Genomic DNA, 72089 nt, shown 5'->3' on the forward strand with positions numbered 1-72089 from the left:
TGGAAGCGATGAGAATTCAGTATAGAATGCCATATAGAGATATGAATTGAAGCCTCAGATCAGAATGAATGAATTCTATTATGATTGATTATTTGATTGTGCCTGATATTTCCGACAAGAAATATCAAAATTTGAAGAATTGCACAATAATAAATTCAATATTCATCCGATAATTGTTTTATCAGACGATAAAGCAAATAGAAGTAACAGAATTAGTACGTTTTCAAAGTTAAACGTACAGAGAGTTTCCGATGAATTTGAAAATCGTTGACCAGATGAGTTCAGTGATAGTTTAAAAACTCCAGAATTGTTACGAGATTGTGATTTGAAAGAATATTTTTTGAAACTACCAAGATGAAACAGTTTATGTGAAGTAAACAGGTGGTAGTTATAAACAGATTGATTGAAATTACTGGATACGATAATTTGTCTGTATGATCAACTCACTGAATTGTGATTAGATTCGTTCTAAGACGAACAGTAAGCCAAGAAATAATATTTCAGATTGAAACATTGGGTTTACTATTACATTGTAATACAGATGATCCGAAGACTTTGAGTACTTTTTGAGGTAAAGGTGCAATTTGATATCCTTGAAGTGGAAGAATAATCAGAAAAGATGAATTGAATTTCGAGAATGAAACTTTATCTGTCGTGATACCGATTATCAACATATCTGAATACTTTGAAATCTGTGAATACAACATATACTCTGATTACTAGATAATCCGAATAGACTAATCAGATTTGTAGAATACACTGTCTGAGATGTGAATAACAGCTATCGATTCAGATCTGTGAAGAAGAAAGAGATATGATGAAATTACAGGAATGATTAAAATCTATTGTCAGGATTAAGATTTTAGATTTATTCGACATATGTGGCAGCGATTGATGGATTGATGTTCTGAGAGTTGGTTATATGTGATTGCATTATACCATTTGTCGATTGATGGATTATCTGAGTTGATTTTCCGGATATTGAGAATATTCTTAAAACTTTAATACCTGATTCGGTATTACTTGTCTTGATGTGTTGCCACTTGATGATTATAATTCTTGTAACAACTAATGTATCGATTTTGAGATAAGGTCATGATGATATGATGAAAGAAAATCCGATTTTCTTTGTGTTGAAATGATACTATTGAAGTATATGATATCAGATCAGATTTGATTTGATAGACACAAAGATGATGAATATGAATCTGTATGGAATGAAAGCAAAGAAGATGAATCAGAATTAGTAATTGAATGATAGATATAACTTTGAAGCTGAAATTGATTAGTTAAGTGGAAAAGTTATTCTTGAAATATCATTCAATTCAGAATAGAGAAAGGGCAGAGTTTAATTTACAGATTCAGAATATGAAGTTGGATACTAATCTTGAAGCGATGAACTGAATAACAATGTAGACTTGATTTATTTCTATACTCTGTATAGAATGATATAGAGAAAGAATCAAGTCGTCACCAAAGCTAAATTGCATTGAATGACATATCAGACGAAATTGTTGATTGTATTGATCGAATGTATTCTTTTCAACTGAATAAGTTCAGTATCTAAGTGAGAGTGAAAGAAGTATCAGTAGATTCTTCTTATGTACTTTATTCAGATGAGATAGATATTGACGAGATTCTGAGTTAAGTCGATTATTCGACAAATCCTTGATTAAAGAAAGAAACAGCTCAGAACAAAGTCTTTTCAATGACTTAAAGTACAATTGAATAGATACTGATTACAAGAGAATAGAAGCAGATTCGAAGTAATAATCTGACAAGAGATTGAAAGATGAAGTGAGATACGAAATGCAGAGTGGATGATTGAAGTGAGAATCACTTCAGATAATCATTCAGTCTATTAGATTTGATATTCTGGATGAATGTGATTTCGAGGACGAAATCATTTCTTAGAGGGGAGGAATTGTAAGGCCCGAAAATATTAAATTATTAATGATGGGATTTGAGAATTAAATTCCATATTATGGGCTAATATTGATTTGAGAATTTATAAAAATGATAGATTTAATTTCCGAACCGAAAATATTTAATTTGAGAATTTACGGATTTTGCGAATTAAATTCCGAGAATTCTTAAATTAATAGAATAAATATTCGATTTGAATATTTATGGAATTTAATATTAAATTCCATGTTTCGTGAATTAACGAAGATTAATTTTGAGGATCAAACCCGACCAGGGGTTGATTTGAAAATATCGAAGATTCGAGGGCTAAAGTGCAAAAGGCCGGGATTATTGATTTAATTTGAATTTATTTAATTTTAATTTGAGTATATTTAATTTAAGAATATTTAGAGTTTCGATTTTAATTCTAATATTCTTAAATTATTTTGGATTGAAATTGAATTAAAACGAAGGCCGAGGACTGAATTGCAATTAATGAAGACATGAGGGACTAAATTGCAATTATTTGAATACATATCCAACTTTAAGTTATATTAGTCAGACTGAATACGTGTAGTTATATATTGAAGTCGGAAATCCTGAAGCAGAGCCGAGATCCTCTTTATTTTCTTTGAAATTGGATTTTTCAAACGTCGATAACTTTTGATCCGCTCGTCCGATTTCGATTCCGAAAGATGTTCTGGAATCCTTGCAACGAGGGCTTCGATTTGATGTAAGTATTTTGTTCTCTCGGCATGTTTTGAAGAACGAAATATGGCAAAGATCAGATTATGAAACTATGTTGTGTTTTTGAGTTCGTATGTCGTTATATATCGAAGCTGGATTGAAAATGAACAAAGGAATGAACTTTTTATGATGTCCAGCTTATATTTGATATATTTAGCTGCTGATATGATGAATTGAATGATGAATTCAGCTGATATAAATGATACGAATGACTGAATTGATTAGAAAGGAATTCGATACCGAGTCGGTTCCCAATTTTCAATCGCTACAACACCGGTTGATGTTTTGACATCGTTTTGATAGCCTATAACTGAGTTGAGATAGTTGTTTAGATTTTATGAATGTTATGACATTTTTATTTCTTGATTTCAGTTGAGTTTCGAAGGCTAACGATTCAAGACTCCGAGTTATATCGAATAAGAAGAAGTTGAAGTTTGAAATGATGTTGATTGAATCTATATTGATGATTTTGATTCAATTCTGAAATGATTGAATAGAATGAGGTTTGATATGCATTTTTTGATGATATGTTTCAGAGTTTAAAAGGAGACTATTGACTCAAGAACCTCAACTTGAAATCGAAGAAGAAATGATGATAGTTGAAGTTGTTCTACCTTGAAGATCGAATGTTATTTGAATGAGCAGATTTGCTATGAGTTGTGGTACTTCCTATCCAGATGTGGAACATCGTCAACTCGAGAATGAAAGGTATATTGACGACATCACGAGTTAGGGACTTTGAAACTCAAGAACGACTATTCTTGAGTTGGCCCGCGAAAATCACATACTTGAGATGTTTTGATTTATGTTTGATGTTGTCGATCCATCGCAGGTAGTGGATCTTTGATTTTGAGTCGATATGATTGTATATTGAATTGATTCTATGCCAATTTTGCGGTTAACCTTATTTTCTAGCCCGCAATGACTACGATAGATGGATATCCATGTCAAGATCGGTTACGAATCTTGATGGAAATGAAGTGATAAGAATCAATTCTTGAGATAAGTGCGCTATATAAATTGAGTCTTGATTTGAAGTTTGAGTCTATATATGCGTTATTTTTACTCTATTCTTGACTTGACATGTTTCGAGTTGATATAAATTTATTTAATGCATTTATATGTCGATTATACTGAGAATGATTTTTCACCGGAGTTTATCCGGCTGTTGCTTTGTTTTGTATATGTGCATTGCAACAGGAGGGGCAGGAGCTTGGTTGAGACGACACTGATAGCTCGAGTGAGACTTAGCACGTGAGGACTCGGGTTTAAGATGGAGAATAATAGATAACATGAAGCTTGTATTTTAGAAGTTTACTTTTGAAAATTTGAGTAGCTTGACATTGCATGTTTTTATGCTATTTATTCAATGTAGTAAATGCATGATTTTATATGTGGGACTTGATACAAGTGTAAATGCATGTTTTTAGATTTGATAACATGCTTGGGATTGAGTTTGATTATGATTTATACCTTGTACCAAGACTTGACAGCAAGAAGTTCTGCTCTGTCATTTTTCTGGAAGTGTGCCCGCTCGATCGGGTTATAGTTACCGATCGAGCGCGGCATGTGAAACATGGAGCCGAGAGCAATACATTGGGGCTCGCTCGATCGGGTGATGTTCACCGATCGAGCGAGATCAATTTTTGTGCAGACCCGAGAATGTTGTTTTCATGCTCGCTCGATCGGATGACTTTAACCGATCGAGCGAGGCTTGGGAATTTTTTTTAAAAAAAATTCTGCTTTTGGTTTATTACTTTTAATTGTTTGATTAATTATTTAATTAATCATTAGTTTTCCTAAGACGAGATTAGCAACCCGAGGTCCCCACAACAGGTGGTATCAGAGCGTAGGTTCTGGACTGAGATAGAAGCTGAGCGGGGTAGAGTGAGTCACATGCATTTATAGTATTGCATGATTATGAAGTATTTGATTCGATGATTTAATAAATTGCATGTGTTCTTGATCTACTTTTGAAATTGAATTGATTAATTTACTGATTTGTAATTTTCAAATTCTTATCGATGTTATTATAAAAATTTTCCCGGGTGATATAAGCACCCAGAATCGAAGAGAATATTGTTCTTTGGGTGATGTAAGCACCCCAGACTAACAGAGTGGTATGGCCAGACTGAACAGAATGGTATGGTCAGATTGAACAGAACTGTATTATTGCTCAGCTGAATGAAATATCTCTGATTAAACAGAACAGAATATCAGTGAATGAATAGATGTATTGCAGGTGGAAGTTGTTCTAAAGAACTGATGTTCAGATATCTGGAAGATACCGATGAATGATGTATCAGATTGACTGTCAACCAACTTCGAAACCTAGCAATCAGCTGATGAATTTTGATGAAGAAATGATGAAAGAACAGAGGTATATTAATTTGTTGGTAAGTGCTTAGAATATGATTTTTGTTTATAGTTCTTTGCCACAACAGATAGAAATGATGAGAAAGAAAAAAAATATATACCTTTTAGAAGCTGAATATTTTGAGTATTGAAGAATGTCTTGTTAGATTTAAAGCCTATTATAATTCTTTGAATTGTAAATAATCAGAAGCTCAAGATTGAGTTGTTTAATTAGGGCTTGAATTCGAAGAATATGTCTGAAAAAATGCTGACGAATGAAGTATGTTATGAAAGACATAGTCTTGTTTAATAGAACTGAAGCTGAATGATGAAGCAAAAGGACTGAAAATGTAAAGCTGCTACGGTGTGTGAGAAAAACACATATTTAGCTACAATTTCTATTCCAAAAGTATACAGAGAATCAGAATGAAATTGCACCTGAGAATGAAATTTCAGGTAACAGATTTATTTTGTTTTGACCTGTCTATTATTGGTGCAATAGATTCATGATAGCTGAAAGCTTATTATATGATTACCTCTGTATCAGAAAAGAGACTGTGTGAATTGAACTGAAGAATGAAATTATTGTTTCGATGAACTGAAACAGAAGATGATTTTGTTCGTATTGAACTATCTGTTTATGTTGCATGATAGATGATGATGCAATAATCGAATACAGATTAGTAGAAGAATTGATAATAAGAAGCGATTAAATTGGATCAGTAAGAACATAATGTGCAATTGAATATGATGATATAGAATCTCAAATTATGATTCTGTGATTTTGGTTTACTATATGATGTTGGATTACAGAAGTATGCCGAAATAAATATATTCAATGCACTAAATATGTTCATGATCTAAACCAGAATTGAAAGATATGCCGATGAGTAGAGATTGCAGAGATATATTTCAGTAAGATTCTTGACTTTAGTTTAAGTTGTGAACTGGAATTTATCAGAGAATTGATGAGTTTATGAATTGAATACTGGTTTTGAGGTTTACAAAATAGATGATGATATGAAAATCAGTTACAGATTAGTCTTTTATTTGATTTTACTGAAGTTATTACATCATAAAATCATGATTTTTGAAAATTTTGATATTGATTTTGAGGTTTTGGTACCGACCTCAATCGATTTTGATTGACTCTTATTTTTGTTATAAAGTCTGGTTTGATCTACTCGTCTTGAGTTGAGATGCTAGTGAGTTGTTTTCACTTAGCATATTGTCATTCATATTATTGTTCTGTGGATGACCTTGACTTAAGTGAGTTTCCCTGATTATGAATTTCAAAAGTTACCGATTGGTTGATGTATACATTCAGTATATTATAATATTATGGCTCGTAACTGATAGAAATTTCAATTCAATTCTTGGTAAAAGTTTGGGTTGATGATATGATTTGTTACGAATTGGGAAATAATACGAAGAAACGAGATGAATATGTGATTGAATGATCTTTGAATTTATGTTCTTGAGTATCGAGATAGATACTAAAACAGTCAGAATTGTTGTAATCCAAATTAAGTGAGAATTGATTTTGAAGGATTAAAGCACATTGAGATGAGATCAAGTTATTAAAATTCAATTGAGAAATAGAAATGAAGAACAAAACAGGCATTCGATCAATTGATTTCAGATTTTGTGTATTTTGGTTTGAATATTCAGATGAATATATGACCAAATAGAATGATTTTTTTTAGAAGATGAAAGAAACACAAAAAGTAAACGGAAGCGATGAGAATTCAGTATAGAATGTCATATAGAGATATGAATTGAAGCCTCAGATCAGAATGAATGAATTCTATTATGATTGATTATTTGATTGTGTCTGATATTTCCGACAAGAAATATCAAAATTTGAAGAATTGCACAATAATAAATTCAATATTCATCCGATAATTGTTTTATCAGACGATAAAGCAAATAAAAGTAACAGAATTAGTACGTTTTCGAAGTTAAACGTACAGAGAGTTTCCGATGAATTTGAAAATCGTTGACCAGATGAGTTCAGTGATAGTTTAAAAACTCCAGAATTGTTACGAGATTGTGATTTGAAAGAATATTTTGCGAAACTACCAAGATGAAACAGTTTATGTGAAGTAAACAGGTGGTAGTTATGAACATATTGATTGAAATTACTGGATACGATAATTTGTCTGTATGATCAACTCACTGAATTGTGATTAGATTCGTTGTAAGACGAACAGTAAGCCAAGAAATAATATTTCAGATTGAAACATTGGGTTTACTATTACATTGTAATACAGATGATCCGAAGACTTTGAGTACTTTTTGAGGTAAAGGTGCAATTTGATATCCTTGAAGTGGAAGAATAATAAGAAAAGATGAATTGAATTTCGAGAATGAAACTTTATCTGTCGTGATACCGATTATCAACATATCTAAATACTTTGAAATCTGTGAATACAACATATACTCTGATTACTAGATAGTCCGAATAGACTAATCAGATTTGTAGAATACACTGTATGAGATGTGAATAACAGCTATCGATTCAGATCTGTGAAGAAGAAAGAGATATGATGAAATTACAGGAATGATTAAAATCTATTGTCAGGATTAAGACTTTAGATTTATTCGAAATATGTGGCAGCGATTGATGGATTGATGTTCTAAGAGTTGGTTATATGTGATTGCATTATACCATTTGTCGATTGATGGATTATCTGAGTTGATTTTCCGGATATTGAGAATATTCTTAGAACTTTAATACCTGATTCGGTATTACTTGTCTTGATGTGTTGCCACTTGATGATTATAATTCTTGTAACAGCTAATGTATCGATTTTGAGATAAGGTCATGATGATATGATGAAAGAATCCGATTTTCTTTGTGTTGAAATGATACTATTGAAGTATATGATATCAGATCAGATTTGATTTGAGAGACACAAAGATGATGAATATGAATCTGTATGGAATGAAAGCAAAGAAGATGAATCAGAATTAGTAATTGAATGATAGATATAACTTTTGAAGCTGAAATTGATTAGTTAAGTGGAAAAGTTATTCTTGAAATATCATTCAATTCAGAATAGAGAAAGGGCAGAGTTTAATTTACAGATTCAGAATATGAAGTTGAATACTAATCTTGAAGCGATGAACTGAATAACAGTGTAGACTTGATTTATTTCTATACTCTGTATAGAATGATATAGAGAAAGAATCAAGTAGTCACCAAAGCTGAATTGCATTGAATGACATATCAGACGGAATTGTTGATTGTATTGACCGAATGTATTCTTTTCAACTTAATAAGTTCAGTATCTAAGTGAGAGTGAAAGAAGTATCAGTAGATTCTTCTTATGTACTTTATTCAGATGAGATAGATATTGAAGAGATTCAGAGTTAAGTCGATTATTCGACAAATCCTTGATTGAAGAAAGAAACAGCTCAGAACAAAGTCGTTTCAATGACTTAAAGTACAACTGAATAGATACTGATTACAAGAGAATAGAAGCAGATTCGAAGTAATAATCTGACAAGAGATTGAAAGATGAAGTGAGATACGAAATGCAGAGTGGATGATTAAAGTGAGAATCACTTCAGATAATCATTCAGTCTATTAGATTTGATATTCTAGATGAATGTGATTTCGAGGACGAAATCATTTTTTAGAGAGGAGGAATTGTAAGGCCCGAAAATATTAAATTATTAATTATGGGATTTGAGAATTAAATTTCATATTATGGGCTAATATTGATTTGAGAATTTATGAAAATGATAGATTTAATTTTCGAACCGAAAATATTTAATTTGAGAATTTACGGATTTTGCAAATTAAATTCCGAGAATTCTTATATTAATAGAATAAATATTCGATTTGAATATTTATGGAATTTAAGATTAAATTCCATGTTTCGGGAATTAACGAAGATTAATTTTGAGGATGAAACCCGACCTGGGATTGATTTGAAAATATCGAAGATTCGAGGGCTAAAGTGCAAAAGGCCGGGATTATTGATTTAATCCAAATTTATTTAATTTTAATTTGAGTATATTTAATTTGAGAATATTTAGAGTTTTGATTTTAATTTTAATATTCTTAAATTATTTTGGATTGAAATTGAATTAAAACAAAGGTCGAGGACTGAATTGCAATTAATGAAGACTTGAGGGACTAAATTGCAATTATTTGAATACATATCCAACTTTAAGTTATATTAGTCAGACTGAATACGTGTATGTTATATATTGAAGTCGGAAATCCTGAAGCAGAGCCGAGATCCTCTTTATTTTCTTTGAAATTGGATTTTTCAAACGTCGATAACTTTTGATCCGCTCGTCCGATTTCGATTCCGAAAGATGTTCTGGAATCGTTGCGACAAGGGATTCGATTTGATGTAAGTATTTTGTTCTCTCGGCATGTTTTGAAGAACGAAATATGGCAGAGATCAGATTATGAAACTATATTGTGTTTTTGAGTTCGTATGCCGTTATATATCGAAGCTGGATTGAAAATGAACAAAGGAATGAACTTGTTATGATGTCCAGCTTACATTTGATATATTTAGCTGTGATATGATGAATTTAATGATGAATTCAGCTGATATAAATGATACGAATGACTGAATTGATTAGAAAGGAATTCGATACCGAGTCGATTCCCGATTTTCAATCGCTACAACACCGGTTGATGTTTTGACATCGTTTTGATAGCCTATAACTGAGTTGAGATAGTTGTTTAGATGTTATGAATGTTATGTCATTTTTATTTCTTGATTTCAGTTGAGTTTCGAAGGCTAACGATTCAAGACTCCGAGTTATATCGAATAAGAAGAAGTTGAAGTTTGAAATGATGTTGATTGAATCTATATTGATGATTTTGATTCAATTCTGAAATGATTGAATAGAATGAGGTTTGATATGCATGTTTTGATGATATGTTTCAGAGTTTAAAAGGAGACTATTGACTCAAGAACCTCAACTTGAAACCAAATAAGAAATGATGATAGTTGAAGTTGTTCTACCTTGAAGATCGAATGTTATTTGAATGAGCAGATTTTCTATGAGTTGTGGTACTTCCTATCCAGATGTGGAACATCGTCAACTCGAGAATGAAAGGTATAATGACGACATCACGAGTTAGGGACTTTGAAACTCAAGAACGACTATTCTTGAGTTGGCCCGCGAAAATCACATACTTGAGATGTTTTGATTTATGTTTGATGTTGTCGATCCATCGTAGGTAGTGGATCTTTGATTTTGAGTCGATATGATTGTATATTGAATTGATTCTATGCCAAGGTTGCGGTTAACCTTATTTTCTAGCCCGGAATGGCTACGATAGATGGATATCCATGTCAAGATCGGTTACGAATCTTGATGACAATGAAGTGATAAGAATCAATTCTTGAGATAAGCGCGCTATATAAATTGAGTCTTGATTTGATGTTTGAGTCGATATATGCGTTATTTTTACTCTATTCTTGAGTTGACATGTTTAGAGTTGATATGAATTTATTTAACGCATTTATATGTCGATTATACTGAGAATGATTTCTCACCGGAGTTTATCCGGCTGTTGCTTTGTTTTGTATGTGTGCATTGCAACAGGAGGGGCAGGAGCTTGGTTGAGACGACACTGATAGCTCGAGTGAGACTTAGCACGTGAGGACTCGGGTTTAAGATGGAGAATAATAGATAGCATGAAGCTTGTATTTTAGAAGTTTACTTTTGAAAATTTGAGTAGCTTGACGTTGCATGTTTTTATGCTATTTATTCAATGTAGTAAATGCATGATTTTATATGTGGGACTTGATACAAGTGTATATGCATGTTTTTAGATTTGATAACATGCTTGGGATTGAGTTTGATTTATACCTTGTACCAAGACTTGACAGCAAGAAGTTCTGCTCTGTCATTTTTTTGGAAGTGAGCCCGCTCGATCGGGTAATAGTTACCGATCGAGTGCGGCATGTGAAACATGGAGCCGAGAGCAATACATTGGGGCTCGCTCGATTGGGTGATGTTCACCGATCGAGCGAGACCAATTTTTGTGCAGACCCGAGAATGTTGTTTTCATGCTCACTCGATCGGATGACTTTAACCGATCGAGCGAGGCTTGGGGATTTAAAAAAAAAAAAATTTGCTCTTGGTTTATTACTTTTAATTATTTTTTTAATTGTTTAATTAATCATTAGTTGCCCTAAGACGAGATTAGCAACCCGAGGTCCCCACAGTACGGATTCGATATCAATCTACTAATTCGATCAAACCCGGAAATTAAACCAAAGCAATAAAATCTCCAATTCAAACTCGATTTCGACGGCATAACGGCTATAAACGGTCAAACCAAAAATCATCAACATCATCAAACCATTCTATACAACTCATATCATCTTTTAAACCATACAAACAATCAAAGTCCAACCAAAATCCAACCAAAATCCAACACCCCATTTTCAAAATATGCCTCAAAATTCATATAAAATCCAAACTTCATTCTTTTTTCAAACCGACTTCGAATACACGATCTATGCTAGCTCAAGAACAACATACTCTAAGATTATCAAATTCTGAAAATACAACAAAAATAAAAGTTCGAGGATCGTAGCAAAACTTACGTCAAAACGAAGCCCTCGTTGCGGTGGTCGTGAAACTCAACTCGGAATTAAAATCCAACGGTCGGATCATGCGTATCAGAGGAAGGGAAAGCTTGAAAAGTCATCCACGGTTTTCTCGATCGGTACGCACGGATGGGAGGGAGAAGGAATAGGGAGTGATGGGTTGAAGTGATGGTCAACTTGCAAGGTAATAATAATATAATCCAAGTTTTGCATTTTGGTCCCTCAATTCCTCAAAGTTGCAAAATGGACCCTGAGAATGACAAAACGGCCCTCAATTACTGAAAACTCTGATTATCTCAATTAAACTCAATTATAATAAAATCGGGGCATTACAATTCTCCCCCTCTAAGATTCGATTTCGTCCTCGAAATCTGACAGATCACAGACTGAACAAGAAAGAATCATACTGAAGACGAACTCACCTCAATCGAACAACTCTGGAAATCGCTGCCTTATATCGGATTCGGTCTCCCAAGTCGCTTCTTCAACTCCGTGACGACTCCACTGAATCTTCACCAACAAAATCGACTTGTTTCTAAGCTACTTCTCTTTCCTATCGAGAATCTGAATCGGTCACTCGAAGTAACTCAGAGTCTCATCAAGTTCGACCTCGTCTGGTTGAAGAACATGCGACGGATCCGGATGATATTTCCGCAACATCGAAACGTGAAACACATCGTGGATGCCTGAAAGAGACGGAGGAAGAGCAATCCTATAGGCAAGATCGCCTATCTTCTCCAGAATCTCATACGGACCAATGAATCTCGGAGACAACTTTCCTCTTTTCCTGAATCTGACAGTGCCTCTGAACGGAGAAATCTTCAGAAATACTCGGTCTCCCTGATCAAAACACAGTGGTCTGCGTCTGATGTTCGCATACTTGGCCTATCGATCTTGGGCTGTCTTCATCCTGATTCGAATCAACTTCACTTATTCTGCCATGTTGCGAATCATATCTGGACCCTACTCAAGTGATTCTGAAATCTCATCCCAAAATAACGGAGATCTACACTTCTTCCCGTACAAAGCTTCGAAAGGTGCCATTCCAATACTCGCTTAAAAGCTGTTATTGTACGAAAACTCAACTAGAGGCAAGGACTCCTGCCAACCTGATCCAAAATCAAGCACTACTGCACAAAGCATATCCTCCAAGGTCTGGATCGTACGCTCAGACTGACCGTCGGTCTGAGGGTCATACACTATGCTCAAGTGCAAATGAGTACCCAATGCCTCCTATAAACTGTGCCAAAAGTGAGAAGTGAATCTCGGATCTTCGTCTGATACTATCGACTTTGGCACGCCGTGCAATCTCAAAACCTTTCTGACATACAACTCGGCCAACTGATCGTGACGGTATGTCATACGGTACGGAATGAAACAAGAATATTTCGTCAACCGGTCAATCACAACCCAAATTGCATCATAGCCTCTGACTGAACGCGGTAACTTCGTGACAAAATCCATAGAAATGTGATCCCACTTCCATTCCAAAACTGGCAAACTGTACAATAATCCACCTGGTTTCTTCCTCTCGGCTTTCACCTGTTGACAATTCAGACAACGGGACACAAACCTCGTGACATCTCCTTTCAATTGCTTCCACCAGAACTGAGTCTTCAAGTCGTTATACATCTTTCGAAAAAAAGGATGAACACTGAACCGACTGCAATGCGTCTCTCGAAGAATACACTATCTCAATTCAGAAACATCGGGCACAACAATATGATTATTCACAAATAGCATATCATCCCTGACCTGAAACTCTGACTGATGACCTGATCTGACCCTCTCTATCGAACTCTGAATGCCCGGATCAGATCTTTGAGCCTCTCTGATTGACTGAAACAACTCTGGCTCTGCCTGAATTGCAAAGACTCTGATGGATCTCTTATCGGTCTCGAACTCCAAACCAAAAGTACAATAGTCTTCAATCAACTGAGAGACACCAATCGTAGAAAGAGATAATGAACAAAGCTTCCGACTAAGAGCGTCTGCAGTAGCATTCGACTTTCCAGGGTAATACTTGATCTCACAGTCGAAGTCCTTAAGCAAATCCATCCATCTCATCTGTCTCATGTTAAGCTCGGACTGGGAAAAAAAATATTTCAGGCTCTTATGATCCGAAAATATCTCAAACGACTCACCATAAAGATAATGGCGCCAGGTCTTCAAAGCAAACACGATCGCAGCAAGCTCAAGATCATGGATCGGATAACGAGTCTCGTGCGGCTTCAGCTGCCTCGAAGCATAAGCTAGAACGTGCTTCCTCTGCATAAGAATGCATCCAAGACCACGGTGAGAAGCATCACAGTACATGGAAAAACCTCCCGTACCTGATGGAATAGACAAGATCGGAGCGCTGGTCAATCTCTTCTTCAGCTCAATGAAACTAGCCTCACACTCCTCGGACCAAACAAACGGTGCATTCTTCTGGGTCAACTGAGTAATTGGCTTTGCAATGGAAGAGAAACTCTCGATAAATCGGCGATAATACCCTGCTAAACCCATAAAACTTCGGATTTCTAGCACTAATGTCGGCCTCGGCCAATTCATAACTGCCTCGATCTTACTGGGGTCAACAGAAATTCCATCTCCTGATACAATATGGCCTAGAAAAACAACTCGGTCCAACCAAAACTCGCACTTCGATAGCTTAGCATACAACTGTTCGGCTCGCAAAGTTTGCAATACAATCCTCAAATGATCTGCATGATCTGAACGGTTTTTCGAATATATCAAAATGTCGTCAATGAAGATAATGACGAACTCATCCAAATACCGCTGAAAGATACGATTCATCAGATCCATAAAAATTGCTGGAGCATTGCTCAAACCAAATAGAATGACTATGAACTCGAAATGCCCATATCTGGTTCTGAAAGCTGTCTTAGGCACATCCTCGTCGCGAACTCTCAGCTGATGATACCCTGATCTCAGATCTATCTTAGAATACACTGAAGAACCCTGCAGTTGATCAAAAAGATCGTCGATTCTAGGTAGAGGATACTTGTTCTTGACCGTCGCTTGATTCAACTGGCAATAGTCGATGCAGATTCGCATAGAACCGTCTTTCTTCCTCACAAAAAGCATTGGAGCACCTCAAGGCGATACGCTAGGTCGAATGTATCCCTTGGCAATCAAATCTTCTAATTGCTCCTTCAACTCCTTCAATTCTAATGGAGCCATTCGATAAGGCGTTTTCGAAATAGGCTGAGTACCTGGTGCAAGTTCGATGTTGAATTCGATCTCTCGAATAGGCGGAAACCCAGAAATCTCGTCTGGAAATACATCAGAAAACTCGCTAACCACCGGTATCTCAGTCAATTCAGGACTAGACCTCTGAACATCTACTGCATAAATCAAGAATCCTTCTGCTCCTCTCTGAAGCAAACAAGACATGGATAACGCAGAAATCAAAGAAATTCTGGATCGAGAACCCTTACCTAAAACTTCCAATCATCTGCCATCTCAAGTCTGAAATGAACCACTTTCTGAAAGCAATCTACTTTCGCCCTATACTTGGTCAGATCATCAATCCTGACAATACAGTCAAAATCAAATAATCAAAGTACAATGCAGTCAATCTCAATCGAATTCCCCTCGGATTCTAACACACAGTTACGGACTAATCTCACTGAAACCGTCTCCCCACCCAAATGTGAAGTGATAGAAACGACATCAGATAATGGCTCAGCAAATAAATCATGCATCACGACAAATCTTTCAGAAATAAAATGGTGAGAAGAACCCGTATCAATCAAAACAAACGCAGGATAACCAAAGTTCGAACAGTTATCTGCTATCACATCATTCGGAGTTGCATTGGCCTGATCCTCTGTCAGGGCAAACACCCTCGCCTGCTGTCGAGGAGGTTGGTTTTGATTCTGATTACCTCCCTGACGAGATTGTTGCTGGGGCTGAAAGGAATGGACTGCAGAAGCTGATCTCTCGGGCTGAGCTGGCGATCGAGAAGAACTGTCGCTCTGAGCTCTATCGGATCCTCGCTGAGAACAGACTCTAGCAAAGTGACCCGGCTGCTGGCAGATATTGCAACTACCAAACACGCCTCGACACTGATCACTTGGGTGGCGTCCTCCACACTTGCTACACGATGCTCCTGAAAACCCAGAATTCTATCCGGAACTGAACTGTCTAGAGCCACTGGAGCTCGATGAACTGCTCCCAGACTTCTTGAATTGCTTCCCCTTCGGTCGATACTGATCTCGCCTGTTTCTGCCACTGTTGCCTCCTTCAACCCTCTGAGACTGATTCGACTGCTGAGAAGGTTGCTACTGATACTGAGACTGCTGAGGCTGAAACTAAACAGACTGATTCTGGAAAGATCTCTGCTGCTGCTGAGGATCTACCTGATTTCCTCGCTGCATCAACAGTCCAGCTTCGGCTCCCTTTGCCTGATCCATTGCATCTGCAAAGTTGTTGGGTCTCTCGGTATTGACCAAGGTAAAGATCTCAGGATTCAAGCCATTGATGAAATGATCGGCTTTGGCTTCCTCGTGATCTGCAATGTGAGGTGCAAACCTCAGGAGACTGTCAAACTTGCTCACATACTCCTCGATACTCAAATTTTCTTGCTTCAAATTCGCAAATCCCAAGTAACAACGGTGCCTCGATTCTCATTTGCCCTCTTGGTTGTGGTCCACCAATTCTTGGCAACACCCTGAAGCTGGTGAATGACTAATCTGATTTCTGCGGTCATCGGTATAGTCAAGGGAATCAAAGAGCTGATCAATGTCCTCTAGCCAACTCTCACAGTCAACGGAGTTCTCGGTACCAGTCAAGGTATGCGGTCGGAAAAATCGAAATCTCTTCAACAGAGTCTCCATCGGGGTTGCGGTTGCATCAAACTGATCCACTCCAATACTACCCTGTTCATTCGGAGGAGTTATTACTGGCGGCGGATTCTCAGTAGAAGGAGGTGTCAAAGGTGGTGGATTCCTTCTCACAGATCGTCGAGGTGCCATCTGATATCAAAGGTTATGACACAATATCTCAAACTCAATCTCAAAACCTCGGTGTCCAAACTCTGCTCTGAGTACTCATGAATCTCAATGATATCCAATGACAGATAATAGCACATTTATAAATATATATCACGTAATTCATGTTTTATAAATTAAATCACAAATAATGTAATTCAATTAATTCAAGAATCAATAAATCATGCTCGCACGTATTTAAAATAATCATTTAAATAAATCAATCACATGCGAGAATTCAATTCACGCGGACTCGATCTACCCCACTCACTCTAGTTTGAATCCAAGAATCTTATCGCTCTGATACCACTTAATGTGAGACCCCATTTCTAATCTTCTAATCTCGAATAATTAATCAAAAATAGAAAACAAAAGGCCGCGAAAAAACGAATCAAAAATTTTATTTTTTTTTAAAGAGCCTCGCGCGCGCGCAGGCTACACGAGCAGAGGCTTGCGGAAATGCTCGTGCCCGCGCGAGGAGAATGCTTGCGCACGCGCGGGAAAAATTTCTCGAGCCACTCCAGGCTCCTCGCGCGCGCGCGAGGTAATGCCTCGCCCGCGCGCAGACAAAACGGGAAGAGAGGGAGAGAAGCCTGGGAAAAATCAAACAAAGGCAATTCCAATAAATCCAAACTCAAGCACAATATAAATCAATATTTAGAACATGCCATAATCTAAGTTCTGCCCAAAATACAATACTAGGTCGAGTTCAATAATAGATTTTAAACGACTCAACAAAACTAATACAAGTTCAACAAACTCGACCCTACAACGCGGTGTCTCACTTCTATCCTCTCACCCCGAGCTAACCCAAACGACTTGATCCAGCTCCTGATCCTCCTGTTGCCAAGTACACATACAGACAAAGACAACATCCGGATAAATCGGTTAGAAATATAATTTCTAAGTAAAAAGGACAGGCATGCAATATCGGATAAACATCTCATAATGAAAAGTATCAATCGATAACAATTCAAAATGAGAATGAATGTATGCATGACTTAAAAACTCGGGATTATCAAGTCAGATAATCGAAATATCGATCGGTACTCGGTTGGGATCCCGGGGCCAAGTCATTACAACAACACACCTACACACCCTTTTGGGGTGGATGTCGCACAACTCAAACCCCTAGACTTCAGAGCAATTATAATAAGTATTCTGGCATTTGGAAAAACTCGAAATCCAAATCCACTTCAATATAGCTCCCTAAATCGTCTATCTTCAAAACGAATCGAATCATCGGCTCAATATGAATGCAAGTGTAAACAAATAATCAATCAAGTTCACACAAGCAAATGACATGCAGTATGTGATTTTCGGGACTCGAGAATCAATTCGAACTCGAGTATTCAATCTCATTCCATTCAATGTCATCTTTTACCTTTCAAGTCCGTCGAGTATTCAAATCTGAAAATAACAAAGAACTCAAATAAATAATCAATCGAATCACAACAATTCAAAACAAGAAAATTCAATCAATATACCGTCTTCGATTCTCAATTCGATCAACTCCCAAGTTCGATCCAAACCCAAAACTCCAATCCAAATCTGAAAATAAAGAATGTACGGATTCGATATCAATCTATTAATTTGATCAAACCCGGAAATTAAACCGAAATAATACAATCTCTCATTCAAACTCGATTTCGACGGCATAACGGCTATAAACGGTCAAACCAAAAATCATCAACATCATCAAACCATTCTATACAACTCATATCATCTTCTAAACCACACAAACAATCAAAGTCCAACCAAAATCCAACACCCCATTTTCGAAATATGCCTCAAAATTCATATAAAATCCAAACTTTGTTTTTTTTCCAAACCGAGTTCGAATACACGATCTATGCTAGCTCAAGAACACTCCAAGATTATCAAATTCTGACAATCCAACAAAAATCAAAGTTCGAGGATCGTAGCAAAACTTATGTCAAAACGAAGACCTCGTTGCGGTGATCGTGAAACTCAACTCGGAATTAAAATCCAACGGTCGGATCGTGCGAATCAGAGGAAGGGAAAGCTTGAAAAGCCATCCATGGCTTTCTCGATCGGTACGCACGGATGGGAGGGAGAATGAAGAGGGAGTGATGGGTTGAAGTGATGGTCAACTTGCAAGGTAATAATAATATAATCCAAGTTTTGCATTTCGGTCCCTCAATTCCTCAAAGTTGCAAAATGGCCCCTGCGAATGACAAAACGGCCCTCAATTACTGAAAACTCTGATTATCTCAATTAAACTCAATTATAATAAAATCGGGGCATTACACATTTACCAACAAATACACCGAATTTTGTTAATACAAATTTATCAGACTCAAACATCATTCTAAAGCCTGCCTTGCTCAAGAGAGAACCCGAAACTAAGTTCTTTCGGATTTCAGGCACATGCAGTACATTCTTGAGCGTCACCTCTTTGCCCGAGGTCATTTTCAACACCACATTTCTCACTCCAACAACTTCAGACGTTGCGGAGTTTCCCATGAACAACTTTTGATCCCCAACGGTGGCATAGGTGGAATACATATCTTTATCGGCACAAATGTGGCTCGTAGAGCCGGTATCAATCCACCATCTTCTCGGATCATCCACCATATTGGTCTCGCAAATAACGGCACTTAAATCAATATCAGAAATTGCTAAAGGTACATACCTTTGTTCAACCAAGTTTGATTGATTTCGTTTCTGATTTGTGTTGTTTTTCTTTGAAATTCGGCAAGCCATATGATTCGGTTTGCCACAATTGTAGCAGCTTCCTTGGAATTTCTTCGCTTTTCCCTTTTGTTTTCCATCATGGGGCACTTCCTTTTTTGACTCGTACTAGACTCTGCCAAATTTTCTTTGGCCTCGGTTTCCATCTTTTTATGTGAATTGGCCATAGTATTTCTGTTGTCCTCCTCGATGCGAAGTTTCACGATCAGATCTTCAAGTTTCAACTCCTTACATTTGTGCTTAAGGTAGTTTTTGAAGTTCTTCCACATCGGAGGCAACTTCTCAATGATAGACGCGACTTGGAATGGTTCATTGATTTCCATCCCTTCGGCCAATAAGTCATGCAAGATGATTTGTATCTCTTGCACTAGACTCATCACAGTTTTTGAGTCTATCATCTGGAAGTCCAGAAATTTGCCAACCACGAACTTCTTTATTCCTGCGTCTTCAGTTTTGTATTTCTTTTCCAAGGAATCCCAGAGTTCCTTGGCCGTCTTGACAGAGGAGTAGACACTATAGAGAGTGTCATCAAGACCATTCAATATGTATTTTCTGCACAGAAAATTGCTGTGGTTCCATGCATCAACAGCGGTACTCCTTTGGGTGTCAGAATCGCCATCAACGACGACAGGGGGATCCTCCTTCAGGAATCTAGACAGATTCAATGTGGTAAGGTAGAAGAGCATTTTCTGCTACCAACGTTTGAAGTCGGCACCAGAAAACTTTGGCGGCTTTTCTCCATGTACAGGGGCAGAAGCGAGCGGAGTGAATGAAACGGTAAACATCTTCAGAATCCAATAAATACAACGACTAACGATCGTGATATATCAGCACTACAAATATCACGAACTTCAGCAAACGAAAATACGTTTCAACTTTTCTTTTGAGAAAGTGAGGGAGAGATTTTTCTGAAATCTGATTTATACGTTATCAGATGTTTCTGTATTTCTTTTCTATGTTATAACCACCGTATATATATTCTTATACACGAAAAAACACGTTTGAAGGCGTAAGGATGCAACCCATGACAGAAAAAGCCCAGAAAAAGTCGTGACTTTTCAGTCTGCAGAAGGCGCGCTCGATCGGTTATTTTTGACCGATCGAGCGCCCCACTTTTGACAGACTTTCTGTCTCACTCAAATAAGGGTGCGCTCGATCGGTAAAATTTGGCGAATCGAGCGCCTAACTTTTCTGAAGCCAACTGTCTCGCAAGGCGAGGGCTGCGCTAGGTCGGTCATTTTTGACCGCTCGGGCGCACTAATTTTTTTTTATTTTATCAATTAAATTTTATCCAAAAAAAATAATTGATCATAAGACCTCTTCTTCCCGGCCGGCCGCGCGCATGTATGTTTGTTGCACCGATTAGCGTCTTGCCCCTTTACAAAACATTCAGTGCCCTAAGGGCTCAATCCCATAATCCAAAGTTGGATTATATAAGGTGAACAAAATATTGAACATGTTCCAATGTGGGACAAACCAAAACAAGTTTTCCCTCCAATTTATTTCATCAAATTCAAACTATTCCAACACAATTCAAATAAGTCTTTCAAGTCCATTTCAATTATAATTCATTCAATAATTATTCCAACATTGTCAACATTTTTATATTTCTTTAAAATTCTATATCATAATTATTTAATTAATTTAATCATAAAATGGAACCTATTATTGTAGAATTTGTAATAAATATTTAATCAATCTAGATTATTATCTCTTTAAGATTTTGACAATAAATTGTGAAATTAAACCTGGCCACAGTGTGTTTAAAAAAAAAAAAAAAAAAAAAACCTGGCCACTGCCACACTTGCACTCAAAAGGTAGGTTGAATGAACTTTCAAAATACTATCGACATTGTTTTTGGGAAAATTCGATGAGCGCTGTTATATGTAGATCAAAGATTTATACATCAATATTTATATTCATTTCTAATTAAGATGACCAAATTATTTTTTAAAAAACCAAACAATTACAATCCACTTTTTCTGTAAGTCATTGTATAGCAAAAAAACATATTTAAATTTTCGAGTGATATATATATTTATTTGTTTATGACGCTATCAGATTTTACTTTCAAGTTCTATACCAAAAAATAAAATTCATTATGTTACCCAATTTTTTCAGATCTCTTCAATCCGTTCCTATTTGGAGGTAGAAGAATCGTCCGACTCGGGTCCTTTTTTTTTTTTGGAACCATAAATTTTTTTAAAAAAATTTATATTATATAAAAGCGTAAATTGATCCAATATAAATTAGACATTGAGAAAATATATAATTTGATGTCATGACATATTTAATAAATAAAATTTAAGAAAAAATACAATAATTAAGACATAGTTGAATTATTTTACCACTACTGATTACGAGAAAAAAGTAATATTGATAATGCATTCTAAATATTAAATTAAATTACAACATCTTTTCTTTCTTTATATAACCACTTTTCTTTCTTTTACGATTTTTTTCGCTTGATATCCGTTTTTTATTCTTTATATATAAAAAACAATTTTCTCATCATCTTCAATAATAATTCTTGTGATGTTGTATATCTTCATCAATTATTTATATTTTTATATCTTTATTCTTTGATTTTTTGAATTGGATGACCTCTTTTTTTATTTTATCTTTTCTTTTTATGCTGAAAATCATTCTTTGCAACTTGCAAGAGTAGAAATAATTTCATTGACTCCAATCTTCATTTTTGTGTTATTGTCTTCTATTACTTGTAAGTCGATAAAGTTAATGATCAATATTGATGTTATTGGACTTTATTTTTTATTTTTAATTTCATGTTAAGTTGTTCAAAATATACTATTGTAATTATTTTTGATTGAATTTTGAATGCTTTCGATTAAAAATGTTAACATTTCGTCTTTTATTTCAACAGTATTTTTTATTTTGAGAATAAATATATATTCTTCTTTGTTTGGTGTCTCTAAAATCTTGTAGTATATCGAAGTGTTGTTGTCCTATAGATATAGAAGATTTTATTAATAATTGATAATAATATATACTCTTTGAATTAAAAAAAATATTTACATGTCTTAGTGATAAAGTCAATATAATTTTCAACGTTCCAACTAATAAAAACATTTGTAATATTTTCGAACAATGTAACCTTTACAGTTTCAATGTTCTTCACTTACGTTCATCGTTATTATATAATTATATTAATAAATAAAAATAATATATTATCAATAACTCATCTTAGCCTATAGATATAATGTTTAATATAGTTTTACCTTGAGACAATACTGATATTGAAGCTTATGCAATTATTAAAATTCGGGTTTTCCATAATTTTGTTGATTAATATTGAGCAATTATGACATGCTTTGTATCATGAATTTTTCTTATTTTATTTCTTATGTATGTATGCTCTGAATCGATATAATTTATTCTGTATTTATTAATAAGTGAGATACATTAATCAAATTAAATAAAATATTCATTTTGTAATGTATTATCTTATGTGTTGATTACTATATTTTATGAGCATTGATTTATGTAAATAATAATAATAATAATAACATAGATAATGTATAATAAAGAATCTGAATTTTAATTTAAATTATTAATAAATATTATTTTTCCTTTATATGTTAAATTTTTCTCTCTTTCACAACTTTTTTTTTAATTTACATGCGTTGTTTCTTCTCTATGAAAGAATCAATACTCTCATCATCTTTAATAACAATTCTCGTTGTGGTTTGTCAAACCCAAAGACCCACCCGAACCTGTTTGTGGACCCATTTGGGCGAGTCTAAACTTCGCATCGCCAGGGCCAGTTTAATACGGGACTGGGTTTAGACTCGGTCCATTATTTTTTTTTATTGAAGTGTTGTCGTTCTTTAAATAAAGTATATTTTATTAATAATTGGTAATATATAATATATATTATTTGAAAGAAAAAACTATTAAATGTCTTAGTGATACAATTGATATAATATTTAATATTGCAACTAATAAAAACATTTTTAATATTTTCGAACAATGTAACTCTCGCAGTTTTAATATTTTTTTTTTATCATTTATGGTCATCATTATTCTATATCTACATTAACTGTTTAGAATAAGATATTATCAATAATTCATGTAAGCTTATCAATATAATGTTTGATGTAGTTTTATCTCGACACAATATTGATATTGAAACTTATGAAATTATTATAGCTTGTGTTTTTCATTGTTTTGTTGATTAATCTTGAGAAATTATAAATTTTTTCGTACCATGAATTTTTCTCATTTTCTATCTCATGTATGTATGATTTGAAGCAATATGATGTATTCTTTATTTGTTAATAAGTGAGATAAGTTAATAAAATTAAATTAAATATTTGTTTTGTAATTTCCTATCTTATGTGTTGATCACTTATTTTGTCACTATTGATTTATAGGGAAAAAAATGTAATATAGATAATGCATTCTAAACCTTAATTTAAATTATTGTGATTTTTTCATTTTATATTTTGGACTTTTCTCTATTTCACTTTTTTTTTTTTCATTTACCATTCGTTTTTTTATTCTCTATGAAAGAATCAATATTCTCATTATCTTTAATTAATTACACTTCTTGTGATGATGTCTCAATCAATTATTTGTATTTTTCAATTGTTATTATTTATTTTTTTTGTTTGACGAACGCTTTTTATTACTAAAATTTTTTACTTGCAATAATAACAATAATTTCTGATATGTTTTCGTCTTCTATTTATAAAGACATGATATCATTATTTACCTCAATAGGATCTTACACAAATCCAAATACATAAGATTTTTTTGTATCATTATTATTATTATTATTATTTTGGTTGAACGGACACTTTTTTTTACTAACAATATTTACTTGCAATAATAACAATAATTTCATCATTCTCAAATGCATTCTGGTATGTTATCGTCTTTTATTTATGAAGTAATGATATAATTATTTAGCTCAATAAGGTCTTACACAAATTTAAATACATAAGATTTTTTTTTGAAAAAATCTGTTCATTCAGTCTACGAGAAAATAAAAAAAACAAAGTATTTTGGTGTTTCAATATTTTAGGAAACTGAATAGTATTTAATTAAAAAAAATTTGGAATTTTTTAAAAAATATTTGTGGAAAAACTTTGTTCATTTTATCTACAAGAAAATAAAAACCAAAGTATTTTGATATTTAAATCTTTTTGGAAACTTAATCTTTATCTAATATGCACACACTTTGTAAATTTTGACCTTATCATAATAATTGATTGTACAAAAGCATCCTTACAAGATTTATCAAGTGTGTACAAACCAATGACAAAATTAAAAATACACAATGAAAAACTTTGACATTGCTTCATACTTTTATAATTGATATAGATTTTTGGGCCTATTGATAAATTTTATGAAGTCTATTATTCCTAGGTCTCTTGATAATTTTTTTTCAATATAAATTATTTTTCATGTGCTCAATATAAACAAAAAAACCTTTTTTAATCCATAAATATATTGCATAGTAGTGTAATTGGACCAATAAAAAACATATTTTTTTGACTCATAGGGGTTGTTCTGATATTAATGAGGACGATTTATTTTCAGAGTTGACATTCTTGAAGTTCTCGTTCTTAAGAGAAACAAAATCGACAATTGACGTAGTGAATTATTTGAAAAAAATAGATGGATATTTCTCAAATGCTCAGATTGCTTATAAAATTTTGTTGACTATACTTGTTACATTAGTAAGTGCAAAACAAAGTTTCTCAAATTTAAAACTCATCAAAACATTTCATCAATAAATCATGTCATAAGAAAAGATTGAATGAATTGGTTATGCTATTAATTAAGAAAAAATTACTGAACAATTTGATTAATATTTTTATCTCTAAACTGTCACACAAGTTATTTTATAGTGCTCATTTTGTATATGTTTGATCTTATTATTCAATTAAAATAGAAATATTTTGACTATTGCACATTGTTTAAATCGAAAAATTTGTTATTAGTTTAAAAGAATATGAACACAAATTATGATTTAGGGGTCTCTTTTTAAAGTTAGACTCAAGCCCAAAAATTGTTAGGATCGGCCCTGCTCATCATTCATTCACGTGATTTTTTTTCCACATCATGAACAATTCATCTAAGTTCCAGGAGACGGAAATAATGCCCATTCATCTCTCAAAATACAAATGAAGTATGATAACATAATTGATACAAATCGATGTTGGGTCAAAAATAAAATGAACTCATGCATCATGAAAATATCAATTTACCTCTATTTCGGGAGCATAACACACACAGTAAACAAATTGAAACTAATATTTATGGAATTTAACTATCTTTCAAAAGAAAGAGAGAATTCTTTTAAATTCAAGAAAGAAACCAAATTTTTTTAAAATCAAAATCTTTTGATATAATGATTGTAAATATCGATATAGCGGTATATATATATATATATATATATATATATATATATATATATATATATATATATATATATATAAACAAGTGTATCGTTAGCCATTTTTCCCCCTATGATACAATGATATAGATCAAATGGGATTTTGAATTCTCGGTATATGAAATGAACCTTCATAAAAATACAAAAAATTTCGTGAGACTATCTCACTAGTTAATTTATGTGACAAATCTCTGGTTTAACTCAGTTCATGAGAAAACTTTATTTTTTTTAGAAATTTCAAAAGTCTTACTTTATACTGTAGTTATAGATTGTGTGAACTTCGTCTCACGAATATAAATCGTGTGAGACCATCTCACAAGAATTATATTAAAAAAATCATAAAAATATGCGGGACACATATAATCCAATTATGTGAAAAAATATAGGATAAAAATCAATAGATCACCCCCACATACGATAATATCTATGGAGATATTATCCTACTAAAATAATATATTATTGTAATTAAAATAATAGAATTTATGAGAGAATGAGTAAAATTTATTCTATTTTATTGTTTTTAACTCGATATTACTAATAAATGGAAAATATATAATTTGATTATGCACATGAGAATTTTATTTTTCTTGATAAAATTATGCACATGAGAATTGATTCACAAGAAGTTTGGAAGGTATTGCCAACTAAAATCCAATACCAAAAAAAAAAAACAAAAACAAAATGTACCATATTTATCAAGATTTGGGAAGTGCCCAATGACAACATTTGGACCCTGAGCCATTCAAACTGTTAGAAATTGAGATTAGGACCTAACTCACCTCAAAAGCTAGCTCAAGAGGGAAGGTTTGTTCAAACCTATATATTAAACTCCTAGGCAATTCATCCAACCGATGTGGGATAAACTAAAATTACCAACACACCCCTCGCACGTCCAGGAATGAATTGACTGGAACATGGAGATCAAATTAAATGGGTGGCCCAATTATGGGACGGGTGAGACCAACTATGGGCCGTCCAACACATAACGATGGAACTCGGGCTCTGATACCATGTTAGAATTGAGACTAGGACCTAACTCACCTCAAAAGCTAGCTCAAGAGGGGAGGTTTGTCCAAGCCTATATATTAAACTCCCAGGCAATTCATCCAACCGATGTGGGACAAACTAAGCACACCAACACAAACATCATCTCACCCTTTTTACAAATGTACATCGTCCTGTCCCACAACTCAATAAAGCAACACTAGCAACCCCATTCAATTTAAAGGCCTGACTTCGAAGAGGATCTATCACACATGAGTCAGAGGTTCATTGGCTCATGCGAAGAGTTAAATCGAGGGATGTGCACGAGCGGCAGGGACCTGAGGAAGGGAGCAACATGGCCAACCCACAGAGCATATCCCCACAATATTTCAGCAGAAAATATGCTCCACACGAGGATCGAACCGAGTTCCTCAACTCTCACGTCTCTTCGGCGTTGAATTCAACCTATCTTCAGAGTAATGTTCTCAAAATATATATGCAATGACAATCATCGTCCAAAAACAATTTCATACGAAATCAAACATGAACCTCACATATTTGATCAACGGTAGTTTCTTGCTGCAAGAGATCACATCGTCTCTTTAACCGGATACTCCTGTCAAGTTTTTTTCCAGACGGCGTGGCTTGGCCTTGTCCATTTTTGTTGGTGCCTACAGCAATTTGCTAAGCTGAACAGTGTAATGTTAATAGCTACGTGCAGTACGTGCTCATGCTAGCTAGCCATGCTTTCTTGTGAATTGATAAGTAGTATAGTTTGTCTTCTACCCTGAATTATTTATGGGTTTTTTTTTTTTTTTCAATCTGGCGTGATATGTTATCTGAATCTTAATTTTGAAAAATGGCCTTCACCGTGTGATTAATTTGGTTAAAATGTATATATTTATGTTGTAACTTGTAGTTTGTAAAGATGAGAAAGCTTGAGATATGATGTGTTCATAAGTAAATTTTTGAAGTACTCGATGAATTTGATCGACTCATAACTTAATTTTTACGATACGAGCTCTCCATCACGGCTTAAAACTAACTACGTACTATCGTCATTTTTTATACCAACATCAAAACAATAACGACTGAATGATGATCATCGAGTTAGTGTCAATAGAACATGTAGTAATGTTAACATTATATATTGAATTTAAGCTCATGGTCGTGGCCTTTAATTCATATGTCGAATTGAATACTGATAGGTAGTGGTGGAAAAAAAATACCGAATTTTCGGTATACCGAGGTTATCGTATAAAAAAATAACGAATTTTCAATGTGGTGTGGTAACGATACCGACTTTTTCGATATAATAACAGTATGTAATTTGAAAATTTCGGTATATACCGTTATACCAAAACATTATATAAAAATATATAATATTTTTAAACAATAAATTTATAAATTTTAAAAAATATAAGATTTTTTTCGGTATAAAATGGTATATACCGATACCGTGCTGAAATCTCGGTATACTGTAAAATTTCGGTGTTATCGGTATGCTACTTATATGTAACAAAATGTTCAATATACCGAAATGTTCGGTACGTTATCGATATAAAAAATTTTATATCGTAATTTTTGGTACGATATACATTTTTTAATACGATACGGTATGACACCTCTACTGATAGTGATTAAATGCATCTAAAGTAGGTCGCGCTAATCACTCTCAAAGTTTTAATTGTAATCATCGATTATTTATCTCGTATAAATCAAATCATTAATAATTTCTATCACATAAATTTAATCATAAAATGTAAAATCATGATATTTCATTTAATTGATACTTTTTTGTATTTATATTTATTTATTAATTAAAAAGATACATTTACAATCACGGCCGGCGTTATCCAAAATTTATTTATCAAACTAAGCATATTGTTATTTATAAATTACAATTTCCTGTCTTGACTTTTAGGTTTCACCATTAATAATTGACTCATGAGAATTTATGGAGTGAACTTGAAAATTTGGAGAGTGGCAGGCATTTCAAATTCTAATGTCTAATAAAACAAAAGTCAAATAAATATTACAAACTGAATAAACACATATCAAAATACTTGTAAAACTAAATTCAAAGTTCTGCTCTTTTTGTGCTTTGCATTGAATGGATAGATTTGATGTTCGCTGCAAGAATCCCATGACAAGATTATTGTTTTTGTTGTTTTGCAGAAACTTGGTGCTGATCAATAATGACAACAACGAAAATAAAACATAAAAAAATATTGTAATAAAACGATGTCATACTGGATTTATTTCAATTTAAATAAATTTCAAAAATATATTTTTGTTGGTAAATATATTTTGAGAAGATTTATTTCAAATTAAAATAAATTTAAAATAATTTTATAATTTCAAAAATTTTCTCAATATTCAATATTTATTATGGATGAAATGACGTAAATATCTCATATTTTAATGTCAGCCACCTTCCACTAGCCTCAATAAATTCAGGAATGAGGCGAGGGAAAAGAGGAGACTTGAAATTTGCTGTGTTTTATACTGTCAGCCGCTATTATTATGTAATAGGGACATAAGAAGTTGTTCATTATTACGTGTTGATTTTAGAATAAGATGTGTTTCAGACAAAGGTAATGAATACACTGCATTTTTTCATGAATGTAGATGAAATTTAAAGTGTGGAAGGAGAGAAACAAAAAAAGATGGCTGGCACAGATCCCAAAGCAATGCAGAATGAATGCCCAGTATGGCTTGCTGGAACTCATTCTTTCTGCTTAGTTTAATGGGCTTTGCTTTGTTTTGTTCTCATCTCTGTAGACAACTTTTCAGAAGCGAGAGAGGCCATAAATTCTGAGATTCAGCACAAGATACGTTTGGCTAGATTTTGGCTTAGATTTCATTCTATAATGCCTGCAGCTACAAAACAAAACGAATCTGTTTTTATGTTTTTCTTTTTTATTGATCATTGGTTTATTTGTTCCCAATGATTGACTAGTTTTCTTGCACCAAGAACAATATAAACTTTGACAAGAATCTTCCCTTTTTCATGGATTAAAAGTAACTGTGACAACTGGTTTGGTTCCTCTCTTTCTGCTCTAAACATGGATCACCGTCGAATTCAGCCATGTTCTGCAAACTGTTTCTCGAGTTATGAACATCCAGGGTTTTGCTATGGGGTTGATGGGGATCAAACTGCTGGATTTTACTCTCATTTAACCGTGATGCCACTTAAATCTGATGGTTCATTATGTTTGATGGAAGCTATGAACCGGTCTCAAGCACAAGGTTCACTTCAAATTTGCTCACTTTTTTTTTCCCCACATTTTTTTATACTGGGATTTTGGTTTTGATGTTCTGAAAATCTTTACTGTGAAGCTATGGTGACTTCAACTCCAAAACTGGAAGATTTTTTTGGTGGCGGAACGATGGGGACCCATCACTATGAAGGCTGTGGCAGGGGGAGAATGGTTCTAAATCACCAAGAAACTGAAATCAAAACAAACAATGTCCAAGATTTTCTAAGCCATAACCAAGGAATTCAGGTTCAAGAATTCCCTCTCTTTACAGCATTCAAAGGGCAAGATATGTATCAGGCTTCAGATACAGAGCCTAAAGAAACTCATCTTCCAACAATGGCCAATGATGGGATATCTGTCTTCTCAAGTTGGCTAGAGAAGCATTACCAAAGTAGCCATGCACAGGAACAGAAGATGGGAGTTTGTGTTATGGACAATGGAAGAGAATCAGGGAAGAATGGTCCATCGGGCTACGGTGATTTACAATCTTTAAGCTTATCAATAAACCCTGGCTCACAGCACATCGATACATCAATGGTTGATTGCATGGGTTTTCCGAGCAACAAAAGGGGACCTGAAAAAGTCGATGAGAGGCATATTGTTCATAGGAAGTCCATTGATTCGTATGGGCAGAGGACTTCACAGTACAGGGGTGTCACAAGGTTGGATCTTTACCTGTTTTATAGCTTTCCCATTTGATTTTTGTTCGTTTAGAAACAACATTCTTGGCTAATTCCAAAATGCTGGTTTATTTATTTGTTGCAGACACAGATGGACAGGAAGATACGAAGCCCATTTGTGGGACAACAGTTGCAAGAAAGAAGGCCAGAGCAGGAAAGGGAGACAAGGTTAGCGACTGGAAATGCATTTCAAGAAGTGTCATTTTTATTATTTGTTTCTTTGGCCTAAAACTAACTTAAGTTTGCTCCTTCTTCTCGAAATCTTCGTTCTGGGGATTTTCTTCTGAACTCCATTCCAGTTTACTTGGGTAAAGTCCTCCACGAATGCTGTTTTATACTCTCACATTGTATACCAGTTGATCTATAAATGCCAATCATATGCAGGGGGATATGATATGGAAGAAAAGGCGGCGAGGGCCTATGATTTGGCGGCACTTAAATACTGGGGACCTTCGAGCCATATCAATTTTCCGGTAGCGATTTGATTTTCATTGCATTTCCATAATCTTCTTATATAACCAGTTTCCATGTACTTGAAGCCCTTAACTTGATGCAGTTGGAAAATTATCAGCAAGAATTCGAAGGCATGAAAAATATGAGCAGACAGGAATATGTTGCACATTTGAGAAGGTTTTCTTGTGCCCTTTTCTTGATCTCACTTTCCTTCGAAATCCACATTTTTTCCCTTAAAAGTTTTGTTGTGCCGCAAAAATTTCAGGAAAAGCAGTGGTTTCTCAAGAGGAGCTTCAATCTACAGAGGAGTGACTAGGTCTAATAATATGCTATAACAAAATAAGTTGAAGTGAAAAAAAAGTATTTTCCTTTGCTTGAGTATTCGATCTTGTATTGTTCTTTAGCAGACATCATCATCACGGTCGGTGGCAAGCTCGGATCGGTCGAGTGGCAGGAAACAAGGATCTTTATCTTGGGACATTTAGTGAGTGAATCATTTGAATCTTGAACACATAACTGATATGACTTACACAATGCTAAAATTTCTTTAAAAAATCTTAGCATTGATCACTGCTCATTGGTGAAAATTTAAGGCACTCAAGAAGAAGCTGCTGAGGCTTATGACATAGCTGCGATCAAATTTCGGGGCACAAATGCTGTAACCAATTTCGACATATCAACATATGACGTGGCGAGGATTATGGAAAGCAATACGCTTCTTTCTTCCGACATGGCTAGGAAAAACACATTTGCTAATTGGAACAACAGCTCTAACACTAACAAAACTGTGGACTCTAGTGTCTCGAAAGAGAGCAGCAGCAGCAATGTCACTGAATGGACAATGGCCCTTTGTCATTCTTCGAATGTTAAACCTATTGAAGATTTCAAGGTTTCAAATTTCTCGGTTCCTGCTGCTGCACCAGAAAAGCCGAGTTTAAGCAGCTCGAGAATCAATAGCCACGACGGAAACAATACTACTCAAATGGATTTTGCGAAAACCCAACCGGCATCTAAGTATTTTCGGGTTCAAACCAACGCTGTAAATTCTTGGATCCCAGGGGCACAGATGAGGCCTCAAGTGCCACTATTTGCTGCATGGACAGATGCATCATGATGTGATATTGAAGGAACTGAATATATGTTTTTGCATGTAGAAAAGTATTAGGGAATGGAAGTGGTTTAGTTTTTATGGTTCATCTGCTTACGCCGTTGTGTACTGGAGGGGGCTCAGGCGTTTTCTACCCAAGTTTTTTCAATGTTCTTCATCCAAAATTATCAGATATCAAGTCAAAAAGTTTATATACAATGTTTCTTCTTAGCTAATAATTCAAAAAATCTACGAAGACATAAAAAGCTTGTAACGACAAGTAATTATAGTAGAACAGATAACTAAACAAAAAAATATTACTAACATAGTAACATCACCCATTTCTTTGTGTATACACAAAAAAGTTTGATATGGTTCATAAGTGAAAGTGGGGTCAAAAAAGTCTTGTGTAAAGCAATATCATATCTGGAGCCCAGTTGGGATCTAGGCTCTCTACTAAAGTATTATGGTCTTCAGACATTATTCTTTTGAAATCTGACAAAGGGCCTGGGAAATTGCAGTTATATTCCTTCCCCTCCAGAAAGATTCTGAATGTTTTCAAAGTTTGGCAAGTTTTATATATTTGTAGTCATTTGTTGACAGATTATTTGGCTTGTACCAATTTAAAATCTTCTCCAAAGGATTCTGTTTTAGAAGCTTGAGAGATAATTGCCGGAGAATTTAGCTTTGCTCATCGAAGTTGTTTTGTTTGCATACACCTCTCCTACATAAAGCTGCAAAAGGTGTTTGTCTTATGCTCATTGTCTTGAAAATGTTACTCTTTTACAGCTAGTAGATTAATCTTCCCTTCAAGTTCAGTCAAAAAATTTAAAATACAGATCCTTTAATCTGTTTCAGATCCTTTCAACGGGTTCTTGAAATTTTTTGGACTAGCATTATCTCCTTTACTCTTTTTTTTTTTAAAAAAAAAAAATTGATTTCAAGAGTTGAATGCAAAAACGTTTTGAACTTCAAAAGTGTTGGGAGAGAAACAGTAGGTATAGCAATGGTTTCAGATTCAAGAAATGAACCTGGAGCTGAGGATTTTAGAGAAACTTCGTTTGCCTCTTGTGATCAGATTGATAGTTTTTCTTTTGACGAGATGCTGGAAAATCGAGTATCTGTTAGTGGGGATGACCTCTTCAAACATCTGGTGGAGATGGAGACCACTGAATTTACTGTTTTTTGCAATGAAAATGTGCCCAAGATTATTGATTCTGTTCATGATCCGAATAACTTCTTCGATCAAATGACTTCGGACACTCGTGAGCGATGTCGAAATGGTTATCTTGTGCAAAGTTTGGAGCGTTCGTTCCCTCGAAAGAGAAGGAAAACAGTGGTTAATGGTGAATGCGAACTACAGGACTCAAAGGTCAGAAAATTCAAATGACAGATGATTCTTTTTCTTTCCTGTACACTTTTTTTGCAAGTATTTGTTTTGTTCGATCAATTGAAATGTGTCGTTAAAATAATTAACTAGTCCAATCATGATCAGGATGCTGGAAATTCCCGAAAGAGAAATGAAAAGCAAAACATGGAGAAGCTAGAAGAACAGCTTGATCACAAATCTGCTACTCCAAATGGACTAATCAGTCCAAAAGGTAATACAGAAACTCCAGAGGAAGATCACGTCGAAACCAGATTAAAACGAGACCAATCGCTCAACAAACACAACCTTGCCGAGAGAGTATGCTTCAATGAATGCCTACTAATTCTAATCCTTGAATTCTTGTTATCCAAGATTGGTTAATGTGTGTAAATGTTTGTATTTTAGATTAGAAGGGAAAGGATAAACGAACGAATGAAGTTTCTTCAGGGCCTTGTCCCGGGATGTGATAAGGTGAACCTGGGAAAAATCAAGTTTATCTCCCCCTTAAGTCTGGCTGTGGCACTGCTAGCTCCTATACTATTGTATTACTAATCACTGGCTTCAAATTCCATTTTCAGATCACCGGGAAAGCCGTGATGCTTGACGAAATCATCAACTATATACTATCAATGCAACATCAGGTTGAGGTAATGCCGGCCTTCTTCTGAGTCTGATGCCATCATAACTGAAGTTTATGTACCTTAGTACGATGACCCGTGGGCATTTATTCTTTCCTTGTCTATAAAGTGATGAATAAATGCAGAAACATGCTCTCATACATGAACAGAACATGATATGCACACCAAAATTGTTAATAACCCAACCATTGTCATTGATCTTTGCAAGATTTCTTCTTCCTTTTACGGTAAACAATATTGTTCTTCAGTTTTTGTACAGGAAGCTAGCTGCTGTGAATCTAAGTGAAAGAACTCAACCAGATCAATTTCTGTCCAAGGATGTAAGAATTTGGTTTGCCATATTGAGTTTGTTACCACATTATGTAAAGTAAATTTAAGCTTAACCCACTCTACATAGATTTGTCCTGAACAAGGAGTAATTGCAGCAACTGAAGGTGGTCAAGAACTAGAAGTGAAGTCCTTTCCATTGCCTGCCCCAGACTCGTGCCACCATCAACTCCTCAAGTAAGCATTCCTAAACCAAAATTTTGTCTAAATTCTACTCTGTAGTATTCTGATTTTCGTACTGTTTCATTCTTTTTTCATTTTAGTCGAGCTACAATTTGAGCTAAGAGGATGCTAGTATAGATGAAGCATGTCCTGGATGTTTGCATGTTAAATATTCAATGGAAGCAAACCGATCTTTTTTCGGTATGTCGGGTTGTGTTTTGCTGTTGTGGTTTGTGCAGTGGTGATGCTAAACTTGCTAGCTTGTTCTTCAAAGTATGGCTGAAGAAATGTCTTGCAATGTGATCATACTTACATGGGGATGGACTTCAACAAACCTGTGCCCTTGCTGATTTTGATTATTGTATTGAAGTTACACGAGGCTTTACTGTTTTAAATATTTTTTTTTGAAAAAAAATTCGAATTTGTATAAAACATACGCTATTCCATCACACGGCGCGGTTTACAAAAAGACACATCACCTTTAAATCTAAAACTATCCTATCATATAAACAATGATAAGCAAGAAGGTTAGCGACGTGGTTGGCAGTACTCCTACACGCTTGGTTGGACCAATTTAACGTATTTACTATATTTTTTTTTTGAGTACAAATTATATCGAATATCGAAATTATATCATATTATGATACTAAAGAGTGAAATTTGCCCGCACAACCGACGAGACTTGAGCATGAACTCGAAACGTATTTATCTCGAGCAAAGAGGGTCTCAGGGCCTCACGTATTTACTATATTTATACCACAATAAATATCGTACTAATGACTAAATGTCGTCAAAATAACGACCGATGAATTTCATCGTCAAGTAGATAATTTCTGTCCACTCAAAATCCAGCTACTAAACCAACCAAACTGTTCACATGAGCTTGAAAATAGTGTACACTTGCTTTGGTGCAAAACTCGATCGACTGGATTTCTCTTGTTTTGACATTATAAGCTATGCAATGCCTTTGATGGGGCCATGTACCGAAGACCAACACCTCCCTAGCTTCTAACCAACCGTAGATAGTCACTGTTTTCAGTTCGCAAGACAAGTCTTCAAATAAGTGACTCACGGGTTTCAAATCAAGCCTGAGCATCATGATCCATTCTCCCATTTCTAGATTCATTTCCCAAACATCCACAACAAACACATCGGACTGAGTAACATATGATAAATTACTGCCCATTGCTAGAAACATTCCGTATAGTTTTGGTCTCTTCGGCGGTCTAGGGAACAGGCGAACAGCTTCAGTTTCAGCGTTGAATGTCAAAATAAAGTTTTTGCCGAACCAGTGTACATAGCCTCCGGTGACCTGCATCTCCATAGAAGCTATTAGTATCTCACTAGGGAGAACCAAGTGTACATCAATACACCTCCAAACTTCATCAACACCAATAGTTAGCACTACAATTTGTACTATCGAACCCAAATTTCCAACACGCACACGTACGACTTTATACTCCATGGAAGCCTCAGCGAATACCAAAACAAAATATGAATGATCTACCATTCTACCAAAATATGGAGGAAGAATGGTCTGTTGCTTTGTCAAGGGATTAATAAGACATAAATTATTACTTAATTTGGAATCAGGGACCAACACTAAACCATTGCAGCTAGTCCATATTAGCTGCTCAAACCCCCAGTCAAGCTTGCATATCTCGAGGCATCCTCTTCGCATTTCCACATAAAAGAGATTGCAAGCCGAGACCAAGTCCTGGATTAGAACTCCACTGGTTGAATTCCGAAGATGGTGGTGGATGAAATCTCGGGAATGGACGATAAGGTTCCATTCTCTGCAAACACGCCTCATAACATGATGTAAGGCTTGAGCTGGAAGCTCTAAAAGAAATTGGAACACGAGTTCTGGTGGAAGATGTCTGGTTTGTCTCTTCCTTGCGCACCTCTTACAGCAACAGCACATGTAACGGTCCATGGAAATCTGTGCATCACACGGGAGAACAATACTGTGGTTAACATAAAACTCACTTCCTTTCTCCCCTCAAATTCAATAAGATATAGTGGCAGAATCAAATGCGAGAGTAATCCCGAAGTAATCACAAAGCTGGTTACATATTAATACAGTCATTTGAGTAGAATTAGCAGGCAGTTTCTAAGACCGGTTAGCCACCGCCCAGATTTTTAACAGTTGAAGCTATTCAAAATCCACCTAGGCGGCCGCCTATCTATTTGTCTATCAATACGTAAAGGATCATGAGAAATATGTAATTTATTTCGACTTGAATTCGATAACTAAAAATTATTGAAAAAATATTAAGATGAATCGTTCTAGAGTATTTAGATATTTAGGGTAAAAAAAATCAGTCTAGGCCGGCGACCGCTAAGAGTCTAGGTAGGTAACCGCTAGCTCACCGCTTACTTTTTTTAGAACATTGAGAATTAGTGCAAAAAATTTGGCCAAAATAAGATCTCCAGAGAAAAAAGCGAAAATTGGGGAGAATTTTAGCAAGTAGAAACGATGATCACACCAAAATAAAATCTATGAACATTTGCATAAAAAAGATTTAAACATTGGCAAGATAAAGCCGAATGTCAATGTAAAAACTGTAAATTGAAACCAAAAATCTGTGAACGTTTGAACAATAAGATTTCATATTCTCCAAAAAAAAAAATAATAATAAAAAAAAAACTTGAGCAAGATAAAGCTGAGCGTAAAAACGTGAAATTTTCCGGCAAGCAGGACGAGAAACGCTCGAAGAAGACTCGAAAGTAGAATAAATCGATTGTTCCTTTTCACCGTTACCGCTGTATTTGGTTTGCTGGCATCTTCCATGAGATAATTTTTCCGGGCCATGGGCGGCGGTTGTGATTGGGTGGTCGGGGGTGGCACAGCCGCAGAGCACCTCTGTTGACGGCGGAAGGGTATACTGGGACAGGGGAAGACGGGAAATCAATTATTTGGCTGAATTTATTAAAAAGTTTTTTTAAAATTTACTAGATGTCAGAACTTATTTAAAAAAAAAATTGTTAAAGTGTTTGACTAGAACTTAAAAAGTTGTTTTACGAATTTATTTTAAAAATATTTTAAACAACTTATATTGATATGTTTGGTATCATAAGATTATTTATTGTTAAAATTATCAAAAAAAATATAATTTTATGAATTTAATTTTTTGAGTTATACATATAAAAAATACTTTTAAAATGAACTTATATTAAAAAATATAATTGTTTTAATATTTTACTTTAGAAAAATTTATGTGATTTATAAATTTTTTAAAAAATAATATTAATATTTAATTAATGAAGGACATGATGGAGATTTATGAAAATATTTAAGTATATTTTAGAGAGTTAGAATATTAAAATAAGATTTTTTTGAAAAAAATTATCTCCCCTACTTTTTTAAAAACAGCTTATAAGCTTTCAAACAGCTTATTTTGACAGCTTATAAGCTGTTTTTAAAAAAAAATTACCAAACACAATTTCGAAATAGCTTTTAAGCTCTCTGCCAAACACCCATAGTCCTGTCTTGGTTTTAATTCAATAGATCTTGTTCCTCATTTAAGTTCTGTTTGGTATCAAAAGCCAAACCTGAAAAATATATATATATTTTTTTTTAAAAAAAAGATGCTTTTTTGGTTTGTAAAGTGTTTGGATAATCATTTAAGTGTTTAAAAAAACACTTTTTAAAGCTAAATTTAGAGCTTTTTCAAAAGCACAAAATTAAAGCTTAAAAAGCATTTTTTTAAAAAAAAAATCATTACTAATACCAAACAGGCTCTTAAAATATTAGATTAGTTAGAGTCTAGATATGTGTGTTTTTTGGAAAAAGATCCTATGCTGTGAAGAGAGAAACAACATTGGTGTTGTGGATTGAAAAGCCTTGATTTGCAATATTCCATGTGTGTAATTAATTAAACATATTATTTTTTAATCCTGTGATATGAATTAGAGAAATTAATTCAATGCACAATATCTTATGGTGTTTCTCTCTCCACAACAGAAGATCCAGATCCGTGTTTTTTCCATCCATCCTTCCACTTCTTTCTTTCTTTTTTACGTTTTTTTCCCTCTTTCTTATCCCTCATATTTCTAAATTTTTTCTAACCATTGTCCTGCGTATTTTTCAGTTTTTTGTTGAATATTTTTATGCGAAATCGTGAAGAGATCGATCATCATTGATTTTCAGTCATATGAAATTATTTTCTAATTCATATGAACTGATTTTTGAATTTTTTGATAAACATAAATTGATTTGTCAACTGATCTCGACCGAGTATGTTGATTTTGACTGATTTTGAAAAAATCTCGACTGTTGTTTTTCATTGCTTCTCGACCGGTCTCGACTTCTTTATAATTTATATATATATATATATATATATATATATATATATATATATTTATATATTTGTTAGTAGTAATAAATAAAAACATTGTTGGTGCAGTGGTCAGAACTCGGGAGGAGTGAGGAGATTCGGATTCGAAACCCGTGAGGAGAGAGATGATGAGAGATGATTTCTATTTTTTGTTTTTTAAAAAATTGAAACGACCCTAACTCTATAATTATTAAATAAATAAATATGCGGAATTTTTTTTTATATATATACTTACTAAATAAAATATGCACATATATGCCCATACATACATGCACAGAATAAAAAAATTTAAAATAATTAAATAATTAAATAACTTAAATAAAAATTTCATTCTTTAAATAAAATAAATATCTGAGTCAAACATTTAATTAAAAATACTGCATAAGAAAAATAATGTAAAATTTGCATGCACTGAAAATATTCAAAACCACAACCACTGAAAAATAATTAAAAAGTGTAACATTCTGACATAACTAAAACATGCAATGTGACTCAGACATCTATCACGGTCACGGGGTCACTGCATGTCCGCTCATAGGTCCTCGCCGCCGGTAGGAGCTACATCCTCCTCTACGAACTCACCTGCACCATACCAGTGTAGTGAGCCTAGAGGCCCAACATGCTAACATAACAAGGGTTTAAAATAATTTAAAACACTTAAATATTAATACATAACATATACATGAATGAGCATGCTTAAAAATATCATGGCATAAACATAACTTAAATTAACTTAAATAACATAGACATACATAATACATAACATTGTTGAGCAAGGTAATTTTCTAACATCGCATGGTTGTATCCGTAGTGTAACCTTAAATCATACATTAAATACTGATCAGCGTGGAAACCAACGTACGTGGCGGTGACGAATCACCTCTTAAATTGGCAGTAAACTGCCCTTCAATAGTTCACATATGGGGACGAATCCCCCTTAAATTGTCACACTACTTCAACTTCCAACATAAAATATTTTATTATTGTTCAACCTTAAACATTTAATTATGCATAAAATTATTTCATGAATGCATGTACTTAAATAAAATATGTGTCCTTCATATATATTTAATTTAATTTCTTACTAACATATAAATATTAAAATAACTTAAATGCATAAAAATAATTAAATATATAATCAGAACACATGCAATTTCTCATGGATTGTACTGGACTGCTGGCTCTAACACTTAAGCCCAATTACTTAATTCTGGCCCAATAACATACTTAAGCCCAATAAAATTGTTCTAAGCCCAATTAAAATAATTTAAAGCCCATAAAACATTCTAGGCCCAATAACCACTTAAACTGGCCCAATGGGCCCAAAAGCCCAAAGACTGGCCCAATAACTTTCATGGGCTCAAAAGCCCATAAAATTAATGGACTAACTTAATTAAAATTTTAAAAGCCCAAATAAAATTATTTGGGAGTCCAAATAATTTTATTTCTAATTAATTGGCCCAAAAACCAATTAATTCATTAAATACTTTAAAAATAAAAAGACTCGAGCCCGGCCCACCAACCCGGACCCGGACCAACTTAACCCGACCCACTACCCTACTGACCCGACCCGGACCACAGACCGGACCCGGACCCAACAGAAAACCCTAGAACCCGACGCCCTAGCCTCTTCTCGGCTGCGGCCGTGAGCAGCAGCCACTCCGTGGCTGCTGCCGGCCTGCTCCAGCCGCCCCTGGCCGGAGTGCCGCCGCCCAGACGTAGCCCACGTCTGGGCGGACCTGACCTGACCTGCCCCAGCCCCAGCCCCCATGCAGCCTGGACCATCGAACCCGAAGCCCTTTTTCCCGAAACCCTAGACTGCACCTTCCTCGGCCGAACTGCTCTAGTTGCTTCCCTGGGCTCGTTTGGATCGAGCCATTCGAGCCATTCGAGTCCAGACACACCTAGGACACCCTAAGGATCCTAGCCAGCAGTTAGAACACACCCATGGCATCAAAACGTGAACATGAATCATGAAAACATCAAAGAACCGTGCGTCTTCAACCTAAATCAAATCTTTCTCTGAAAAACTTTAAAATTTCGATGCCTAAACATTGCACACACTTTAATATCTGATAGGTACGAAAATAGGGAAGAAAAATCATGCCTTTCACCGGAAACGAAGAGAAAAACGAGCGTGGGACGATTCCGGGACGACGGGACGACGAGCAACCTTGAAACTTCGAAGAAATTCGGCTATGGAACTACCTTGGAGATATCTGGCCGAAGAAGATGATGAAGATGGTGGGGTGAGGCGGCTGATAGCTTTTGGTCGATGGGTTTGGGGTAGATTAGGTTAGAGTTTTATTTTAATTAAAATAGGTTTTAGGATAATTAAAAGTTTTAAATATAAAACCTAAAATTTTAAAACTCTAAATAAAAGTTAAAATCTGATAATTTAAGTTAATCATATACAAAAATCCCGAAATTACAAATTTAGGAAATTTTAAAAATAATTAAAAGTCATTAAAATGGCTAAATTTGGATAAAAATGGACTCCTAAAATTATATAAAATTAAATACTAAAAATTTTGAGATAATAAAACTCAAAATAATATTTTAGGGCTCTAAAAAGGCTCATGAAATTAATTGGCTAGAAAGTTGTCATCTCGTCCGTCCACGGTCCCGTCTACGCGATAAAATAATTAAAATACTAAAAATCATAAAAATCACTAATTATGGGTTAATGCTTAAAAATAAATTAAATCATGCACAAATAATTCACATAATTATTTAACCCATAAATCTAAAATTTAAATAATTAAATATCCTAATTATGCATGCGGATTTACGTATTTAAAATACCGGGTGTTACAATTCTCCCCCCCCCCCCCCCCCTTAAATTGAATTTCGTCCTCGAAATTAAAGTACTTACCCGAAAAACTCCGGGTAGCGAGTTCTCATATCTGCCTCGGTCTCCCAAGTAGCTTCCTCCTCCGAGTGATTCAGCCACTGGACTCTGACCATCGGTATGACCCGCGTCCTAACCCTCCGCTCCTCCCTTGCCAAGATCCGCACTGGCCTCTCCTCATATACTAGATCTGGTGGCAACTGTAAGGGCTCGAAATCCAACACATGCGACGGGTTGGAGACATATCTCCGAAGCATGGATACATGGAAAACGTTGTGCACTGCCGCTAGCCCTGGTGGTAGAGCTAAACGGTAGGCCAACGTGCCAACTCTCTCCAAGATCTCGAATGGCCCTATATACCTCGGATTAAGCTTGCCTCTCCGGCCAAAACGCACTACTCCCTTCATCGGTGACACCTTCAGGAATACGTGATCACCTACAGCGAACTCCAAATCTCGTCGTCTGGCATCTGAATAACTCTTCTGCCGACTCTGAGCAGTCCTCATCCGATCCCGAATCTGAGTCACAATGTCAGCTGTCTGCTGCACAATCTCAGGACCCAGTAAAATCCGCTCACCAACCTCATCCCAATGCACAGGAGATCTGCATCTCCTCCCATACAATGCTGCATAAGGAGCCATACCTATAGACGACTGAAAACTGTTGTTATAGGTAAACTCCACTAATGGCAGTCTAGTCTCCCAAGAGCCCCGAAAATCAATGACACAAGCTCTCAGAAGATCCTCGAGAACCTGGATCACCCTCTCAGACTGAACATCTGTCTGGGGATGAAATGATGTACTGAACAAAAGCCTCGTCCCCAAAGCTGTGTGCAGACTCTTCCAAAATGCAGATGTAAATCTCGGATCTCTGTCTGACACAATAGACACTGGTATGCCATGCAGTCTAACAATCTCTCTGATGTAAAGCTCTGCATACTGTGTCAAAGAATAAGTAGTCCTCACCGGCAAGAAATGAGCTGACTTGGTGAGTCTATCCACAATCACCCAAATCGCTGTGCAACCTCTGGCACTCCTCGGTAAGCCAACCACAAAGTCCATCGTAATATTCTCCCATTTTCATTCCGGAATAGGAAGAGGTCTAAGAAGTCCTGCTGGACGCTGATGCTCTACCTTGACTTGCTGACAAGTCAAGCACTCTGACACCACTCTCCCGATGTCACTCTTCATCCCGGGCCACCAATACAATAGCTGCAAATCTTTGTACATCTTCGTACTTCCGGGGTGAATGGAGTACGGAGATGTGTGAGCCTCTGCTAAAATCTCAGCTCTCAACTGATCGACGTTCGGTACCCACATCCTACCACGGTACTGAACGATACCATCCTCCACTGTATACAAGAGGTTACCTCTAGCCTCATCTCTCTGTCTCCATCGCTGCAACTCCTCATCAGTAGACTGTCCCTCCCTAATTCGATCTCGCAGAACTGGCTGCACCGTCAACACTGACAAGCTCGGTGCATGGCCACTCGGATAACACTCCAAGCCAAATCTCTGAATCTCGCTCTGTAGTGGTAACTGTACGGTCAAACATGATACCACTGACGACTTCCGACTCAAAGCATCGGCCACTACATTAGCTTTACCCGGATGGTAGCTAATGTCACAGTCATAGTCCTTCACCAACTCCAACCATCTGCGCTGTCTCATGTTCAACTCCTTTTGTGTGAAGAAATACTTGAGACTCTTGTGGTCTGTTAAAATCTTGCACTTCTCTCCATACAGATAGTGCCTTCAGATTTTCAAAGCGAAAACCACTGCTGCTAACTCCAAGTCATGCGTCGGATAATTCTGCTCATGAATCTTCAGCTGCCTCGACGCATACGCAATAACCTTACCACACTGCATAAGTACTGCGCCTAAACCCAGTTTAGATGCATCGGTGTACACCACTAACTCCTCGTGTGGTACTGTCATCGCTAACACTGGTGCAGTAGTGAGTGCTTCCTTCAGCTGATCGAAGCTCCTCTGACAGTCTGAACTCCAGATAAACTTCGCATTCTTCTTGGTCAAGGAAGTCAAGGGTACTGCAATAGAGGAAAAACCCTTGATGAACTTCCTATAATACCCTGCCAAGCCCAAGAAACTGCGAATCTCTGAAGCATTCTTCGGAATACCCCAATTCTGCACTGCCTCAACCTTAGACTGATCAACTGCAATCCCATCTCTCGAAATAATGTGGCCAAGAAATGTCACCTGCTCAAGCCAAAAATCGCACTTGCTGAACTTGGCATACAACCGATGCTCCCTCAAAGTCTGCAAGGCTGTCTGAAGATGCTGTCTATGCTCCTCGATGCTCCTAGAATAGATCAAAATATCATCAATAAAGACTATGATGAACTGATCTAAATACGGCTGAAAGACTCGGTTCATGAGATCCATGAAAACCGCTGGAGCATTGGTCATCCCAAATGGCATCACTAAGAACTCGTAATGCCCATATCGTGTCCTAAAAGCAGTCTTGGACACATCTGCATCTCTAACACGTAACTGATGATAACCAGATCGCAGGTCAATCTTGGAGAACACCGAAGCTCCCTGCAACTGGTCAAATAAATCATCTATCCTCGGCAATGGATACTTGTTCTTCACTGTGACCCTGTTGAGCTCTCGGTAATCGATGCACAGTCTCATACTGCCATCCTTCTTCTTCACAAATAACACCGGAGCTCCCCACGTAGAAAATCTAGGACGAACAAAGCCTTTCTCTAACAACTCCTGAATCTGCTCCTTCAACTCTTTCATCTCGGTAGGAGCAAGTCTGTACGGTGCCTTAGAGATAGGCACGGTGTCTGGCACTAAGTCGATGCTGAACTCCACCTCTCTCACTGGTGGAATTCCGGCAACATCCTCCGGAAAGACATCCGGAAAGTCACGAACCACCTCTATCTCTGATAATGATCTGCTAGATGGCTCTGAAGTCGTGACGATACTCGCTAGAAACCCCTGGCAACCCCGTCTCAACAACTTCCTCGCCTGAATATGAGATATCACCTGAGGAATATCACTGCTCTGAGATGCATGAAAAGTGAACGGGTCGCCTACTGTAGGTCTCACTGACACTGATCTCCGACGAAAATCAATCGAAGCTCCATTGACTGTCAACCAATCCATACCCAAAATCAAATCGAATCCACTCAATGGCAAAACCACCACATCTGCTCGAATGGAGTGTCCCTGCAGCTCTAACTCCAGTCCTCGAATAACCTTCGAGGTAGAAATAATCTGCCCTGACGGCATAGTAACATCATACCCACTGTCACTACTCTCAGGTGTGATGCCTACCCGTCTGATAAACTCCAGGGATATAAACGAATGTGTAGCCCCTGAATCTAGCAACGCAAACGTGGAGTTGCCTCCAACTAGAATTCTCCCTGCACGCAGAAAATTCCCAACAGTTTCATACCACTACTAAATTTTCCCCAACGAGTCACTACTAATTCTTAATTCTAATCACCAGTAAAACATGCTTCCTATTCTAACATGCAGTTAAATAACCCAAATAACAACAAATTCCAAATTAAAGACGAAATTTTAACCAAAGGAAAATTATTAAAATGTTAGGGGTAAGATATACCGGTGATCAAGGAGGTGTCTGGATCTACCTCCTCGGCCTGCATCACAAACACCCTACCAGCGGTGTTCTTCTTCCTCGGGCAGTTAGCTATCTGATGCCCTGGCTCCCTACAGTGGTAGCAAACTCCTGCTCCCAATAGACAAGGTCCCGAATGCATCTTCTGGCACTTCGGGCAAGTAGGATAAGCTATGGCATTAGGGGGCCCGCCCCTCTGCTGCTGCGGCCTCTGCTGCTGTGGCCTCTGCTGTGGATTCGTGCCCTTAGCCGGCCCTGTAAACTGCTTCTTCGCAGGAGGCTGCGAAGATGGTCGCTGATACCCAGCCTGAAACTGCCTCTTCCCCTGCTGCTCCCTCTGGATCTCTCTCCGACCCTCCTCGGAACGCAAGGCTCTACTGACTGCAGACTCATAAGTAAGGACGTCTGCCATGCGAACATCATGCTTGATATCCGCCTTCAAACCCTCCACGAACTGCCTCAACTTCTCTGGTGGACTATCTAAAATCAGAGGCACAAAGTGACAGCCCCTCTCGAACTGTCGCACATACTCAACCACTGTCTTGTCCCCCTGACAGAGACTCATAAATTCACGGATCATGCGACTGCGCACATCCTCAGTGAAGTACTTGGCGTAGAAGATACGCCTAAACTCTGTCCATGTCAGTGTAGGAAGGTGAACTCCCCTGGCAGCACCCTCCCACCAAAGCGCTACGTCACCCCTCAGCATGTACGTCGCACAGTTCACCCTGTCGGTGTCTGTGATCCCCATATACGCAAAGATGGACTCCAGAGAGCGAATCCATCCCTCAGCCACCAAAGGATCGGTGGTACCAACAAACTCCTTGGGTCCCTTCTTCTGGAACCTCTCAGCAACGTCCTCCTCATGGGACAACCTAGGACGAGTAGCCTGCTGCTCTAACAGAGCAGTAATCCCTGCCATCATATTCGCATTGGCCTGCTCCAATGCTGCTAGAGGGTTCTGCGGAGGTGGAGGTGGAGGTATAGGTGGAGATCCCCCACGTCTGTTCATCGGTCTAGGAGGCATTCTACACCACCACATATTTCTTTACGTAAATCGTCATGCATAACTAAGTTGTTTAAAATTAATGCTAACTTAAATTCTAAAAATTAAATCATGCTATAAACACTTAAAACTTACAGACCGGTAGCGTGGATTTCTGAGCTCGCATAGCAGTAATGACCCCTCCAAGAACTGTGCTCTGATACCAACTGAAACGACCCTAACTCTATAATTATTAAATAAATAAATATGCGGAAATTTTATTTTTTTTATATATACTTACTAAATAAAATATGCACATATATGCCCATACATACATGCACAGAATAAAAAAATTTAAAATAATTAAATAATTAAATAACTTAAATAAAAATTTCATTCTTTAAATAAAATAAATATCTGAGTCAAACATTTAATTAAAAATACTGCATAAGAAAAATAATGTAAAATTTGCATGCACTGAAAATATTCAAAACCACAACCACTGAAAAATAATTAAAAAGTGTAACAAGCTGACATAACTAAAACATGCAATGTGACTCAGACATCTATCACGGTCACGGGGTCACTGCATGTCCGCTCATAGGTCCTCGCCTTCGGTAGGAGCTACATCCTCCTCTACGAACTCACCTGCACCATACCAGTGTAGTGAGCCTAGAGGCCCAACATGCTAACATAACAAGGGTTTAAAATAATTTAAAACACTTAAATATTAATACATAACATATACATGAATGAGCATGCTTAAAAATATCATGGCATAAACATAACTTAAATTAACTTAAATAACATAGACATACATAATACATAACATTGTTGAGCAAGGTAATTTTCTAACATCGCATGGTTGTATCCGTAGTGTAACCTTAAATCATACATTAAATACTGATCAGCGCGGAAACCAACGTACGTGGCGGTGACGAATTACCTCTTAAATTGGCAGTAAACTGCCCTTCAATAGTTCACATATGGGGACGAATCCCCCTTAAATTGTCACACTACTTCAACTTCCAACATAAAATATTTTATTATTGCTCAACCTTAAACATTTAATTATGCATAAAATTATTTCATGAATGCATGTACTTAAATAAAATATGTGTCCTTCATATATATTTAATTTAATTTCTTACTAACATATAAATATTAAAATAACTTAAATGCATAAAAATAATTAAATATATAATCAGAACACATGCAATTTCTCATGGATTGTACTGGACTGCTGGCCCTAACACTCAAGCCCAATTACTTAATTCTGGCCCAATAACATACTTAAGCCCAATAAAATTGTTCTAAGCCCAATTAAAATAATTTAAAGCCCATAAAATATTCTAGGCCCAATAACCACTTAAACTGGCCCAATGGGCCCAAAAGCCCAAAGACTGGCCCAATAACTTTCATGGGCTCAAAAGCCCATAAAATTAATGGATTAACTTAATTAAAATTTTAAAATCCCAAATAAAATTATTTGGGAGTCCAAATAATTTCTAATTAATTGGCCCAAAAACCAATTAATTCATTAAATACTTTAAAAATAAAAAGACTCAAGCCCGGCCCACCAACCCGGACCCGAACCAACTTAACCCGACCCACTACCCTACTGACCCGACCCGGACCACAGACCCGACCCGGACCCAACAGAAAACCCTAGAACCCGACGCCCTAGCCTCTTCTCGGCTGCGGCCGTGAGCAGCAGCCACTCCGTGGCTGCTGCCGGCCTGCTCCGGTCGCCCCTGGCCGGAGCGCCGCCGCCCAGACGTAGCCCACGTCTGGGCGGACCTGACCTTGCCCAGACCCAGCCCCCATGCAGCCTGGACCATCGAACCTGAAGCCCTTTTTCCCGAAACCCTAGACTGCACCTTCCTCGGCCGAACTGCTCTAGTTGCTTCCCTGGGCTCGTTTGGCTCGAGCCATTCGAGCCATTCGAGTCCATACATACCTAGGACACCCTAAGGATCCTAGCCAGCAGTTAGAACACACCCATGGCATCAAAACGTGAACATGAATCATGAAAACATCAAAGAACCGTGCGTCTTCAACCTAAATCAAATCTTTCTCTGAAAAACTTTAAAATTTCGATGCCTAAACATTGCACACACTTTAATATCTGATAGGTACGAAAATAGGGAAGAAAAATCATGCCTTTCACCGGAAACGAAGAGAAAAACGAGCGTGGGACGATTCCGGGACGACGGGACGACGAGCAACCTTGAAACTTCGAAGAAATTCGGCTATGGAACTACCTTGGAGATATCTGGCCGAAGAAGATAATGAAGATGGTGGGGTGAGGCGGCTGATAGCTTTTGGTCGATGGATTTGGGGTAGATTAGGTTAGAGTTTTATTTTAATTAAAATAGGTTTTAGGATAATTAAAAGTTTTAAATATAAAACCTAAAATTTTAAAACTCTAAATAAAAGTTAAAATCTGATAATTTAAGTTAATCATATACAAAAATCCCGAAATTAAAAATTTAGGAAATTTTAAAAATAATTAAAAGTCATTAAAATGGCTAAATTTGGATAAAAATGGACTCCTAAAATTATATAAAATTAAATACTAAAAATTTTGAGATAATAAAACTCAAAATAATATTTTAGGGCTCTAAAAAGGCTCATGAAATTAATTGGCTAGAAAGTTGTCTTCTCGTCCGTCCACGGTCCCGTCTACGCGATAAAATAATTAAAATACTAAAAATCAAAAAAATCACTAATTATGGGTTAAATGCTTAAAAATAAATTAAATCATGCACAAATAATTCACATAATTATTTAACCCATAAATCTAAAATTTAAATAATTAAATATCCTAATTATGCATGCGAAATTACGTATTTAAAATACCGGGTGTTACAAAAATAATCATTATGAAAAGACTAAACTGTTCTTAAATTAAAACCCCTTAACTGAATTAAAAAGTCAAGAATCTCTTCTATTGAATTAAAAAAAAGACCAGACTTATATATTTAATTGCCCGAGCCCAAAGGCTTTTACGGTGATTTTGGTGAGAGGGTTCAAAATAAATGGGCAGACCACGTTCAGAAAAAATAATAATAAAAATAACACGCCCCATAAGGGGGTGTCGAAGTTGGTGGAATATGTGAACTCTTGGCCATAGGTCAGGAGTTCTATTCCTTAGAACTCCTGACAATACCTTCTTGGACTAGCCTGTCACACAAGGCTTTTCTAGTGTGGTTTTCCTGACTAGCGTAGTTTGCAGGCTATTGCGTTAGTTCGAAGGTTTACCTAAAGCGCACCGAAAGGTAATGACTGCGGGTTCCCACGTCACAAAAAAACCAAATAATAAAATAATTTAAGGACTAATCTATTCGGACTCATCAAGATCAAAGCTTAAAGCTGCGAGATCAATTGTACGATTTCTAGATAAATCAAGTATTCGATCCACGTCACTTTGCGAACAATGTCTTTCAACGGATCAAATTCATCAGACCTTCACATGGGCAAATCAGATCGATCATGACTGTCCAAGTAGCTATCAACCAGATCAAAGTCTCACTTTGAAGTAACCGTTGTTGAGATTGTTGAAGTAAAAGACAAAATCATTTATTCAGATTTTGAACGTTGATCGACCTACATCAAAGTCAAGATTTATGAGCCAATTTATGAGATATGTTGGCGGCTCTGTGAGAACCCAGCCACCAAGCAAGAAATGATGAGCCATAACATAAGGAGTGAAGGCATGAACCATAACCGAAGGAGTGAAGGCAGAGAACTTTTCAAATCTGAAACTGAAGAATTTTAACAGCTAGTGTAACAGTCATGTAATGGTGATTAAATGATTATTATGGAGGTTAAATGACTGATCATGGGAGGCTTTTCAGTAGCTACTTGAAGCCTATAAATTATGGATTGAGCTGATGGGAAACACACCAATTTCGATCCCTCCAACACTCCATACTCGAACAGCAACAACATTTTTTTCAAGCTTTGAGTTCCGTTCATTTCTGTTCATTTCGAGCTCCAGTTCCAGCTATTTTAAGCATCGAATTGCAGTCGAGTTAGCAAGGATTCAAGAAGCGGATTTCTGGCCCATTTTACGGATCAATAACAGCGATTGAATCGAGCAATTCAAAGGATTAAGTTGCTGCCCAGAATCCTCAAAGAAGTCGGCATCGTATCGGAAGGATTATTTTGGCTATCTTCGAAAACCAGTAAGCAAAAATCTGAGATCATGTTTCTGTCCAAATTTTGAGCCTATCTCCTTCCTAAATTCGAAACTCAATAGCAGGAGTTTGAAGCTCGAAAATCTCTGCTCGGTGTTGATCTTCAAAGTTTCCAGAAAACTCGGAAAAAGTCGGCATCGTTTCGAAGTAAACTTTCTATCCATTTTTGAAGGAATTTCTGTCCATTTCGAGAGAAAGTTTTTGCTCATTTCTGAAGCTTTGTGGTCTGCCCAGGTTCGAGAAGTAACCTACAATAATCTAAGGAAGAAAGTGGTTGGGTTCAATTCAAGAGGCATCACCTAAGTCGAGCTAGGAGTTGCACTTTCTGTCCAAAGTTGAGAAGCTTATTTCCTTAAGATCGAGCAGATTGTTGCCGTGAATCTATTTGAATTTTTACTCCAGTCGAGGCTCTCCAATAATATTTACTCCTACACGATTTTTTTAGAAATCGAATACGGTAAGTGGGCTTCTACCTTTCTTTTGTGTGATATAAGTTTTTATACTTATATTTATTTTTGCGTGTGAGTTAACTTTTATAACATAAATACTTATACTTTTGAAAATTCGATCGGCATGATAATATTCGTTTAACTTTGATATATATTATTTATTGGCTATTCGTGATATTATTTGAAGCATGTTAGAATTATTTGGAAATATTTGAGATGCACTGTTAAGAGTCGATTTAGAAATGGTTAAGGAATTTCCGACGATTTGATTTGATTTGATATGGCCCTGATTCGGTGGGTTATAATAACTGTTCCTTTGGCCTCGCCCCTTAGAGGAGTAACATATAGGGGACTGATCAGTAAAACCATGGAAAATGAGATAATTAACAGTGCAATATTTGCTTCGTATTTGTTCAAATTCAGCATGCTTATTTTGTTTCGAGATTATAAAATATACATGAGTACATGTAAATATATTTTGGTGGTTATCGTGCGCGATCGGCCCCTACTTGCTGAGTGTTTCCCAAAACACTCACCCCCTTACTTTCCTCCCCAGATACCGAATAAAATTTAGAAGAGGATGAACAATATGCATTCTGGGGTTGGTGATCAAGTTGAAGTTTTATTAGTAGTTATTTTCTATTATTTTGTTGCTTCCGCTATTGTCGTATTTCCTATTTTGTAAAGACATATTTGGTTATGTAAAAGACTGGTTGAAGGCTGTTATCTATACTACGTGGCTTGTTGTTTTTCAATTCGAAATGTTAAACAACGCCGATGTCAACTAGGCCCGGTTTCGGGGGGTGACATTTTTGTGGTATCAGAGCCGCCAGGTTCATAATCCGGGTGGGAATTCCTTAGGAAAATTTTGGACATTTTCTCATAGTAGGCCAAAGGGCCAATGTAGTTCCCTCCGAAACGATCTCACAGATCAAAGTCACCACAAAATTACATTTTGTCGTGATGTAACTCGTATTTTGGCCGAATTCCTTCGTTTAGGCCTCCGAAATCGCGTTTTTGTCGTTTTAGGAAAGATTTAGAATGCTTATAACTTTTTATAAAAAACTCGAATTCCAATTCCGTTGATTGTGTCACGATCCTCACAATTGATACTATCATCTCAATTAAAAATCTCAAAATTTTCTTTTTTTGGAAAATTTTTCCGAACAGTCCCGTTTCGTTTGTAATTATTGCAAACTGTTCATGTGTTGTGTATTTGCTGATTTCTGATATTTTGTTCTAAGCCTTGCCTTTCCATTTGTTTTCTTTCAGGAAATGGCGCCCAGTTTTCGTCGTACCCGTGCCCATTCCATCTTTCGCATGAAGCAACTGGTTATTGATAACCAGAAGCATAAGATTACTCGACTTTGCGCTAAGGTTGTCCTTGCTAGGCGTGAGCAACGAGAATGGGAGAAGAGGGCCAACAAGTACTTCTATGAGTTAGAGCAAGTGAGGGGGGATAACATATATCTCCGTGATGACATGGACCTTAATCACTTCCGTGAAGAAGCTTTGCGCAACCAAGTGATTAAGACTGAGGAAGATCATAACAAAACGAAAGGAAAAATGGAGGCAGCTGAGATAGAGCATAAGCAGAACAAGGACAGATTGGGGACAGCACGGGACACCATAACAGAGTTGTCTAGTGTTGTTAGCCACTTGACTAAACAAGTGGAGTATGAGAAGCAGTTGGGGCAGCAGTCTTGTGCAGAACATGGGCAGCGTCGTCAACAGATGCGAGATCGCATCCAGTAGCTGGAAGCTCAAGTCCAGCAATTGCAGGGTACAGTGGCAAACTTGAATAATCATAATGCCATTCTACTCCAGGCCGTGAATCAACTGCAAGAAGCGGATTCCGAGGAGGAACCTGAGGAGGATCCGGAGGAAGATCCGGAAGAGATTGAGGTTGAGGAGGTGGCCGCCGATGTTCTGGGGGATGGAGAAGTTATAGACTTAGATTAGTATGGATGCATTAGTTTTTATTCAGCTATGTTTTCTTGTCACTTATTTCCAATTCAGTTGTTGCTTTCAATTCCAAAACTATCAGTTGTTAGTTCAATTCGGTTGTTATTCTGAAATTCAATGAATGGTCTTTTGTTTACCTATGTGTTCAACTTGTTAAGATGTTTTTCTAATCCATAAATCTATCAGAATCTTAGAAACTTTTACGTATGTAGGACATGGACGAGAGACCAGTACGCAACAATCGTAACCCACGCTATAGAAACCGCAACAACAACAATGAAGGGAACCCTCCGCCGCCGTCGCCACCGCAAGGGTTAGGCCTAAATCATGCTGACTTGGCGGCTATAGCAGCCATTGTGGCTAACACCCTTAAAGGATTGGGAAACCCGCCTATAAATGGTAATCCACCACCACAGGCAGTACCACTGGAGCATGGGGTGAAGTATCATTACGAGTCATTGAGAAAGAATCGAGCCCAAACCTTTAAAGGAGATCCAGATCCTGAGGTTGGCCAATATTGGCTCAAGAATATCGAGACTCAACTCCGCCTACTCGAAATCCCTGATGAGTTTAAGGTGGATGTAGTAACACCCTTCTTGGAAGAAAAAGCAGCCAAGTGGTGGAAGACAGTTTCACCACCTATGATAGCAGCTGGTCCAATCACGTGGCAACAATTTAAGGATACGTTCTTGAAACAGTACTATCCAGCCGAAGTTAAACTGCAGAAATTGAGTGAATTTGAAAATTTCACCCAAGCTCCGGATATGTCAGTGGTTGAATACACATCAAAATTCAACTCACTTGGGACATATGCTCCTACGATTATGGCGGATGATATTTTGAAGACAAACGAGGGTTAAGCAGCCGTATTCAGACAGCCTTAGCAGTATACCAAGCCACAAGCTTTGCTGATCTAATGGGAGCAGCAATTCGAGCTGAGACCGACATCAATCGAAGAGAAGATGAAAACAAGAATAAGAGGCCTCTCTCAGGCCAATATTCTCAAGGAAAGCAGCCATACAAGAAACCCAATCAGGCTAGTGGAGTAACCAAGAACACTTTTACCGGCTCCAACTATCAAGAAGCCAAAATGTGCCCTACCTGCAATACCCGTCATCCTGGAGAATGTCGGAAGAAGTCTGGAGCATGCTTTAATTGTGGAAAGCTTGGACACAGAATTGCTGATTGTCCTGAACCATTGAAGAGAGGAACAGGATCAAATGTAGATGCTACATCTAACAAACCAAAGGATCACAAGGAGAATAAGCCTAACGCACGTGTGTTTGCCCTAAGTCAAGAGGAGGCAGAAAAATCTAACGATGTTGTGGTAGGTACCATTTTAATCAATCAATCTCCTGCTTATGTGTTGTTTGATTGTGGTGCTACGCATTCGTTTATATCTAAGAGATTTGCTAAGAAGTTAGGACTTATTCCTGAAATACTTGTGGAACCTTTTAGGGTAGCAACTCCCACTAGTAAAGCAATTGAAACTCATAGGGTACACCGAGATTGCATAATTGGTATCAGTGAACACGTATTTCAAGCTGAACTGATTCAACTAAACATGGTAGAATTTGATGTCATTCTGGGGATGGATTGGCTAGCAAATAATCATGCATTAGTTGATTGTCGCATGAAGAATGTCAAACTGCGAACTTCAAACCTCGACGAAGTCATTTATCATGGTAAAACCAAGGAGCAGAAGTCTCTTTTATCTGCTTCTCAAGCTTGGAAAGCTATGAAAAGTGGAGAAGAAGTATATCTAGCCGTAGTAGGCGAGGTGAAGGAAGAAGTTACTCTTGCATTAGAAAAGATTCCGGTTGTACAAGAGTTTCCGGATGTGTTCCCTGAAGAACTCCCTGGAGTAATTCCTGACCGCGAGGTGGAATTTGAGATTAATCTAGTACCCGGTGCTGCACCTATCTCAAAAGCACCATATCGAATGGCTCCAGCAGAATTAAAAGAATTAAAAGAGCAACTGCAAGAATTGTTGGATAAAAAGCAAATACGACCAAGCGCATCTCCTTGGGGAGCCCCGGTTCTATTTGTGAAGAAGAAAGATGGGAGTATGAGGTTGTGTATCGATTATCGAGAACTTAATAAGATCACAATCAAGAACAAGTACCCCCTTCCAAGAATTGATTATTTGTTTGACCAACTCAAAGGAGCTACAGTCTTTTCCAAGCTCGATCTAAGGTCAGGCTATCACCAATTGAAAGTCAAAGCAGAAGACGTTCCGAAAACAGCCTTTCGGACAAGGTATGGTCATTACGAGTTCATGGTAATGCCTTTTGGGCTAACCAATGCACCAGCAGCATTCATGGATCTCATGAATAGAGTGTTCAAGCCGTTCCTCGATAAGTTTGTGGTGGTGTTTATTGACGACATTCTCGTATATTCACCAAGTGAAGAAGATCACAAAGAACATCTCCGGCTTACTCTCCAGACTCTAAGAGAGAAAGAACTCTATGCCAAATTCAAAAAGTGTGAATTTTGGCTAAAGAGCGTTGCATTCTTGGGCCATATAATATCCAAAGACGGAGTATCGGTGGATCCCAAGAAAGTGGAGGCAGTTATGGATTGGCCTAGACCAAAAATGGTAACTGAAATTCGAAGCTTTCTAGGTTTGGCTGGTTACTATCGAAAATTTGTGGAAGATTTTTCCTCGATAGCTATACCTCTCACCAAACTCACACAAAAGAACTCTAAGTTCAATTGGGATGAAACGTGTGAAAAGAGCTTTGAAATTTTGAAGAAAAAGTTGGCATCTACACCAGTATTGACACTACCGGCTGAAGGCAAGGATTTCACCATCTATAGTGATGCGTCAAAGGGAGGATTGGGATGTGTACTCATGCAAGATGGAAGGGTAATTGCTTATGCTTCAAGACAACTAAAGCCATATGAGCAAAACTACCCCACGCATGACCTCGAACTAGCCGCTGTGGTCTTTGCACTAAAGATTTGGAGACATTATCTTTACGGTGCAAAGTGTGAAATATTTACTGATCATCAAAGTCTCAAGTACTTGTTTACTCAAAAAGAGTTGAATAAAAGACAGAGACGGTGGATTGAACTATTGAAGGATTATGACTTGACAATAAGCTACCACCCTGGAAAAGCAAACAAGGTAGCCGATGCTCTAAGTCGGAAGAACATGGGTAAGATAATCTTAGCCTCACTCTCAGCACAACCATGTCTTCGAGAAATAGTCAAGTTGAAACAAAACCAAGATCCTTCTTTAGCAAAACTCAGGGATCAAGCAGGAGAAGGAAAGACACCAAATCTTGAAATAGATCAAAATGGAGTTATGTGGATGAAAGGACGATTGTGTGTACCTGACATTGATAATCTTTGTCAGGAAGTAATGTCTGAAGCACACAAATCAAAATTTTCAGTTCATCCCGGCAGTACCAAAATGTATAAGGATTTGAAAGGAAATTTTTGGTGGAATGGAATGAAAAAGGATGTTGCAGAGTTTGTTTCCAGATGCCAGGTCTGTCAGCAAGTCAAAGCCGAACATCAACGACCTGGAGGATTACTGCAGCCCCTGGAAATTCCAGAATGGAAATGGGAGCACATTTCTATGGATTTTGTTGTCGGTTTACCCAAGTCAAGACAGAGCCATGACGGGATATGGGTAATTGTGGATAGACTAACAAAGACAGCGCAATTCCTACCGGTTCGCATGAATTATAACCTAGATAAGCTAGCTACCCTATATTTGGACAATATCGTGAGATTACATGAGGTACCTGCTAGTATTTTGTCAGATAGGGATCCGAGATTTGTGTCCCGATTCTGGAAAAGATTTCAAGAAGCAATGGGGACCAAGGTTACTCTCAGTACAGCCTACCATCCGCAAACTGATGGCCAAACAGAGAGAACAATTCAAACCTTGGAAGATATGTTGAGGGCTTGTGCCCTAGACTTTAGTGGTAACTGGAGTGAACACTTGCCTTTAATCGAGTTCGCTTACAATAATAGTTACCACAGCAGTATTGGAATGGCACCGTATGAAGCTTTGTATGGGAGAAAGTGTCGTTCACCATTGTATTGGGATGAAGTTGGAGAGAAAGCCATCACTGGGCCTGAACTTGTCCAAACAACAGTAGAAAAAGTGTCTATCATCAAGGAAAGACTCAAAGTTGCTCATGATCGACAAAAGAGCTGGGCTAATATGAAGAGACGACCGTTGGAATTTGAAATAGGTGAAAAGGCTTATGTTAAAGTCTCACCTATGAAAGGGGTGATCCGGTTCGGGAAAAACGGGAAGTTAAACCCGAGATATGTCGGACCATTTGAGATTTTGGACAAGGTGGGAACATTGGCATATAGATTGGCATTACCACCGGATATGTCAAGAATTCACAATGTATTCCACGTGTCTCAGCTAAGAAAGTATATCCCAGACCCAAGTCATGTCCTTGAAAGTGCACCCCTTATAATCGAAGGGAATCTAAATGAGGAACTAAAGTATGAAGAGGTTCCTATTCGAATTGTGGATACAAAGGACCAAGTGCTAAGGAGACGGATTATACCATACGTTAAAGTGCAGTGGTCTAATCATTCTGAAAGAAAAGCCACATGGGAACTCGAAGAAAAGATGCGGAAACAATATCCATATCTTTTTGAAGAGCAGAACGACTCAAGTTTCGAGGACGAAACTCTCAATAAGAAGGGTGGGATGTGAGAACCCAGCCACCAAGAAAGCAATGATGAGCCATAACATAAGGAGTGAAGGCATGAACCATAACCGAAGGAGTGAAGGCAAAGAACTTTTCAAATCTGAAACTGAAGAATTTTAACAGCTAGTGTAACAGTCATGTAATGGTGATTAAATGATTATTATGGAGGTTAAATGACTGATCATGGGAGGCTTTTCAGTAGCTACTTGAAGCCTATAAATTATGGATTGAGCTGATGGGAAACACACCAATTTCGATCCCTCCAACACTCCATACTCGAACAGCAACAACATTTTTTTCAAGCTTTGAGTTCCGTTCATTTCTGTTCATTTCGAGCTCCAGTTCCAGCTATTTTAAGCATCGAATTGCAGTCGAGTTAGCAAGGATTCAAGAAGCGGATTTCTGGCCCATTTTACGGATCAATAACAGCGATTGAATCGAGCAATTCAAAGGATTAAGTTGCTGCCCAGAATCCTCAAAGAAGTCGGCATCGTATCGGAAGGATTATTTTGGCTATCTTCGAAAACCAGTAAGCAAAAATCTGAGATCATGTTTCTGTCCAAATTTTGAGCCTATCTCCTTCCTAAATTCGAAACTCAATAGCAGGAGTTTGAAGCTCGAAAATCTCTGCTCGGTGTTGATCTTCAAAGTTTCCAGAAAACTTGGAAAAAGTCGGCATCGTTTCGAAGTAAACTTTCTATCCATTTTTGAAGGAATTTCTGTCCATTTTGAGAGAAAGTTTTTGCTCATTTCTGAAGCTTTGTGGTCTGCCCAGGTTCGAGAAGTAACATACAATAATCTAAGGAAGAAAGTGGTTGGGTTCAATTCAAGAGGCATCACCTAAGTCGAGCTAGGAGTTGCACTTTCTGTCCAAAGTTGAGAAGCTTATTTCCTTAAGATCGAGCAGATTGTTGCCGTGAATCTATTTGAATTTTTACTCCAGTCGAGGCTCTCCAATAATATTTACTCCTACACGATTTTTTTAGAAATCGAATACGGTAAGTGGGCTTCTACCTTTCTTTTGTGTGATATAAGTTTCTATACTTATATTTATTTTTGCGTGTGAGTTAACTTTTATAACATAAATACTTATACTTTTGAAAATTCGATCGGCATGATAATATTCGTTTAACTTTGATATATATTATTTATTGGCTATTCGTGATATTATTTGAAGCATGTTAGAATTATTTGGAAATATTTGAGATGCACTGTTAAAATTCGATTTAGAAATGGTTAAGGAATTTCCGACGATTTGATTTGATTTGATATGGCCCTGATGCGGTGGGTTATAATAACCGTTCCTTTGGCCTCGCCCCTTAGAGGAGTAACATATAGGGGACTGATCAGTAAAACCACGAAAAATGAGATAATTAACAGTGCAATATTTGCTTCGTATTTGTTCAAATTCAGCATGCTTATTTTGTTTCGAGATTATAAAATATACATGAGTACATGTAAATATATTTTGGTGGTTATCGTGCGCGATCGGCCCCCACTTGCTGAGTGTTTCCCAAAACACTCACCCCCTTACTTTCCTCCCCAGATACCGAAGAAAATTTAGAAGAGGATGAACAATATGCATTCTGGGGTTGGTGATCAAGTTGAAGTTTTATTAGTAGTTATTTTCTATTATTTTGTCGCTTCCGCTATTGTCGTATTTCCTATTTTGTAAAGACATATTTGGTTATGTAAAAGACTGGTTGAAGGCTGTTATCTATACTACGTGGCTTGTTGTTTTTCAATTCGAAATGTTAAACAACGCCGATGTCAACTAGGCCCGGTTTCGGGGCGTGACAGGCTCAATCTCAGAGATTGTTGGCGGCTCACTCGCTACTTTTGAAAGCTATAAATACTCAAGCATCTCAAAGATTCAAGTACGAGACCAAGAGTGAAAATTACAAGCTATCAAAATCAAAGTTCATTCAAGTCAAAAAGCCTTCAATCAGTATACTTACTCAGATACTCATATCATCAGATCAAAGTCTCGATATTCTGAGTTAGAGAACATTTTAAAAATCGATCAAGTTCAAAGAAACTCATAAAAAATCGATCCAGATCAAATATATTCACAGCTATCCAGATCAAATCACTGAAGCACATTCTGAAGCTTCCTTTTGTAAGTCAAAGCAGAGAGTTTGTTCTGCTTCAAGAGAAAGTATTTCTAGGAGTTCCTCTCAAAGGATTAATTGGATTAGATTTGTACAAAGCGTTGTACAAATCAAAGTCTTCTAGTGAAATCCTTCTGGAAACAGAAGAAGGGGTGACGTAGGAGAATTCATCTCCGAACATCCAGAAACAACTATATCTCTTTTACATACTGCACTTACATTATCTTATCTGCCTTAGCTTTATAATTATTCTGTAGTGACCCTTACCCGGATCACCTACTAAACAGAACTTATGCATGCAATTAACTTTATTAAACAGATATCAGAATAAAACTGCGGAAACCAAAAACATTATACAATCCCAAATAAAGGAATCTGTAATTTATCCAATAATATACAACCAAATCGAATAGCTGTATAAACCCAAACAACAGTAATAAAACCTAAGCGAAGCTCCAGCTGGCCAACCACTGACTAGCCCCTCCTGGATCCACCCTCCTCGTCCAATCGCAAACCTGCCCCATGGAATAGGGTGTCCAGAAAATACAGAGTACGAGACGTGAGCATAAAACGCTCAGTGCGAGAGTATGAGTATACATGCATGCAAAGTGAACTCCCTATAGACTCGAGGTCAAGGATCAGATAACAGAGACAGACCGGGCCCTAGTATGTAGCACGCTGTGCCGTTGCTTCAGGAGGTGGCTCCCATACCGAGATAACCGTGGATACACCGGACCCAAATCGATGGAAGTCCATCCACTAACAGGATAGGGTACAAACCTACTAACAGACATCTCGAAAGAGATACAACAAGATGCAAATGAATGCAGCATAATATCATGGCATATAAATCATGCAGTCACATAATACATGCATACTCAGTCAGGATATCTCGAACAGTACTTTCGTACCTCAAAACAGAGCAAGCTCTACCAACTCTAGGCCCACGCCTATAGTCTGCTCTACACTGCCAAATGATACTACTATCATTAAAGTGCTCTAAAAGCCTTAACTAAGCTATTGCATACTCCTAAATATTTATAGGAAGCAAAAGCTATACCTTCATCCGTCGTTAGCCCTTTGATGTCGATGCCTCCAGAACTTGGGCACAACTCCGCTACGACTACCGAACGCCTCGCCGACCTCCGGACCAAGCCTAAGAAGACTAGAACAGCTCCAAAAGGACTAGAAAGGAAAGGAGAACTCGGAATTGGCAAATGAAAGTGAAGCATCGGCCTTCTATTTATAGACAACGATCGGAACTTCCGATCCTTGATCGGAACGTCCGAACCTCGATCGGAACGTCCGATCCTGACATCGGAGCTTTCGAAGATCCTGATCTACCACGTGTCAAAATATCACTTGTTGACTCCGGATAGGGGTGATCGGAGCTTTCGGTCCTGATCGGAGCTTCCGATTTAGCCACACGTCATGCCTGACGTAATATCGATCGGAGCTTCCGATCCTGTTCGGAACTTCCGATCCTGATCGGAGCTTCCGAACTCTACCCAAATAATTATGATTAATTCCTTAATTACTGATTTTGGTTACGGGCTACTACATTCTCCCCCACTTAAGATATTTCGTCCTCGAAATCAGATCATAAGTACCGAATGCAAATACAGAAATCAGAACATTCTTTATTCAAATCAAACGTTTATAGAGTTTGCAACTGAATACAACTTAAAGAATGAAATCAAAACAACTCAGGATGGTCTTTATGCATCCTGTCCTCAAGCTCCCAAATAGCTTCCTCAGTGCCTCGGCGCTGCCACTGAACTAAAACCAAAGGAATGACTTTGTTCCGTAAAACCTTATCCTTATAATCCAGGATACGAAGAGGTTTCTCCACATAAGTCAAATCCTTGTCTACCTGAACCTCAGACCGCTGCGGAATATGAGATTCATCCGCCACATACCGTCGTAACAGAGATACGTGGAACACGTCGTGAATACTGGATAGATGCGGTGGCAAAGCTAGTCGATAAGCCAAATCGCCAATGCTCTCCAAGATCTCAAACGGACCGATAAATCTGGGAGACAACTTGCCCTTAAGGCCAAATCTGAGAATCTTGCGGAAAGGTGACACTCTCAGAAACACTTTCTCCCCGACCTCGAACTGCAAAGGCCTACGCTTGATATTAGCATAGCTGGCCTGACGATCCTGTGCAGTCTTAATTCGTTTCTTGATTTGATCAACAATATCTATCGCCTGCTGGATAAACTCCGGTCCCTCAGCCTGTCTCTCCCCCACTTCTTCCCAGAAGAGTGGAGTACGACAACGTCGCCCATACAATGCCTCAAAAGGTGCCATCCCAATACTAGTGTGATAGCTGTTGTTGTAAGCGAACTCGATCAACGGCAAATGATCCTGCCAGGCTGAACCAAAATCCATGACGCACGCTCTAAGCATATCCTCTAACGTACGGATAGTGCGCTCTGACTGACCATCAGTCTCCGGATGATAGGCTGTACTCAAACTGAGAGTAGTACCCATCGCACGCTGAACACTCCCCCAGAATCTAGAAGTAAACCTGGGGTCCCGATCGCTGACAATGCTCACAGGCACTCCATGAAGTCGGACGATCTCCTGAATGTACATCCGTGCCATGCGATCCACAGAGTACTCTCGGCTATAGGCAATGAAATGCGCTGACTTGGCTACGTCCTGATCACGGACTCTCAACTGATGATACCCAGATCTCAAGTCAATCTTGGAGTAAACTGACGTGCCCTGCAGCTGATCGAACAAGTCATCAATACGAGGCAACGGATACTTGTTCTTCACAGTGACTCGATTCAGATGCCGATAGTCAATGCACAGCCGCATCGACTCATCCTTCTTCTTCACGAAGAGAACAGAAGCTCCCCAAGGAGACACACTAGGACGAATGTACCCCTTGTCCAAAAGATCATGTAGCTGATTCTTCAACTCACGCATCTCTGACGGAGCCAGACGATACGGTGCTCTAGAAATAGGCGAAGTACCCGGCATCAACTCTATGCCAAACTCGACTTTCCTAGCAGGAGGAAAACCCGGAATCTCATCAGGAAACACATCTGGAAATTCATCCACAATAGGAATGCTCTCTATCCCAATACTCTCAGCGGACAAATCAACTGCATAGATAAGGTAGCCTTCCCCGCCAGACTCCATAGCTCGACAGGCTCTCAAAGATGATACCAAAGGCATCGGGGGTTGCGCTCCCTCACCATAGAAAAACCAGCTCTCACTCCCCTCCGGATGAAAGCGTACTAATCTCTGATAGCAGTCCACTGAAGCTCGATAGGTAGTCAACATATCTATTCCCAGAATGCAATCAAAGTCGTCCATCGCCAAGACCATGAGATTCGCTAACATAATGTTCCCTTCAAACTCTAAAGGGCAACCCATCACTAGACGCTTAGCCAAAGCAGATTGACCCGTCGGAGTAGAAATAGACATCACTACGTCTAGTGCAATGCATGGTAACTTATGCCTCTTAACAAAACGTGCAGAAATGAAGGAATGAGATGCACCAGTGTCAATAAGTACAAGAGCAGGTATACCATAAAGCAGAAATGTACCTGCGATGACTTTCTCATTCTCCTCCACAGCCTGATCATGTCTCAGGGCAAACACCTGGCCAGAAGCTCGTGGCCTCAAATGAGAACTCCCAGCAGACTGTCCCTGCGACCTCTGCTGTACGGTGGCCTGAGAACCCGATCCTGAACCAGAACCAGAACCGCCTCCCCCAGACAGTGGACAATCCCTCCGGATATGACCAGTCTCTCCACAACGAAAACAAGCTCCAGAAGCTCTACGGCACTTGTCGGATGAATGGTTCTTCCCACAGTGATCACACTTGTCCTTCTTACCGTAACGGACAACACCTCCAGAACCAGAGGAAGAAGAAGATCCAGACTTCTTGAAAGTTTGGGCACGGGGACCCAAAGAACTAGCAGGTCTCGACTGAGAGAAAGACTTGTTCCGCCGAATGTTGTCCTTCGCCTGGTGACAACGGCTCACCAAACCCTCGTAGGACATGTCGTCGCCAACCGCCACACGGTCATGGATCTCAGGGTTAAGGCCCTGAAGGAACAGATTATACTTCATCTCTGAGCTATCAGCAATCTCGGGGCAATAGGATAGCAGATCAAAGAACCTCTGCTGATACTCATCGATAGACATGGCTCCCTGTCGCAGACTCAGTAGCTCGCCTGCCTTCGTCTGACGGAGTACAGGAGGAAAATACCGCTTTTGGAAAGCTGTGCGGAACTCGGCCCAGGTGGCCACTCCTCTCGCCGCAACAAAAGGTGCAGAAGTAAACCTCCACCACCTGCGCGCACGCCCATCCAGAAGATAGCCAAGGGTCTCCACCTTCTGCTCCTCGGTGCATTGGAAAGTCTGAAAAGTCGTCTCCATGCGGTCTAACCAGTTCTCCGCATCCTCTGGAGACTCACCTCCAACTAAGGGCTTAGGACCCATAGCTAAGAATCGACGCACAGTGAAACGCTCGTCGTCATGGTGACGATGATGCCGTTCTCGACGAGGCTTCCGGTTGGCATCACCCCAACGCCCACCAACACTGCCGTGAGAACTCTGGTCGTCACGATTTGACATCTACAAAAATACCTCAAGATGAGACTAAATCCCAAGAATTCTTTTGCATGCTCTGATACCATAAATGTAGTGACCCTTACCCGGATCACCTACTAAACAGAACTTATGCATGCAATTAACTTAATTAAACAGATATCAGAATAAAACTGCGGAAACCAAAAATATTATACAATCCCAAGTAAAGGAATCTGTAATTTATCCAATAATATACAACCAAATCGAATAGCTGTCTAAACCCAAACAACAGTAATAAAACCTAAGCGAAGCTCCAGCTGGCCAACCACTGACTAGCCCCTCCTGGATCCACCCTCCTCGTCCAATCGCAAACCTGCCCCATGGAATAGGGTGTCCAGAAAATACAGAGTACGAGACGTGAGCATAAAACGCTCAGTGCGAGAGTATGAGTATACATGCATGCAAAGTGAACTCCCTATAGACTCGAGTTCAAGGATCAGATAACAGAGACAGACCGGGCCCTGGTATGTAGCACGCTGTGCCGTCGCTTCAGGAGGTGGCTCCCATACCGAGATAACCGTGGATACATCGGACCCAAATCGATGGAAGTCCATCCACTAACAGGATAGGGTACAACCCTACTAACAGACATCTCGAAAGAGATACAACAAGATGCAAATGAATGCCGCATAATATAATGGCATATAAATCATGCAGTCACATAATACATGCATACTCAGTCAGGATATCTCGAACAGTACTTTCATACCTCAAAACAGAGCAAGCTCTACCAACTCTAGGTCCACGCCTATAGTCTGCTCTACACTGCCAAATGATACTACTATCATTAAAGTGTTCTAAAAGCCTTAACTAAGCTATTGCATACTCCTAAATATTTATAGGAAGCAAAAGCTATACCTTCGTCCGTCGTTAGCCCTTTGATGTCGATGCCTCCAGAACTTGGGCACAACTCCGCTACGACTACCGAACGCCTCGCCGACCTCCGGACCAAGCCTAAGAAGACTAGAACAGCTCCAAAAGGACTAAAAAGGAAAGGAGAACTCGGAATTGGCAAATGAAAGTGAAGCCTCGGCCTTCTATTTATAGACAACGATCGGAACGTCCGAACCTCGATCGGAACGTCCGATCCTGCCATCGGAGTTTCCGAAGATCCTGATCTGACACGTGTCAAAATATCACTTGTTGACTCCGGATAGGGGTGATCGGAGCTCCCGGTCCTGATCGGAGCTTCCGATCTAGCCACACGTCATGCCTGACGTAATATCGATCGGAGCTTCCGATCCTGTTCGGAACTTCCGATCTCACCTTCGGAGCTTCCGAACTCTACCCAAATAATTATGATTAATTCCTTAATTACTGATTTTGGTTACGGGCTACTACATATTCAATCTGCAAAGAAGATTTCTTCCGTCTGATAACTTCAGATCTTTCGAGCAGATCAAAGTCTTAAGCAACAAAACTTATGTCTGATTTTCGCAAATCAGATCGAAGAAACTTTAAATTTTAAATAGTGTATTCACTTCCCTCTACACGTATTTTCGATCCTAACATGGTATATTAATGGAAAAGGCTAGTAATTAATTAATAAATGAAGTGAAAGATAACAAAGTAAAAACACAAATAAAACTGATATATTTATAGGTATAATAAATAATAATATATGTGAGTTTTTTTTAATACATGAAGGGTTATACATAATTTTTGCAGTTCTCCATTTATTGTATTCAAAAAATTATAGCATAATTTTCATGATGTAGTTAATAGCGATTTATTGGTAAAGGAGTATAAAAATTATTACTATGCATTTGGGACAAAAAAACGTGACTTATATAATTGAGACGAATGAAGTATTTTTTGCCATCCAAATACTAATCATAAAGAAAAACAATAAAAATAATGTAGGACCGAGTTTATGACGCTTACCAATAGCTATAGCTGCTGGTGACGGTACAACTCAAATATTTTAAATTGCACAACAACTCAAGCTCCACGTTTCGAAAAAGTTTCTGAATTAGAAAAAATGATTATATTAATGTTAAAATAAAAACCCTAAAATTGTTATTAAATTCAATATCACTCATGTTTGTGCTAATAAATAGATGTATAAAATTTTAATTTTTTTTATTTAAAATAGTGCATGATATATATATTTTAAATAAATCACTTAATTAGTTGAATATACACATAAATAAATAATTGAAAAAACATATTAATTTTGTAATATTAATAAAAAAGAATAACCATGTAAATTCACAAATAAACTAACATATTATAATAATAATAATAATATTAATAATTATAATAATGTCAGTCCACTCAAAATCCACCTCCTAAACCAACCAGACTGTTCACATGTGCTTGAAAATGGTGTTCGTTTGCTTTGGTGCAAAACTCGATCGACCGGATTTCTCTTGTTTTGAGATTATAAGCTATTGCCTTTGACGGGCCCTTGAACCCAACACCAACACCTCCCTAGCTTCTAACCAACCGTAGGGAGACATTGTTTTCCCTTCTTCGCAAGACAAGTCTTCAAATAAGTGACTCACGGGTTTCAAATCAAGCCTAAGCATCATCATCCATTCTCCCATTTCTAGATTCATTTCCCAAACATCCAAAATAAAAACATCGGACTGAGCAACATATGATAAATTACTGCCCATTGCTAGAAATCTTCCGCATAGTTTTCGTCTTTTCGGCGGTCTAGGGAACAGGCGAACAGCTTCAGTTTCAGCATTGAATGTCAAAATAATTTTTTTGCCAAACCAGTGTACATAGCCTCCAGTGACCTGCATCTCCAAAGAAACTAAAGGTCTCTCAGTAGGGAGAACCAAGGGTACATCAATACACCTCCAAACTTCATCAGTTCCAATAGTTAGCACAGCAATTCGTGCCATCGAACCAAAATTTTTACTACAAGCACGTACCACTTTATACTCCATGGAAGCCTCAGCAAATACCAAAACAAAACATGAATGATCTTTCATTCTATCAAAATATGGAGGAAGAATGGTCCGTTGCTTTGTCAAGGGATTAATAAGACATAAATTATTACTGGATTTGGAATCAGGGACCAACACTAAACCATTGCAGCTAGTCCATATTAGCTCCTTAAACCCCCAGTCAAGCTTGCATATCTCAAGGCATCCTCTTCGCATTTCCACATAAAAGACATTGCGGGCCGAGTTCAAGTCCTGGATTAGAACTCCACTGGTTGAATTCCGAAGATGGTGGTAGATGAAAACTCGGGAATGGACGATAAGGTTCCATTCTCTGCAAACACGCCTCATAACATGATGTAAGGCTTGAGCTGGAAGCTCTAAAAGAAATTGGAACACGAGTTCTGGTGGAAGATGTCTGGTTTGTCTCTTCCTTGCGCACCTCTTACAGCAACAGCGAATGTAACGGTCCATAGAAATCTGTGCATCACACGGGAGAACAATACCGTGGTTAACATAAAACTCACTTCCTTTCTCCCCTCAAATTCAATAAGATATGGTGGCAGAATCAAATGCGAGAGTAATCCCGAAGTAATCACAAAGCTGGATACATATTAATACAGTCATATGAACATTTGCGTAAAAAAGATTTAAACTTTGGCAAGATAAAGCTGAATGAATGTAAAAATTGGCCCCATTTGGTATCAAAACCGGTCAAAAAAAACATTTTTTTAAAAAAAGTGTTTTTTAATCTAATAATGTGTTTGAATGACCAAATAAGTGCTTAAAAAACATATTTTTAAGTCAAAAAATAGCTTTTTCAAAAGCCAAAAAATATAACTTAAAAAAATACTTATTTTAAAAAATCTTTGCAAAATCCAATCGAGTTATTGTATACAAAAGTCTGGCTTAAAAAAGCACTTTAGTCAAGTTTTTTAAAGCATTTTTTATTAAAAAAAATCATAGCAGTTTTAGCTTTTAAAAAAAAATCTCTTATTTAAACTTAAATAAATCAAACATCTATATTTTTAAGAAAAACAAGCTAAAAAAATCACTTATTTGAACTTAAATTAATCAAACATCTATGTTTTTTTAAAAAATACTTTTTAAAAAAAAAAATGTTTTTTTTGTTCACTTCGCTAACCAAACACACTCAAAATTGAAACCCAATTAATCTGTGAACGTTTGAACAAAAAGATTTAAACATATTCTCAAAAAAAAAAAAAAAAAAAAGAATTAAACTTGAGCAAGATTTAAAACGTGAAATTTTCAAGCAAGCATAACGAGAAACGCCCGAAGAAGACTCGAAAGTAGAATAAATCGATTGTTCTTTTTCACCGTTACCGCTGTATTTGTTTTGCTGGCATCTTCCTTGACATAATTTTTCCGGGCCATGGGCGGCGGTTGTGATTGGGTGGTCGGGGGTGGCACAGCCGCAAGGATTTCTGTTGACGGCGGAGGGGGTATACGGGATAGTTACCCCAAAGGTTTTTACGGTGACTTTGGTGAGAGGTTTTTACACGTACATAAGATCCTTGAAATTTATTGCAAGGAATATTTTATTTCTAAAATTTATAAGTTTTGAAAAAATTTATTAAATATTTTTTGTCTTTTTTGGACATTAAGTAACTTTTATATAAGTTATTTATTTTCTTAGGTAAGTTGATTTGAGATATTGTTAAGCTTATTAGAATATTTATCATATCATATCTAATGTATATCTTTTTTTATTTGTGTATATTTGATATGATCAAATCAAAAGAATCATACGCCTACAAGAAAATATGTGAAGAAAGATTTTTGTGCTATTTAAGGAGATAGACATGCAACAAGGGAAGTGACCGAGAAATAGAGAGACCGATAGATCGAGATTTTCTTAATAGCTTTACGTACGTACTTTGAGAGAAAAACTGAAGATCTTCTAAAGCTCACATCGGTCGTGAGTACTTGAAGCCTTAAAGATCACTTGAAGATCATTGATCAATAAGTGTGTTGCTCACATGTTTTGGCTTGAAGATTTTCTCATTGTCTCGTTTTATTATTCTATCTTGCATATAATTTTTAGGAGGACTTTTATTGTGTATTTTCTCACATGTGTTGAGAAAATTAGTTTTTACAATAATCACTAGTTTTAGAGTTTATAAAATTCTTTGAATAATTTTATAGTGAAAGTTTTGCCCTGAGGCGCTGCAAGAGTATTTTTTACTCTTGGTTAAATTATTTGAGTCTATTTGTTTGGTTGCCTGTTTATTTTATTCACGTTTAAATTATTTCGCTGCTAATTACTCAAGGTGTTATTGAAGGTGTTGTCAACACCTTGTGACAACACCTCAAACTGTTTATGTGCAACCACTTTTCCCTTACAAGTGGCATCAGAATCATATTCTTGATACACTAAGAACTAAAATTTTTTATATTATCTTAAATAGCATTTATAAAAATGTTCACGATACGCGGGCACAAAAATTAACTTAAATAAAAAATTAGTTATAGCATTTGATCAAATTTCAAAATTTTTGCACACAAAAACTAGTTAAAATAAAAAATAGTGATAATATCATATCAAATTTTTAATTTTTGAACCGAAAATCATCATTATATATATATAATATTGATATCATGTGCAAAAATCATGAGCATTTACATGGACAACAACTGATCTGACACTTTGTACATCCAATCAGTTATTGTCACGTCGTTTTTTGACTATGTAGGTTCTTATGATTGTCACGTCAAAGTTTGAGATAAAACATATTTGATATCTTAAAATATAATATTAATTAATTATTCTTTTATTTTAGATTTTATGATATGCTTCGAGTTATATTAACAAAATATAATAATTTCTTAAATACATGAATTCTATTATATATATTATTTAGAAAAACATCACTAATGAAATAAAATTTTGATTTGTAAATATGTGCTAATGAAAATGAAAAACATCAAAATCATTTTCTCTTTATTTATCTCATCTCAAATGTAAAATATATAGGTTTATAATTTATATTATATTTAGTAATTTTGTTTACGCAAATACATCCATGTATATAATCATGAAAAACACGGGAACATTTTTTCAGACATTAAACATGAATAAAATAAGAATATTTTATAAATTAATGTTTTTTAATGATTTTTTTTTATCTGTGTAAAGAAAAAATTAGGTCTATATCATTGAGATGAAAAAGATTATGATATAAATCTTGTAACACGTTGGTATATTTTGAAAACTAATTAAATCATTATATAAAACTAAGAGAATTTGTGGAATAATAATCTCATTTTATTGGTATAAGTAATAAAAATAAGCTTATCAATGATCGAATAAATTCTAAAACCTAATTTTATTATGATTAACTCTTAAAATCATGAATTCACTCTTGTTAAATAATATGATGTTTATTATGCGATCATTAGAACTGTTATGTCGAATGATATTTTAGAACTATGTGACACAAATGTTTTTAGCCGTTGTGTTTTTTAAATGTGTGATAGGCCGAAGTTTTGGAAATTTAAGTTGATCGTTTGGATCATTGTGAATTGATATATGCATATTATTGTATGACACTTATGTTAATTATTCGATAATTTGACATATTTAGAATAATTATTGAGTTGTTAGATTAATAGTTGCGTCAAATAAATTACAAAAGTATTTAAAAAAAAACATATTTTAAAATATCAAGATTTGAACGATATAAAATAGATGTTAGAGGATAAGAGTTGATTTATGGACAAATATACATATCACTTTGTTGTATTGATTGTATCTTCAGATTAGCCTCGAATTAAAGACTGGTTTATGTGTTTTTGTTGGCTGCTGCTCTTCATTCATGGTGAATCCATATACTCAGTTGTAGGTAGAACTGTCAAACGGGCCAACTCATGGCGGGACGGATCGGCCCACCAAAAACCCATCTTTTGGCGGGTTGATGGCGGGCCGACCCACCATCCTGGCGGTCTGAAAATTCTCAACCCAACCCAAACCAAGGTGGGTTGCGGGTTAGGCAGGCCGGCCCGCGGGTTGGCTCATAACAAATAAAAATAAATAAAAAATATTATAATTAATTATAAATATCATTTCATAAATAAATATTATTAGAAATATATTAATAAAAATTTTAATTATTGATTTAATGTGTGTAAATTTTATATAAAGTAATTAATACAAAAAAAATTCACAATTTTTATTAAAAAATACATATATCACAATAAAAATAAAAATAAATTATTAATTTTCCAGGCCCGCAGCGGGCCAACCCGCGCGGGTCGCGGGCCTAGGCGGGTTGGCTCATCTAGGCCCACCTTTTGTTGGGTTAAAAAAATTTGAACCCAACTCACTTAAATTATATGGCGGGCCAGACCGATTCGACGGGCCTAACTCAAATTGACGGCTCTAGTTGTAGGTAATGACGAAAGAAGTAATAGATTAATGTCTCTTAACCTTCCTACAGGATGTCGATGTTATTTTTTTTGGTTGCAGGATGGTCTTTAATCTTTATTGGAGATGTTGTTGCACTTTTTTTCTAATGGTTTTTCTAATCTGCATTGACTCTAGTCTATGTAATTATCAAGAAGTTGGAGTATAAGGATTGATTGAGTTTGAGAGTCAAATTATATTGTTATTGCATATCGTTGTATTGGACTGTTGGCATATGACATATAT

General features: G+C 36.9%; 4 protein-coding genes across 8 annotated transcripts; 2 read left to right on the forward strand and 2 right to left on the reverse strand.

Moving 5' to 3' along the window:
• The first annotated feature begins 29229 nt into the window (after positions 1 to 29229).
• On the forward strand, positions 29230 to 32509 carry LOC140865014 (AP2-like ethylene-responsive transcription factor AIL1). The gene is made up of 9 exons (XM_073269497.1): positions 29230 to 29975; positions 30066 to 30648; positions 30752 to 30834; positions 30966 to 30974; positions 31051 to 31139; positions 31223 to 31296; positions 31385 to 31435; positions 31524 to 31603; positions 31713 to 32509. Exons 1-9 carry the CDS (start codon positions 29792 to 29794, stop codon positions 32231 to 32233), a joined length of 1674 nt encoding a protein of 557 aa, XP_073125598.1. The 5' UTR covers positions 29230 to 29791; the 3' UTR covers positions 32234 to 32509.
• Positions 32510 to 32656: 147 nt separating this feature from the next.
• Positions 32657 to 35070, forward strand: LOC140867283 (uncharacterized). Of its 4 annotated transcripts, XM_073272357.1 has the most exons (8): positions 32657 to 32949; positions 33152 to 33578; positions 33702 to 33893; positions 33981 to 34046; positions 34154 to 34222; positions 34462 to 34533; positions 34611 to 34717; positions 34804 to 35070. In XM_073272357.1, exons 2-8 carry the CDS (start codon positions 33213 to 33215, stop codon positions 34817 to 34819), a joined length of 888 nt encoding a protein of 295 aa, XP_073128458.1. In that variant the 5' UTR covers positions 32657 to 32949; positions 33152 to 33212; the 3' UTR covers positions 34820 to 35070. The 4 variants fall into 4 exon arrangements, 2 of the variants coding, with proteins under 2 accessions (XP_073128458.1, XP_073128457.1); XR_012145102.1 differs by having other exon boundaries at positions 32657 to 33578; positions 34639 to 34717; XR_012145103.1 differs by having other exon boundaries at positions 32657 to 33578; positions 34630 to 34717; positions 34804 to 34816.
• Positions 35071 to 35385: 315 nt separating this feature from the next.
• LOC140865456 (uncharacterized) lies at positions 35386 to 37617 on the reverse strand. Its single transcript, XM_073270110.1, has 2 exons — positions 37467 to 37617; positions 35386 to 36644 (listed from the first exon to the last, which is right to left on the reverse strand). Exons 1-2 carry the CDS (start codon positions 37515 to 37517, stop codon positions 35544 to 35546), a joined length of 1152 nt encoding a protein of 383 aa, XP_073126211.1. The 5' UTR covers positions 37518 to 37617; the 3' UTR covers positions 35386 to 35543.
• A 29183-nt stretch (positions 37618 to 66800) lies between these two features.
• On the reverse strand, positions 66801 to 68932 carry LOC140865458 (uncharacterized). Of its 2 annotated transcripts, XM_073270112.1 has the most exons (3): positions 68765 to 68932; positions 67409 to 67900; positions 66801 to 67270 (listed from the first exon to the last, which is right to left on the reverse strand). In XM_073270112.1, the coding sequence occupies exons 1-3, from the start codon at positions 68813 to 68815 to the stop codon at positions 66914 to 66916; spliced, it is 900 nt and encodes a 299-aa protein (XP_073126213.1). In that variant the 5' UTR covers positions 68816 to 68932; the 3' UTR covers positions 66801 to 66913. The 2 variants fall into 2 exon arrangements, with proteins under 2 accessions (XP_073126213.1, XP_073126212.1); XM_073270111.1 differs by having other exon boundaries at positions 66801 to 67900.
• Between the last annotated feature and the right edge of the window lie 3157 nt (positions 68933 to 72089).

Source organism: Henckelia pumila, chromosome 4 (genome assembly GCF_033568475.1).
Source record: "Henckelia pumila isolate YLH828 chromosome 4, ASM3356847v2, whole genome shotgun sequence".
Taxonomy (NCBI): Eukaryota; Viridiplantae; Streptophyta; class Magnoliopsida; order Lamiales; family Gesneriaceae; genus Henckelia; species Henckelia pumila.

What these genes read in the sequence shown, in the direction of transcription:
- LOC140865014 (XM_073269497.1), top strand. Translation starts at nt 29,792, where the DNA reads ATGGATCACCGTCGAATTCAGCCATGTTCTGCAAACTGTTTCTCGAGT. An exon ending in TATGTTGCACATTTGAGAAG is followed by an intron (nt 31,297 to 31,384) that starts GTTTTCTTGTGC and finishes CAAAAATTTCAG; the next exon opens with GAAAAGCAGTGGTTTCTCAA. An exon ending in ATCTACAGAGGAGTGACTAG is followed by an intron (nt 31,436 to 31,523) that starts GTCTAATAATAT and finishes ATTGTTCTTTAG; the next exon opens with CAGACATCATCATCACGGTC.
- LOC140867283 (XM_073272356.1), top strand. Translation starts at nt 33,213, where the DNA reads ATGGTTTCAGATTCAAGAAATGAACCTGGAGCTGAGGATTTTAGAGAA. An exon ending in GCGAACTACAGGACTCAAAG is followed by an intron (nt 33,579 to 33,701) that starts GTCAGAAAATTC and finishes AATCATGATCAG; the next exon opens with GATGCTGGAAATTCCCGAAA. An exon ending in CAATGCAACATCAGGTTGAG is followed by an intron (nt 34,223 to 34,461) that starts GTAATGCCGGCC and finishes ATTGTTCTTCAG; the next exon opens with TTTTTGTACAGGAAGCTAGC.
- LOC140865456 (XM_073270110.1), bottom strand. Translation starts at nt 37,517, where the DNA reads ATGGCCCGGAAAAATTATCTCATGGAAGATGCCAGCAAACCAAATACA. An exon ending in CCAGCAAACCAAATACAGCG is followed by an intron (nt 36,645 to 37,466) that starts GTAACGGTGAAA and finishes TGTGATGCACAG; the next exon opens with ATTTCCATGGACCGTTACAT.
- LOC140865458 (XM_073270111.1), bottom strand. Translation starts at nt 68,815, where the DNA reads ATGGCCCGGAAAAATTATGTCAAGGAAGATGCCAGCAAAACAAATACA. An exon ending in CCAGCAAAACAAATACAGCG is followed by an intron (nt 67,901 to 68,764) that starts GTAACGGTGAAA and finishes TGTGATGCACAG; the next exon opens with ATTTCTATGGACCGTTACAT.